Raw genomic sequence first — 58,041 nt, 5'->3', positions numbered from 1 at the left:
GTGACCGCCCTCAGCCATACTCACACTTCTCCTCGGTAAGCCAGTGTGTGGTCACCTTGGTGTAATCACTACAGCATTACAGTTCCAATCAAACGCTACAGAGGTAATTAAGTTCATACGATTGCCATAAAGATGAATGACTCAGTAGAGCACAAGCAATTTGTGCGTAGTAGAATGAGCTAACACAACACTCAGTACCAGAAAATCCACTAGGAAAAGAGACTCTAAATCCTCCGATGGCAGCTTGCACCGTTACTGATGTTCAGGTTAAGCATTTGGGGTATGTAAGAAACCAGACTTGTGTGGTTCTGGTGCTCGCAGTACTGCCTCCGGAGCTCATACAGCCTTCTTTCCTGAAAGCAGTACTAAAAAACTTTGAATTAAATCATCTGGGGCCTCCACCGCGTTTTACAGACTTCAATGGGAAGTCTGGGTACAGAAGGAGTGTTACCTCAAGGCGTTAGTAAGTGGCCTACCCAGCTGAAAACGAAGCAGTGTTTGTAGCGAAAGATGCCATCTTCTGTGAAGCCAGTGGGTATCGGAGGGAGAAGCAGACAAGCTTTTGGGCACGCTGGCTTCTCTTGAAGTCTGACTCGGATGCAGCAAACGACAAGTCCAAGCTGGGAACAAGTTACCGTGACTTTAACCTGATTATGTTAATCAATGAATCGGAGAGAAAAAGGTGAATTAGAAATAATCTAATTTAAAGAAACAGCATAGGTTTCTGATAAATTAGACAGACCTTGTTGCTTGTGCAGGATTAATTTAATCTCCTCCTGTAAGGACAGGTTAGAGTGTCATAACAGCGAAGAACCCTGTCCAATGTGTTCTTTTGGCTGGAGAATTGTTTGGGTGTTGATACGCCAGGGATGGATGAAATGATTAGAAAACATGTAGTCTGTTCAGCTGTGATGGGAGCAAAACCAGACTACCAGTTAATGAGAATTCAGCTGGAACAGAGCCTGGCCTCATATGGGTGAGGAGAAAAGGGGAATTTTCAGAACCCTGGTAATGTTTCTGGTCCAGGTGAAGCAACTTCTCTTTCCAAGGCTGTTCCGCTCATGCAGACACCAACATTATACTGTCCCTAACGTGCACAGACCTGCTGAGGCTGTAAGTCAAAGCTTCACAGGGATAAAGATGAGACTTCCTTTGTAGTCTGAGAAAACATTAACCCACCCCTATGTAACAGCTTCTCTTCTGAACCCAACCTCAGCAGGCTCTCAGGATATGTTTAACCGTTGCAGGGCAATGTGTCCGCAGGTCTGCCTACTTTTAGTGTATAGGTCTTTGAGCAGCCTATTGTATGTTTAATTTATTTAGGCAGGACAAAAATTTTAAATATTAAACAACTCTCTCAGAGTAAATAAATACATATCTAGTAGGATCTTTCAGATTCTCAAAGGATAGTAGGACTTTCTATGGATTCCTCTTTGGATTATAAAAATGCATCCTTAAGAAATAAAAGACTATTGCACTTGTGCACTACTGACGCCAGGACAGTCTCAGGCAGAAATGGAAGCCTTCATGGAAATGTTGCTCTAGCTTATCTCTTATGTTGCAGCTCTTTTATTAGATCAGAGAGCATTTTTTTTGTCTTTTAATATAAAGTAAAAATTGCAGTAACTCTTGGTTTGAAAAGACCCAGAAGCAGAGGACGGTGGTGCGTTGGAATGGGTACCTGCCGAAACGTGTGATCTCCAGGGGCTGATGGAAAGCAACAGGACGGCTCTGCAGGGAAAAGTGTTCTTTGAAGTCTTGCACCATGTACGAGGGAGAGAAAAAAGACACAGGTTTTTTACATATCCGTTAATTGCTGTTGGGGTATATGCGTTAATTTCTCCTAATGATTTCTGCAAAGTTGTTACATTTTTGCCTAGCTTCTGCAAACATTGCTTAAGATGTTGCATGAGAGCATGATATCAGTAGTCCCAACTCCAGCTTGCCTCCCAGAGTACCTTAAGAATAGTCTGATTTAATAAGCAGTGTGTTTTGTGCCTTTTTATGTGTACTTCGAGTTTTGCAACTCTAGCAGTCCCATTTTGAAGATTTTCTTCTCAATATGAAGTGCTAGAAATTTGTTTTTAATTGAAACTGGATTTCTTGCATAATCACATGAATCCAGGAGCTTGAGGCATAAGTCATCTCAACATTTCAACACTTGAGATAAAATATAAGTACTGCTGGCAGAGTGTATAAACATTATGCATTACGCAGGGAGCTAAAGCAACTCTTGGATCCAGAGTCTGAGGAGGTTTGCATACGGTGAGCATTACTACTGAAACTACTTTCTGAGTTTTGCTTTATTAATATAGGGGTTGAGTTTGGCGTTTGGGCTTCAAGAAGCAAAGCAACATTTAGTGTACCATTTTCCATTCTAGTTGCTGGTGATCCGTATTCTGATTATTAATTATGCAAGGTTAGCCTGGGGGGAAAAACACTTTGTTCCATTTGCGAGAACCTTTTCCTGTTGATTTCGAAGGAAATGGCACTTCGAGCTGATAAATTATGGTTTCATTTTGTTTCTAGATATTTCCCTGTATTTCTAAAGCGAGATCTTGATACAGTAAGATAAGCATGAATTGTTCAGCACTGACTAATACTTGAAGAGTGCAGTTAGAGCTCTGCTTGCTATTTATACTTTGCCAAACTGACATTCCTATATCTCAGTTCACCAGGTTTCTGCAAAACGCCATTGCCCACAATGTGACCTTTTCTGGTTTGAGCTGCAGTCCTGGACTCGGGGCTGGACGTGGGCGCTGTGAAGCAGGGGGATTGCCTCTGGCTGCACCTCCATCGTCCAACTGGAAGCGCATACTGCACCAGATAGCGCTAAGGGGAGGAGTGGGCTCCCTATGAAATGCTCCTCTGACTGTGGACTTTGTTACAGAGCCCCAAATCGGCCTCTAAATTCTGTGCGTTTCCAGCGGTAGAGTCTGGGCCTTCCAGAGAGAATCTGATGTATAGCAGGTAACCGTTGTCCTCACTTAGCACAGATGTCTCTTTGTGCTCCCGCACATTTCCTAGCGTCTTCCATAACTGCATGATATTCAGCAGCGTGTGCAGAAGCATCTGTCCCTCAACAGAGGAGACAGTGACATTCCTCGCTAGGCTGTGCTGGGTACCTGCAAATGGGATTGCTCTTTCTGTGTGCCTGAAAGGCAGCTTCTCTATCATCTGCAGGATTTGTTGTCGGTGAGTTTTCCTGAGGATCCTATATAGCCATTACCATGGCAAGATGTCCTTGGATTAGTTTAGCATCCAGGTCCTTTTATAACCCCAGTACTCAAAAAAACCCTAAACAAGTAAATGCAGCTATAAGCTGCTTAATAAAATGAAATATAATAAAGAATAAATAATAGCCTTAGGAAGGGAGGCAGTTCAGAGACATAATATGGATGGAGGAAGCTGTAGCTGGTTGGTTTTGTGACTGATACAGTATTTCATGTTATTTTTATCCTTCCAGTTAAAACCAGATACTGCCGTTCTTAACGAGCACTGAATCTATTTAATGATACCTTTAATAATCTCCTCTTTCCTTTTGAAAGCAGTATTTGGGAAGCAGAACGTCTCTCCCACTAATGGCTGTCTGCCAACTGGCTTTCATCTTTATCCTTTCTGATTCTGCAGTCATTTACCCATGTGAAGCGTTTGCTCTTAGAACATGCAGTTTTTAGCTCCTGGCAGTCAAGATGAAAGAAATCAATGTGAATTGCTGGGGTGAGTGACCAGGAGGTGACAGTCGGAAGCCTTGGATATTGGGTGCTTGAGCCTGACAAGCAAGATGAAGTATGCACGAATGAGAAACTGCATAGAGCTCGTGAAGGAGGATCAGTTACAGAACCTCAGAAAAGAATATAAAAAAGAGCAAATAAAGATCCCCTGAGGTAGAAAGGAATTATTTCTTGAGACTCACGTAAGAAGCTTCTGAGAATACTGTATGGGGCTCTGGGTCTGCAGAAACCAGTGGAAGAACCTGGGTTGACCTCAAAACTGGGAGATCATTGTCTTCAAAACTATTTGCCTGTAGACCTTTTAAGATAAGGACTAAGGAAGCTAAGTATTTTCTCACGGAAGTTTCCTTCAGTAAAAGCATCTGCTATTGAGCAGGAAAGGGGGCCTTGAAATGGCTCCTGGAACTTGTTTGCTTACACTGATCTACACCACTGCCAGTTGGGCCGAGGCTCCCTGATACCTGAAGGAGAGATGCTTTATTTTGACTCTGATTTGGTACTACCAGATCAGACTGCTCCAAGTCAAGTGAGCCTTTATGAGGTCTTTTTAAGAAGGTGTTGATTCTAGATTTTTTAAAAATTCTGTGCAGCACCCCTAAGAGAAACATCATATATCTTGCAGTATGGACGTTGGCATTACTGCTGGTCAGCTGAAAGGATGCATGGAAAGGATTATGAGCAGATTCTCTGCATCCCGAGACGTTTTTCTTCTAGAAGAAGAGAGATGCAGTTACTGCAAGACTTGCAGTGTAATATTGGGCATATATGTGTATTTGACCTAGAAGCGAACATCTGTCGTAGATGATTGCTTCATGTAAGTTTGAATATTGTCTTTGAGCTTGGACTCTGAATCCCTTTGAGTTTGTGAGGTGCATGCTGTTGATTTGACTCTGTCTCCCCTCAGCTGCTCCTCTAGAAGATTCAGCACTGCATTTCAGAAGTTCTTCTGGTGCTGATTCGCCTTTCAAAGCTTTACACAGGTTTATTCTCCACTCTCTTTTCTTTATTTGACCTAGCTATCTGTGTGGGAGACCACAGATTTGCATGAAGATGTTTACAGAAATGGCCCGGACATTTGTATTCAGCCAAATACATTTTTAAAGACAGTTTGGATTGATATGATCTTTAATTTCTTTTCAGAAGCTGACGCTTTCTTGTTGCCTGAAAATGGAAGATGGATGTGTTTCCTTGCCGTATAAAAGTAACTACATTTTGAAGCTGCTTTTCTAGCGGTGGTCATGTAACACCATTTTGAACGCATCGGATTTCCCATGATCCATTATTTGCTTCTTTTTTTTTTTTTTTTTTAACAAGTGCCCAAGTCTGTAAGCAAAATTGTCACAACAAAATTTCACAGTCATATGAGACTGGTACTTGCATAACGTTAGAAGGGAATTAAGAGTTTCTGCTTTGGATTCAGAGCCAAGCATTCAAAAGCATTTGAAATGTTGAGATGAGAGAAACTGTCTTGGAACAGGCTGTTCTTATCCTGAACCGAATTTCTTGGTGTCTTTCCAGAAGTACTGAACGCAAGTGCAAAACGGGACCCAGAAGAAAAATTTGGGACCCAGGAGGACATGACCTTTTCTTTTATTGCTTTGCTCCCTTTGGTGTTAGAGCCAGCCTAAAGCAAACTGTCTGCTGGGGCACCGGGCTCATGCCTGCCGTGCGTGACAGCAGTGACACAGAGCTAGCTGGAGCAGGTAAATTGCCAACCAACAATTCATCCTATGCACATGAAATTCTCAATTGCCAGATTCCCGGGTTGAAGTTTATTTTGTACCATGAGACCGGATTTAAAATAAACCCTGCAGTTCTTCACTGAGTGTCAACCTGTACTAAATGTGGGGAGGTCAGTGGGATCATATCAGGCGCAGGATGGTATCTAAGGGCTTACAGGAGTATTATAAAAATGGACCATCACGTTGTTCTGTTCTCCAAAATACTAAAACTTTATAATCTTGCAGCTGAATATGAAATACCGAATAGTGAATATCACAAAAGGTGCCTTTAAAATCATTCCAGTTTGGAGAATAAGTAAAACGTTTGCCTGAGGGGAAACATATATTTTTATTCCTACTTTGGTGGGAAATGAATGTGATTTGTAGGATAGCTGTTGGTTAAAATAAAATATAGTTTATTGCATAAAAATGAAGGGATTCAGATGGGTGCTGTGTTGCAGTGTTACTTCTGTTGTGCAGTAGAAATACATGGCTGTTTGCTATCAACTGCTCCTGTTCTAGGAAGCTCAGAGGCAGAGTGGCAGTAGAAATTGTACTGGACTGGGCTGTCGTTCAAGGAGGACAGGGCTCAGGTTGTGTGGGCAGGCACCTCGTGTCTTCATAGCCTGTTCTCGTAGCCTTCGCATTCAGAAGTGCAGGAGTTGCTGAACAAGCCATAATAGAGGGGAAAAAGACATTGGCAACCTTTGGTGTCTAAGGTGGTGTTAGCTTTAAGTTATTGAAATGCTGCTCCCCAAAGCGAAGAGAGGACTGGTAGGCAAAACGGTCAGCTCAATTTCGTCCCGCCAACATTTGTGCTCTCCAGTTTGCATGGAAAAGCAGCTGAACCAAATCTGCTTCCTCTGACTGCCTTGCACTTCGCACCTTATCTGAGCATCTGCAAGGGCACGTCAGCTTTCTGTGCACAAGGATTTCACGGTGTTTAAGCATGTGCTTAAATTAAGTATGTAAGGAATCTCACAGCAGGCAGTAAGCACGTGTTTAAATGCTTTGCTGGATTGCCACTGGTCATGTAGATTTTAGAGCCTCAATTTCCCCTTTCTGTAATGAGGGCTTTCCTACTTCACAGGAGTGTAGTGAGGAGAAACATTAACCGCTGGAAGATTGCTCTGGCACTCAGGTGGCTGTATATCATAAACACTTTCAGAAGAGCTCTTCTAGAGATCTGTATTTCTGAACAGACAATTTCCATCAACCTAAATTTTGTTTACATAAATTCTTCTGCAGCTGATTAAACAGCAAGCCATACAGTATGCTTTGAGGAATCAGAAGTAAGGTCAGTCAATAAATGATCCCGAAATCAGTGCTATTTATGAACTTGCTCATTTTCTTAGATAAAAGGACATGCTTGATGCATGATACCTTTTCTTTGCTTTGGTTTTGGAAATAATCATAAAAAGAAGAGTAAATAGTTCACAGATATAGAAAACAAGAGTTCTATGTAGGTAAAGACAACATTTTTTTTGATTGTCTGACTTGAAAAGTGTATTTCAATTTTGTTGCCTGTCTGGCTGTGAAACTGTGGTATGTCTTTCTACGACCTCTACGGAGAGGAACGCAGTACCTTTTTGATATGCACGCTGCATTTTAATCTTCAAACTCTTAGTTGTGTTAGCTTTTTGACTGTGGAAAGAGAGCTGTGTAAGTGTTGTCTTACAGGTGGAGTGAGGAAGATTTCCTCCTTGGTTTTATTCTTAGTTCTGCCACTGACTTGCACTGTAGCCGTAAGTGAATCACTCGTGTCTTTCTGTGGATAAGTCACTTCTCTCTCTCAGCCTCTGCTTTGCTAAGGATGGCAGGGTTTATGTGACCGTCCTGTGAACATTGAGGCAAACTGGGATTCTGCTACGGGGTTGCTGTACTCTGCTGCCTTCACCTGAGGTAGATAGTCACCTGAGCGCCAGGCGCTGCTGTAGCTTCGTATGTATTTGAAGAACAGAGGACACCATTTATTGTGCTTGGCTAGGAGAGACTTTGCTTAGTGCTGTTGTGCGGAGAGGCAGAAGTAAGAGAAAAAGGCTGATTTAAGAGGCAAGTAGAGACACGCAGATGAGGAAGTCTGAGGGCCTGATTCGGTCCAGGTACTTAGGTAGGTTTTGGGGCTAGAATTGTCTAGAAGAACATTAGGACTGAGATCAAGGAAATTTTTATCTCCTGTTTGATGGATGCGGTGTCCAGGATAACTTCCTTTGGGCAATTCTTTGTACACAAAAAGGCATAACCAGAGCAACCCACAGTTTTCTGTTGGTCAGCTGCAGGGGGTAAAAAAATCAACACCATCAATGCCAGAAGAGCTATGGCTGGTCGTAGAGCAGTATCAGTCATCTTCTCCAGAGCTGCCAGCTGCTCTGTGCGGCACAGGGACAGGACGATGTAATGTCAGCAATGTTATTGAAGCCATGCTTAAGTAACAGACTGGGGAAGCTCCCTTAGCCCTCTTCCTGTAGGTGTCCTCATCTCCCAACCTATTAACTAAATGGAATATTAGTTTCTAAATGCACTGAGGCACTGATGGATCATGCATAGATGTTTCTTATAATACAGCCCACTTGACAGGGCAGAGTACTCATCAAAGCATTACTAGAGACCAGCAGTAGCTCTGCCATTGGGGATCATTGGGTCCATCCCCACCTAAACTTTACCAAGTTTTGTGGTGTTTCCCATTGCGTAAGACTTGGTGCAGGCACAGAGTTAGGGTTAGGCATCCAAGAAAGAGAAATCCTAGATGTACAGTGAGAGAGGGACACTCAAAAGGGGTTGCCAGAATAGTTGGAAGGCTGTTGGTAGGGTTCCCTCAACACTATATGACCTAGGGATGTGGCTGAGATCCTGGCTTAGAGCTCAGTCTAGGTTTAGGGTCAAGATTAGGGATCTGCAAAAGAGAAACTCAAGCCATATAGTAAGAAAGAGTGGAGTTCAAAGGGGATGCCAAAGTAAAGCGAGGGCTTCTGCTAGGGCTCTCCCCTGAGTGGTCCTTTGCCTGGGGGACTGGAGTACCCCATGGGTAAGTGCCAGCCTAGGGACAGGTGAGGGATAGGCCCGAGTGGCTCTTGGGCTGGGACAGCAGGGTCCTTCTCAACTGGAGCTTTATACCCCTCTGGCTCCTTCCGAGTTGTGTTTCCTGTGCTAAGTGCGGATGGTGCACGCGCCAGCACCAAGCCGGGCACTGCAATACTCTGGAAGCGTAACCAGAACCAGTAGCCCTCAGTGCCCTGGCGGGGATCCACGCAAGCTAAAAGGATTAGGGCTGTCACTGCTTGAGAGGAAAAGAACATGCCATGACTAGTTTCCGCTAGCACAACCAGGGTTAACACAATGCAACCTCAACACCCACTCATTTTTCTTGGGACAGAGCTACTCTCCTATATAAACAGAGATTAAGTTCATTGCATCCTTCTAAAGGACCCTGCTATCAAATTGCATTTAGATTTGCACAGAGGTCCAGGGAGAAGGCAGGGTTCCCAGTTTCACTGATGAACTTTGTTTTCTAGCCTGTATTTTTTTTTTTTTAAGCTCTTCTCTATTTCCCAGAAATGTGTTCTGCTTTTCAACCTTTAGTATGCATGGCTTGTATATCGAGCATGCCGAGAGATTCCAGCTCATGCTGCTTTACTTCCTGCCCGTGATAGTTTAACCTCTAGGCAACCACATTGCTTCACCACCATCCTCGAGCTGTAGTTCTGCAATTCCTTGCCTCTTGCTAGCCACTTCATGTTGTTCTCTGCTGTTGTCATCACATTTCACATTCCTGCGACTTCTAGTAAAAGCAAGTGACTGAACACCAAGGAACACGGAAGAGGTGACTCTCTGTTTGACGTCAGATTGCATGAATGTAGCTGTATATCGATAGACAGTGCAGAGCTGCTGGAGCGCTCGTTCTTCGGCATATGTAAAGCTACGGTCATACGCATTTCTCCTTGCTAGGGAGCTCCTGGCAGTGTCTTGAAAAGCCAGCCCCTTGACAAGAATCCCTTTGCTTTGTCTACATTCTGGCTGCAGTGGAGTTAAGTCAGCCCTGAAGAAAATCACAAGTTCACTAATTATCTTTTAAATGCTTCCATTTCTTTTAAATCATTTTGCTATTACTGACACTTTATCAGAAATGCCAAATTACAACCCCAAGAAAAACAAGACTTCTGTTATCTTACAAGAACAATATTTTCAGGATGAGAATTCACGCTGTGTTGGCGGAAAAGAAGAAGCGTCAGCTTGGAGCAAGGAGGAGACTGAGGGCTAGTTCCAGCTTTTGGCCTTGTTATTGAGGATACTACTGTGACAGTAGTTTTAAAAACATAGACTCCTGTCCTCTGCAGCAAGTAGTCACCGTTAATCCTCACTTTGCTGAATCACTGAAGAACCACCAGTGGAGCTGCTTAGACTCAAAAGCAAGTTCCGTCTTTAATTTCATGTGGCAGCTGGCTGTTACGGACAGTAGCTCTTTACTGTAGTCTGACCTAAGTAATATTCTCTGTCGTGTTCTCTGTTGGAAATGATTTCCAGTCCATCGTGTGTTTTCAGTGAGACAGATACGTTGTCACTGCTTCTGTTGTGATTGTCAGTTCAGCAGTTCACACCTTTCATCTCAGTTGGCTTCAGGTGTCAACATAAATGTAACTGGGATAGGAATTTGCTTTTGGGTTTCTAGTGGGTCATGGGAAATGAAGTTTATCATTCCTAATCTGTGATTTGAGATGGTTCTGTGTTTATGTTGAACTCTTCTGTCACGGCATATTTGCATTTATCAGGAGATCCCATTTAACTGGCCAACACATCCATGAGGCAAGAGCTAAATATTGGCTGTAGGTGCAGGGTTATTGCTGAATGGATAAAGCCCGTGGTTTTGGATAAGAGTAAGCGGTTACTCAAATCTTCCTTTTTCTTCCTTGTTCTAAATCCCTTTTTAGTTCATATGCCAGGACTCCTGCTGGGCTGTGACTGTACTTCAACTAGTGTTTCAGAAAAGGCCCTACAAGTTGGCTCAGTTGCCCAAAGGGTCCTGCACAGGACAGGCAGCTCTTTCAGTCTCAGAGGGTTTCTTTCCCTCTGATTGTTCATTTAGAGTAGCATTCCCAAGCTTTATTCCAGGTCCTTGCATGGGCTGCTCCCTGGGACTTCAGGGATCAAGATGCTGCAGGGTGCTAAAGGGGAGGTGATGCGCAGTGGGTTTCAGGAGGGGCGTTAGTGCTGCCTGCTTTGAGACTGGCTCTTTCCCAGCAGCCTTATTGCCCTGGACCCACAGGAGGTGCAGCAGTGGGTAACAGGCCTGACAGCACAGCGTCCTCTCAAACGGTGAAGTGACAGTGTTTCTTTCAGGTCAAATACAGCTACGTTGACGAGTGCCGTTTTTCTTAAGTGGAGACTCCCCACTGTTACTCCACTGCTGAGTAACAGCAGTCTAGGGGCCCTAGGGTGCGGAGCCTGAAGGGATGCGGCACGGTGAAGAGGTGGACTGCTTCTCCACAGATCCAGGCATACCCAGGAGCGTTCACAGGCACTGGAACGTGACCGTTGGTGCTGGCAAACTCGCCAGCGCTTTCCTACTAGCGAATTTGGCCTGTTCCAACCAGCAATTTCCTCAACCAGCTCCTGGGTGTGGGTTGGCAGTTAGGGAGGTCCAGGAACGATTCTCAGAAGGCAGATTGCTGCAGCCAGCCAGGGCTAGGAGTAACCCGTTTACTAGCCTGGACACGGCTGCTCTGTACCAGCTGGGCTCCTTGTGCCCAGTTAATGTTCCAGTAGAGATGTTGTCACTGAGCCCAGGACGAACCAAGTCTCAGCTCATGTTCAAGCAGGGCTCGCTGCTGATGGAGTGATAGTCGCTGGGTCGCTCCCACTATTGCCTCATCTCCAGATCCAGAAGCTGGTCTTCTAAGAGGACCTAGAGGAATCACAAGATTGCCTCTGAGGCCTGCAAAAGGAGGCACTGGAAATACAATTTTGCAGATACTAAGGCAATAGTTAGTTGCTAGGGGTGGTTCATTGTTGTGTAATACTTAATCTGCTTTGTTGTGGTGCTGTGGCTTTTGGAATTCTAACAGCATTAAAAAGCAGATAAAAACCAGGCAGTTTCTTTAATTTTCAAATAAACAATACATTTTTATGTATTCAGTGGTTTTGCTCTGAAAAAACCTTCAGCATGCAGTAAATCAGAAGCTGGACAAAATTAGAGAAATTCATGAAACTAAATTATCAAGGGCTACCAGATACAAAGACGGTACTTGTGGCTCAGGAAGGTTCTGAGTTGCAAGTATTTGGAGGCTGGGAGAGCATTTAGGGGAAAAATCACTCCACGTTTATTGCTGTACTCCTCCTGCTGCAGTCCTCCCTGGGCATCCGCTGCCGGCTGCTGTCCGAGGCAGGATACCGAGCGCTGGGGCTCCCAGTTTGACCCACCTGTCTGTGTTCTTCTGTAAATATAGCCAACATCTAAGCCTATCCTATAGAAAGGGTGGAAACTGAATGGAAGCAAATGAGACAAATATTCTTCAGAGGAAACAGTCTATATGACCATGAAACCAGGACAGGGCCGCAGTAAATGTCTTTACATTTGAATGTTGAACTATTTCAGGCTTTTTAATTTTTTTTTTTCTCTTTCTAAGCAATGTCTGGAGAACAGAGAAGTTCTCCAAATATAAGCACTTTTGCTTTTACTGAGTTTATATTTTCAAAATGGTTGTTTGTTTGGCCTTGAATAAACAAGCCTCCAAAACACTGTGTTGGGCCATCTTGGCCACTAATGTGTGTGATGTAGGTATTTATGTGTGTGTCCAACCCTGTTCAGACTGACTGAATTTCAGTGTCAGGCAAGGAAATATAAAACATTTGCAGCCTGTGAGAGCCTGGGCTTGGCAGGCTTCTGGAGCCCAGCGCAGATCTGCCCTTGACTCAGCAGCAAGTGTCAGACCTTGAGGAGGACGCAGAAGAGGGGAAGTCCAGCTTGGCTCCGAGACTGATAAGTGGCACCATTTTAGCACTTGACATGAAAATAGAGACCGACATCCAGGACCTGAGTGTCACTTGTCTCTTCTTAGCCACCCTAGGTTGTGGGGAGTGGGAACAGGCAAAGGAAGGAGAGTGAAGTGCTGATTGCCTTTTGGCGGGAGCAAAGGGCCTGCTGAGGGTTGACTCCAGAAGCAGCGTTTCTTTTGGACTCGGGGTGCCCCTTGGTGATGGCTACCTGGGTTTGAAGGACTAAGTTTCCTCATTCCAGGAGGTGATAGATGCTGGGCAGAGCTGCTGAAAGAAAAGAAATGCCCCTGTGGCAGAGGCATGGCCAGGCTCTAGCATGTCAGGAGGGAGTTACCAGGGAGAGAGTGGCTCCAGGCACCAACTGACCAAGAAAAAAGAGAGATGAAGTTTTAATCATAAGGCACCGCCCATGCTTTTGGGGAATCCAGAGGGTCTCTGTAACCCATTATGGATTCCACATGGTTTGGGGACTGAATGCTTTGTGGCTACGCAGCACTCAAGAGGCTGCACCAGGGATTGCCAGCTGGGAAGGATGCGTGTACGTGATGTGGATCTCAGGAAAGCAAGCAGCCTGGAGGAGGATCGGTGCTGTCTATGTGATGGGAACACCTGCAGACCTGACGGGAGAGCTGTGGATCTCAACCCTCTGTAATTTGTCCTGGGGCCTGAAGTGACAGAAAAGTTGGTCTCTACTGGTGTACAGCATCCAAAATGCTCTGCCTGAACTAAGTACTAAAAGTGGAAGTATTGCAAAAGATGCTGGTGCAGACAGGGGAGGAGAACAGGGCTAGAAAGGAAGCCACGATGCAATTAGCCCCATGGCTGCGGCATCTGGAGTTGTGTTTTGGCTTCTTGATTTCCAGAGAAGAGGATGTGTGAGGCTGAAGGACCAAGTCCATTTCCATTCTGTTTCGGTGCCATTCTGGCTGCTAGCATGAGGCTCTGGAGATGCACACTGAGATCCAATTTCTGTGCTCCAAAAGCTTTCAAATGAATTTAATTTTCATTAAAACAGGGCACCCTGAAGAGTCACTGCTGGAAGTCCTTTAATCTGTAGCAAACAAAAACCAGATGTCTCTGTGCGCATTATTTACTTTATGTCCTTTCTGCGCTGACCCTGGTGCACCTCGCAGGGACTCGTCTGTTTGTCTGTGTTAAATGCTGCTGCTTCCATCTGCCCCTTGATAGGGAGGCCAGTAGCTCTGCTTTTTATGCAAAAAAAGGAACATCTCAAGGTTTTCTTGAGTCAACTTTTTTCCTCATGCCACTACCTTTCTTTTGACAACTTCTGTGGAAGTCCATGTGTTAGCAGCTTAGGGTTTGAATGCAGAGAAGGCTTGTGGTGAATAAAGCAGAAGTAAATTAAAGCAAAGACATGAAACGGACTGTGCTGGTACAGCTCCTGCCGCAGGGTTTGGAAAGGGCCTATGTCATTGTTGAGAACTTTGATTTCTTTACCACAGCCCTTGCCCAGGACTGCGTTTTCTAAAGTTTGCTATTGCACTGTCCCACTTCCCAAGAGCTCTCTCACAAGATTTGCAGGAGGTGACAGGCACTGAGCTGCATTAAATAAATATTAAGTATTTATATACTGCTCTAAGTACTTCTGTTTTCCGTATCTCTGCCTTTTCCATTTCTGCTATCTGTGGTTAACAGGTGTATAGGTTCTTGGTGTCTTTGAGAGGATACTCAACACATATTTGTCAGCTCAGGTATTTTTGGGCGTGTTCCAACGCTGTCTGGGCAATCCTGTAGTACGATGCGTAGCATCCCCTACAGCATTCACCAGCCTAAGTGCTGGTCTGAGTAGCCAATCCAGGTTTTGGATGTTAAAAAAGGGACGGAAAAAAAGGACTTGCTTATGAAAATTGTAAATGTCTAGAATTTATTGCTGACAATAACTTACTTGCATTTTCCAATTTGATAAGCTGAAAATGTCTTACTCCACTATGGCAAGAAACCTAACCAGCTGTTGTGCAAAGAAAGGTCTTAAAATTAAATAGGCAATGTAGAAAAGAAGGGAAGGATATGCATGAAATTCTGAAAACAGCTTATTCTCTATTGAAATAAAAATATGTAGCACTCATCCGGCTCAGCTCAGATATTCTTACATTACGTATTTAGCATCAACAAAGATTAATATTCCAATTCTGAATGCGGGGAAGCGGGGGTTTTTTCCATTCCCATTGCTCATTCTCATGAATGAGCAACAGTTGAATTTATGCAATTTCTACCCCATATTCCAGATGAGTAAATTTTGGGACTGTAATATCAGCGTGTCCCTAGAGGAAAGGGTGTAAAATTTTGAAGGAAGAAAGGAGCCATTTACAGTGATTGCTGTGTGGGAAAGTGGTTAAGGATAAATAATACAACAGCTCCAAAGGGAATTGCGCAAGAGCCTGGAAACACCAGTTTTTTGAGAGGATTTGAACACTGGGGAATTTCCAGAGTAAAACAGCAGTGAAAGATGAGCAGGGAAAAAGAAAACGACAGAAAACGAACTCCAGAAGCCTGGATTTCTCCTCTCCTGCATGCTGCTCCTCCACTTCCTGGTGCAGAAAGCAAACTCTTCCTTGTGTTCTTGCAAGAAAAGGGTTGTTGCACTGGAGCTGCCAGGGCCACGCGGGAGGAAGGGATGTCATTGCGAAGCAATGCTGCTGTCTCTGGGAGCAAGACAGAGCTAGGAGCCTACATCTGTAGTTGCACAATCAGCAATAGCCCTCTTTTTTCTTGCACCAGGACGTGGCGAGGGCTGTTTGTGGAGCTCCTTTTTCTCCTTCTGTCAGCCGCTCCATTGCTTTGCTTGTGAAACACATGAGGAGCATAGCGGCAGTTAAGAACCTGCTCTTCTCCCCTTCCCTTGCACAGAAAGTCAGCTTGCACTGCGTTTGCTCATGTGCTGGTTCTCGTGAGATCCTTATTGGCTTGCAGCACTCACGCATCTGGCTTGTATTTCCAGGACTTATCCTTCCCGAAGAGCTGGAAGCGCAGCAGGTGGAGAGGGCAGCGGTGCTGAGCGCTTAGGCTGTGTTTAAGCTGGGATGCATGAAAGGGGAGTCTAAGGCAAGTGTGAGTGAGTGTGTCCAGCAGCTTGTGCCTTCCCAGAGGCATGCCCCGCTCCCTTCCTACCCTTTCTGCACCAGCTGCACTGGTTCTCCCTCCCTGCCCCTTCCAGCACCAGCTCCGATGCTGGTGGATGTCACTGGATTCCAACGAGGTGGTAGGAAACTGCCAAGCTCCGGTGAGGATGCTGTGTGCATGCTCCCGTTTCTCAGAAGGAGCTGCGGGGACAGGCAGAGAAGGGGCCTGCTGTCCCCAGAGGAAACTGGGATCTGTTTCGCTCCATTTTTTCTCTGATTGAGCATTCCTGCTCCTTTTGGAGAGGAGATGAAATCCAGATGCTAGTCCTGCTCTTGATTCCTGACGCAAAGATTTCAGTGTGATTAAGCACTTTGGAGAGGCTCACTGTGTGCAGCAGTACAGCTCTGTCATTTACCTGGGAATCCCAGAAAAGCCTGGTCTCATTTTCTTTTCAGTTCTCATTTAGGGGATTTTTAAAAAATATTTCCCCTCCTTGCTCCTCGTTCTGAGAGGATGAGGTTGTTTTCAGATGATCTCTTAAGACAAAAGTCCCTATTGTTTCTATATACCCTTAACTAACATCAAGAACTTAAAAAAAAAAAAAGAAAAAAACAAGCTGTACCAGCTGCACAAACAGCCTAATGCAGACGTAGCACCACAGTTGCTTGGGGCTCAGTATGTGCAGCCTATGGAGTGTTTGCCCGCTGTTTTTCTCCTGCCTGGTGTTAGCACGTATGGGCTGGCTGTGTGAGGCAGGAGCATGGACCAGGGACCCGGAGTGTGTGGGGCTGGCAGGGGCTGGGAGATGGGGGGACGTTTGGTGGGGGAGAGTCCCTGCTTTGTGGAGGTGGAGTTAGGAAACAGGGTGTTAGGGGCTGGAGGAGCAGGTAGAGGGCTTGGGACAGGAGACACAGGCAAGCTTGTGGGTTTGGCCAGCATTTAAGTAGTCATTTACATGTATCCCTCTCCTCCACAAAGCACAGCCCAGCCCAGCTCCAAGCCCAGGTCTTTCAGCCTCCCCTGGCACGGGCGTATTGAAACCAGAGGGGTTTCCAAAGCCTCTGTGTGAGGTTCAAGGGGACAGCTCAAGCTGACCTAAGGATTCACCACTGCCAGGCGGGGAGGTCCCTCCGTGTTTCCCCTCTGTGCTTGTTGCACCTCCTCTCACCAGGAATCTGACTTTTAACAGAGGCCTTTCGTTCAACTCCTCCTGAGCTCCCAGGGCTCAGCTCTTATGGCAGGTTGCAGTATTTCAGGTGCTGCCTGAAAAAGAGGAGGGTAACTTCCCTCGATCTGCTGACCGCACTCCTGAAGGGGTCCGGTACCTGCCGGCCAGGCTTGCAGCGTGAGCGTGTCGTGGCACGTGGTCAGCCTGGCTCCTGCTGCAAGCCCAGGCCCTTCACAAGAGAGCCTGTGCTGAGCATGGTGTTATCCTGCTGGGTGCAGACCCTTGCCCTGCTCTTTACCAAACTGCGTGAGGTTTCGGTTCAAGTCGGTCAAGGTCCCTGTGGATGATGCTCTGCTGCTCATCCTTAATTTAGTCTTAGCCAGAGATTTGCTGAGAGTGCATTTTTGTCCTCATTGTTTTCCTTTTTGACTTGGCCACCTGTATTTCAACAGCACACCTTTTTCTGAACATCCTTCTAGGGCTTTTGGCATTAAAGAGTTCAGGATTTGGGCATGTTGCTTTCTTCACTCTGTAAAGATCCCTGGCAAAACCAGGCATCAGCTTGCTCAGCTGATCTGGCTCCCTTGTGCGTCCAGAGTGGCTCGTGCTGCCTCGTGCTGCGCTCTGGGCCGCTCCGGGCTGCACAGGACCCGGCGAGCAAACCCCACGCGGGGCGGCTCTGCAACCGAGCGTGGCAGCGAACCACTGATTGTGGCTCACTGAGATCTTATAAAGCATATGATGGCAGCTGTATATGTTGTTACATACAGGTACATGTGCATTTAACTATAAATATGTTATTTTTACAACTTTAAGTCAGTTTAGTACTTTCATGTGAGTTAAAACCCTCCACAGATATCCTTTGGGGTCACTACCGTAGTACTGTGGCCTAACACAAAGTTCAGACAGAGTTTACTCTTGGTGTCTTGGGATGCACACAATGCTCCCCTTTGTGTTCTAGTGGCCATACTTTCAGCTGCTGTAGTAATTGCACTAATGAGGTTTCGTCTTTAAGAAAACTGCTGGATTTGCTCCAGAAGAGCACTCAAGAGTTAAAGACTGAATCAGAAGGTTTCCCTGTTAATCTAATCTTGAGCACTGCTGCACTGTTACAGAAAGAATAAAATGCTGATGCTGTGCAGTTAACTGTGCCTGGATATACTCATTGAATAAGGTTAATGGAGAAAAGTTTCTCTCGGGCAGTGGTCTGTGCCATGAGTCCCACTAAGTAGAGCCGTGCAGATAATTGACTTTCAATATGTTGACTGAACTGTAGAATGGAGATGTTTAGGTTTGGGTTCGACAGGGCGTTTCTTTCAGACGTGACTTTGTAACCTGCAGGAAAGGAAGAAGGAGGCAGCAGCTCTGCCTTTAACCTAGGAAAATTCAACAAAGATATGGCAGTCCCTCGATTCTGCTGGATCCTTTTTTTGTTTCAGTGGTGCGAGAAATGGTGCGTGTCCTGTGACTGTCCTGTTCGGGTGCTTTCCCTCCGTTCACGCTTGCAGCTCACAAAGAGGAGTGGGAACCTTCTCCCTCACAGTGGGAAACTGAAGGGTAGGGCGGCTGAGGAAAACGGCGCCGGAGCAGTGTTGGAGCGTTGGTGCGTGGCCCCCGCGACGGGGGCTGCGCCTCCCCGGCGTGCACTGCTGCCTGCTGCGGCGCTGCTAGCACAGCGGCTGCCTGCCATCGCCCTCAGACCCGCTCGGGGCTTGGTTCAACCATCCCAGCTGCAGCCTGAAGTGTGTTTTCAAGGCTTGAGATGAAGTACGACCAAGTGTCTCAGCTCGAACCAGGAGAGTTGGTGCCTGGCATGCTTTGAAATTAACAGGAAAACCAAAAGCCTTGGTTCAGAACGTACTTAAATGTTAATCTCCGTGGAGCATTAAGTCCATGAGTAATTTTAGAACATGTTTCCCGTTTCTGATTTCAATAACAAAAGAAGCAGAGTTTGGTTTTCCTGAATCAGAGGAGTTTACGGGCTTAACTTTCGTCGTTAATTCTGAGAAACAACAGAGGAAATAGAGATATGAATGAGTCCTTCTTCAGTACCAGAATTTCCGGTTTCTGAGTATCTGTTTTTCCAGATGGCTGAAAACTATACAAACTTGATTTTTGTGGGAGCAAACCCGTGGCCCTCAATAAGGAAAACTTGTTTGTGTGCAGAGGAAAAGAGTGTGCAAAGGTTAGTGGTTCTCAGTTTCTGAAAAATTGTACTGAGACAAATGGATCATGAGCACCAACATCTGTGGAACTCACAGCCAGTCTTTTAAAAGATTTGAACAATAAATTCCCAGCATGTTGCCTATGTTGTTGTAATTTGATTATCGTATAGAGACAGCTGATATTCCTGGGTTATAAATAAACATGACTGGAGGAGGAGTCGAACGGTGTAGGAAATACATCCAGTTTGGCTTTTGGTTACATGCTCTTGGAAACTTTCCTAGACTTTTGTCCAATGGTTTGAAGTTAGAGTTGGGAAATGCAAAATGCACTTCATATTTATCACAACAAGAGCTTGGCGACTGTCAACAGTGCTCTGCAAGCAAACACCGGTAGAAAGAGGCACCCTCTTGAGTATGTTGCAATGTAATTTGGAGAGTGCAAAGACAAAGGCAAAGGAGGATGCTTAGTACGCTAGCATGAGAATGCCTTATGAGTTTGGTGTGTGCTTAGGATTCTTTTGGTATATATTTTTAAAAGATGAGATGAAGAACAATAAATTGAGGATCAATATCTTAGTCAGCTTTTCTTTGCTGAGTAGAAATGTCTGGCTTTCTGTCCAATGATGTTCTTTTCTTCCCTTCAATCAATGGAAAGCAGCACTGAGGAAAAGGAGGCATAAAGAAAACACAATGCTGGAAATGCCATTTGTGCCACAAACCTACTCTTTTGCTGCAGACAAGGCAGTAACCTTGTTTTCTTTAGGCTGGCCCCAGACTGTCATGAATCCTGCTTCAGCATACAAGTCTCCATCTTCCTCGGAAGATGGCTCCTTGATTTGCATGTCCAACTTTATTCTGCTGAATGAAAAGCACGCATACAGCTCGTGCAGATGCTGGTGCTCTTTGGGATTGTCTCCTCACCTCCAGGATCCTGAGGCTGGTTATGAGGGCTGGCTTTCAACCAGCAACTAGCTTGCTTTTCCTCAAACGTGACTGATACCAGTCATCGTCTGAAACCCGCTTCACTGTCAGGGAAGCAGGCTCTACAGATGTGTAGAGCTCAGTGTGTCAAGAACATGTTGGAGCTTGAGGTAAAATTACATAGGCTTAGTGCAATACAGTGCTGCCAAAACAAGCAAAGGCGCACGCTGTCCCCAGCAAGGCTGAAGGAGAAGCTCGTGGTGCCTCCAGAGCCCGCCCTGGTCCCTTTGGTCACTAGATGATGGGATTAGACTAACTGCCCCATGTACTCTCCCCACCAACTCAGCCCGATGGCCGAGACCCTTCAACACTTCTGCAATAACCTACCTACAAGGGGAATTTCTTCCCAACTTCTTCACTTAGTATTTAGGCTCTGCTCTTAAAATCTGAGGATTTCTATCCCTTGATGATTTCTTACCCTTCAAAAGGAAGCTGTGATGTTCATGTCAACCTTATCAATGCCTGTACTTCAGAAGTTAAATAATTTTTGAATTTGGTCTGTTGGTTGAAGATTGGGAAAAAAATGTAACAAGACCTCAAGGATATAAAGGACAATATAAAGATACTGTGCCTGTTTATTAGTTAATAAATGGTGATTCTGTTAATAATTACAATTCTAATCAAAATCTCCTTCAGTATATCTTAGCCTGTAAGGGTCTTTAAATACCTGAGCTCCTTCTCATGCAGCATACAAAGCCCTTCACGTTGGCAGCGGAGGACCAGAGCGTCCTCGCAGTGAAGTGCTATGTGTGGAGATTTATGCCAAGGCAAACTGTGCCCCCAGACAATGATGGCAAATGTGAAAGTTTTGAGAAACAAACAGATAAAGAGAGGTCACAGTCCTGAGCCCCAGCATGGGAACAGCTAAGCAGCCTCTCACATCGGAGGGTCAGTGCAGACTTTGTAGCATAATATGGTCAAAGTTGAGTGTTGCACCAACAAGACTGTAAAGTTACACATTGAAAGAGAGAAGTAGGCTCAGTCTTCATTTATGTATCTAAAAGGCAAATGGGTTTGCCTATGGGAGGCATCTGTTAGCTGGCATGGATCATAACCATCTCTTGGCCTTCCCAGACATGGGCTGGGAGATGACACTCATTCTTACCTTTCTTGCCTCTTCCAGGTCTCCTCCTTGGCAGCACAAGGGTAATCTTCCAGATACAGATGTTTGATGTGCTGAGTTGAAAACCAAATTTGATGGAAATTTGGAGACTGCAGTTGAATTCTCCATGGCATTTGATGAAAGCAAATGGACAAAATCCACTTGAGTCTTGAGTCTATTGGTACTGAGTGGTAGCCCTGCTATGAATTTACAGGGAAGAGCTTTCCCAAAAACACCAGAATGATGATTCTTTAAGTGTTATAGAATAAATTGTCAAAAATGCAACATGAAAGTTATGTAGGGATTGAGAAATTTTACAATATCAACAATGTTTTGCAATGGGGTGACATGAAGAGTCACATTAGAGCTGTGGAGGCCTGTTACACATGCCAAGTATATCCGCCAAGTCAGACAGAGATGTGGAGACCAAGAAGTTATTCCCCAGGGACCATGGTTTTATCTTGGACAAAACCATGTATTTTTCTTGGACTATTCTCACTTCCCCAAGATAACCTTACGGGAAGATATAACTACAAAAAAGACTGTCTAGTCTATCAAATCCATTTCTTGAGATACGATACATGAAATAGTATTACTTAGCTATGAGATAAAGTTTAGTGGGCGCAAGTTCAAAGTCTGTGCTGAAATACAGGCGTAAATCTGCGCAGGCGGACTCCCCTTCTCCCAAACCTAGCTGGAAGGGGATCACAGATAACATCTTTTAGAAAGACAGCAAGCAGATGCGGAGGTGTATCTTTAACGTAAGAGGCTCTCGGAGCGCGAGCTGGGGCCAGCCGCCCTGCGCAGCAATTCACGCTGCTGACTGCGGCTCTGCGAGGCACCAGGTCTGGTCTCGGGCAGCAGCCGTTCCCCTCCTGGCCGACACGGGCTGGACCCCAGAGCCCTTGGCTCTGGTGGTTCCCAGAGGCGTGCTCTTTTCTTCAAGGTGTTCTGTTATCCTCTTTTACAGGGGATGTAAGGTGCGGACACTGGCAAGGTTTAACGATGAAAAAAGTAAATAACCAAGATTATAATAAACTATAGGGTAAAGTAAGAGTAATTATGAGTGTTCCAGCTTTGTATTTTGTATTTCGCTTTTACTTCTTTGAGTAGTCTTATGAAAAGAAAATACCCCAAGTTTGCAATGCAGGATTGATGTTGTAATTTTCCCAGTGATTCACCATATAGGCTGCCTTTGTTTGGTAATTTGCTTTACGTGGCAAGAATGTGAACACAGGGAGGCTGTGTGAAGCCAAGAAGCAGTGTAGAGATTTCACTTTGAAGTGCTCCAGCAGTGAATGCGTTAAATGTTTTCATCAGAGGCTCAAAAAAAAAAAAAAAGGTAGTCATATGGTAGCTATGCCAGAAAAAGTTTACTTTATAAAAGAGAGTGAAAAGCCTCTCACACGTAAGAGAGCAGGAAAGACAGACTACACCGGTTCCTTTTTAGCAGTTTTTAATCTTAAAAAGACTGTAACTCTGAGTCGCAGGGGGCAGAGCGCGCTTCAGTGAGACCTCCCTCCCTCCCTCCCAAAACTGCCGGGATCCCCTACTTCCACCCTGAGCAAAGCAGGCGCCTTCGCAAAAGGAGTCGAAGCGTCCCCGCTGCCTCCAGCAGCGCAGGAATAGCCATGTCTACGGGGAAGGTCTGTTGCCTGGTGCTGCTGACCCTAGGGGTGCTGGCGGCGGTTGTTGTGCTCGTGATCATCCTGACTCAGCCCAAGTGTGGTCCTCAGCGCTACCTGCACGGTGCCGTGGCTGCTGACACTGAGACCTGCTCTGTCATCGGCCGGTATGTGCGCGGACCTCTCGGTTTTTCAGGTTACATGTCGCGTATGTCGTGGGCTCAGACGGACAGACAGTACATGTACTAACTACGGGAGTGAGCTGGGTTTCTGCCCCGTCCCTGCTTCTGGGGCTGAGCAGCACTGCTGCTCCCTGAGTGCTCTCCGTCGGCAGTGCAGCAGCTCAGAGAGCAGATGGAGCCCTGCCTCGGTGGCTGATGCTTATTTTCATTATCCAATGTCACAAAAATTTGCAGCTTTGCGAATACTTGGCCTTTTGGAAGGTACAAATATTTAACTTATATAAATGCAAGGTTGTTTTTAAGTGGGGAAGCAGGAAATTAACTGCTTACTTCATGGTGGAAAGTCTGTCAGGTAGGTGGCTTAGAAATAAATGAAGGAAGACACGAGAGGAGCTAGCAGAGAGCTGGGCTTCGGCAGAGGCAAGGCAGGCAGGCTGAGAGGGTAAGGGGACCGGGCATCCCAGCCTTTAGGTGTGTGTTTCTGGAGTGAAGCCTGCAGCAGGTGGGTCTGCTATCAAGACAGACACTCTGTATTGTAAAGCAAAGAGCAGATTTAATTGAAATTCAGCCAGGACAGTATAAGTAGAAAAGACATACTTATATCACTTGGAAGGGAAGATGTAGGTTTAAAACATTCTCTAGCTGCCCAGGTTGTAACATTTCAGTTTGTGCAACAACTTGTCTCTCAAACATTTTGACTCTTATATTATTATTTTACTATTACTGTTACTGCAATTCTTAAATGCTTGTATACATGAAAGTAGAGGGATGGACCTTCACAAGCTACATGTGATGCTGGATGCTCCAGCAATGGATGCTGGAGCTGTGTGCTCTATCTTGTGGCTAAGTAAGGTAAGACATGGTGCCATTAGGCCATGCTTGCCATGTCGCACGTGTGGTTCTTGCAGTATTTGTGAGTAGTTGGAGAAAAGGTACTGTGGCTGCACATATGTCAAGGAATGAGAGGAGATTTTTTTAATGCTAAGCCGCAGGTTACTTCTTCAGAGGGTAGAAGAAGTATCTTTTATATCAGTGTTAATGGAAATGGAGGAAAATATGTTATTGGATTACTCAAAGAGTCTGCTGGGGAAACCACAGCGCTTGTTTTGCAGCTATTGTAATTTTTAACTTGAAGTGGTGTAGAATCAGCTGGAAGGCACTGAAGTGAGAGCCACAGAAATCTGTGATCGGGTTGACAACTGAGAAGCTTTGGCTGGCTGCTGCTGGGCTGTCATCTGTTTCCTTCCCTTCTCCCCGCAAGGAGCTCCACCTGCTTCCATAGCCTCGACCATTGCTGTAGCTGCGCCTCCGGTGCACTTGCTGACAGGGGCTATGGTGTCCCTCCAGTCTGACAGACCACCTTAGATTTCCTACAAATAGTTTGCCAATGATCCCCACAAAATTCTGCTCTTGCTCCAACTTCCCATCACGCATTTTTCCCCCTTTTCCCCAGCCTGGGGCATCTGCACATCACATCCTGCTGCTCCAAATGTATCAGCTCTCTCCTCCGGCCCTGCCAAGCCCCCTGGAGCTCCCCAGCCAACTATTCTCCTCCTTCACCTTGGCTCTACACCACTCACCCTCTGCCCCATGGTTGGCTCTACTCCCCTACTGCCGCATGCTGTCTGCTGCTTTTCCCAGGATCCTTCGCCTCCAGCCATTCTTGGAAACTTTGTGCTTGTTTCATGCTGTCCTTATACCAAAATCCTCTGTTGTTCCCCCATCTTGAGCTGTCTGCTCATGTTCTTGCAATAGATCATAATAAAACGGTTTATAAAAATGTTAATCTGCAACAGGGCTTGTGATCAGAAGCTTTGTGTAATGTTTGCCCTTTTCTTTGTCGTTGTCCCGTTTCTCTCTTTGTCCCCGCTGGCCCACAGTGGTAGTTTGTAAGGAACATTTTTTCTTTGGGAGAAGCTTACTGCGTGCTCTGTACCACACATGATCTTGTTCATTTTCTCCCAGACATTTCTGTGCTGTTATATCTGTATGTCACATTTTAGCTCTTGGCTATTAGGACATGAGAGTCACCACTAAATTAATTCTCATAGCAGTCTGGGAAGTGAGAAAATGATGTTATCTCGTGGTGTTAAACCATGGTTTAACCCCATCCGGCAACTAAGCAGCGCCCAGCCGCTCGCTCGGTCTTCCCCAGTGGGATGGGGGAGAGAACTGGAAGGGTAGAAGTGAGAAAACTCGTGGCTTGAGGTAAAGACAGTTTAATAGGTGAAGCAAAAGCCATGCACACAAGCAAAGCAAAACAAGGAATTCATTCACTGCTTCCCATGGGCCGGCAGGTGCTCAGCCATCCCCAGGAAAGCAGGGCTCCATCACGCGTAATGGTTACTTGGGAAGACAAACGCCATCGCTCTGAACGCCCCCGCTTCCTTCTTCGTCCCCCAGCTTTCTATGCCGAGCATGACTTCATACAGTACGGAATAGCCCTTCGGTCAGTTGGGGTCGGCTGTCCTGGCTGTGTCCTGCTTGGGTGCCACATCAGAGTCGCTTTGACCAGGGTCTCTGCCTTCCAGAGCAGTCTGCGCTGCTTGGGGTACACCTCTCGCTGACCTCCTGTGCGGCTGCGCAGGGGGAGCGCTTCCTCCATAGGTCTTGATGGGAGCACCTGCAGCTGAGGAGCACACAGCAGCCTCCTGCCTAATCTTTGCTGAACAAGATTTTAGCAGCCCATAGGAATCTTGTCACAGCTGTAGCAATAAAATCCAATTTCTCGTAGTAGTCTTAGCCACCAGGCCCTGAGGTCCCCACCTGTGAGCTGCCACTTCCTTTGCCACTTAACTTCAGCAACAGAGAGCTGGGTGAGCCAAGCATCCCCTGAGGCACAACGCTAACTGCTGCCCAGCCAGGCACCTGAGCGTTTCCGACCTTACAACAATGCTGTTGACTTCTGCGGTTCAAAAATAATTAAACTCCCAAAATCATGAGACTTAGGAGAGAGGAAACAAGAAGAAATAGTTTATCTTGGGATTTTCTTTTTCTTACTAAGGACTGTATTTAGGTCTTTTTCTGCAGTTATGCAAACATTTGCAAATTTTTACACTGGCTGCTTGGACTTGGAATGATGTAGAGTTGAGGAGTTGGGTGAGCAGTCATGAATGGCGAGATGCCCAGCGGCACAAGAGCTGAGACCTGTACTGCTGCTCCCGAGGCCCTGCTGGGCCCTTTGCTGCCCGTGCTGCCGCTCTCTCTGATGCCTAAGGGCTGCCTCACCCCCAGCTCTGTGGCTGCTCCCCCGGCACGTACCCATCTCCCTGTGCTGGTGTTTGAGCCTGCGCAGTCACTACATCTGGTCTTCCCATCCTACCAACACAGCACCCTCTCCCCTGCTCCCAAATTGCTCAACCTTGCGGGCTTTCTTCTGCCCACAGCTCAGCCACCTCCCTCCTCTCCCTCTCCTCGGTGCTTGAGGCAGCACACGGCCGCTCTCCTTGCTCATGGTCCAGCCTGGGGAGCACTGAGTACTAAGGATAATAATTGCCTTGTTTTTTCCGTGCCCCAAAGCCACGGCTGTTACCAGATGCAGGTTTTTCGAGGAAGCTGTGCTTAGCCTCTGCAGCTCAGGGTTGGAACAGGCTCAGTTCCGCTCTCATTGCTCAGAAATCACAGGAGAATGAATCTACCAAAACTGGTTCATTCACTGATGACCACACAGGTATGCATTTTTGTATATGTGAAAATAAGTTCAAAAAATTGTATGATCAATATGATCAAAATTTTTAATGATTGGTTTGTTTGGGTTTTTTTCCCAAAGCAAACAACTTGGCCAAATCAGAGTGAATTGTTTGAACTGGAGGCAGGCTACGTCTTTGGCTTTGTACTGGCACACTGCAGAGCCTCCTAACAAATTTTCTAGCAGCGTTTAAAACAAGTACAATAAGGCAAAACAACAAATTTCCTCACTCTAGTTTTTTGGTCGCTGCCGAATGCTTTTAGTGGAAACATACAAAAAGGAAAAGAGCGACCTCCACAGCACCATGGGAAAAAACTGGGCTTGGTGGCTTGGGTAGGGCAGCGCTACAATCCAATGAGAGCCACATGTTGTACTTGAACCTGTCGGCCGGCCTGCCCGCCGCCCTGGTGAGAGCAGGAGTCCTCGCAAGCAGCCCTAAAGGCACAGCGCAGCGAGATTCCGCAGGGCCTGTGTGTCCCCGCGCTCCCCCGTGGCCCCGCAGCCCCTCTCGGCTGGCGCCCTGGGCTGCCCCCGCAGCCCCCTTCGCCCTGCGAAGCCCCGCGCTCCGGGCACCCCGCGCAGGGGATGCTCGGAGGTGCCGGGCGGGCGGGAAGCCAATCGCACTGGTCCTAAAGGCGCCTAAAGCCTTAGAAGCTGAAAGCAGCACCTAATCTCTGACCTACTTATACGTGTTATTCTTTCTTTAATTAAAAAATCTTGTTTCCTTAAAAAAAAAAAAAACAACAAACCACATGCTCTGTGAGTTGTCATTAGCAGTAATGACATTCCTGGGGCATTACATGATGCCGTGTTGGTTTACAATGCTGCTGTTTAAGACAGTTTTTGTGAGCTCCTAATAGAACTTTAAATTTAACTTATTGAGAATAACTGAACTGAACCTCTTGCCCAAAGAGCAATCTTGTCTTTTAACAAGTGGGTTGGTGGGTTGGGGAAAACACCGCAGGGCCTTTGGGTTTCCCTCACGGCTGTGAAGGAACTGTGTAGCTCTGCAATGCCGTAGTAAAGCAGGAGATGGGGGACAGACTCACGGCCCCTGTTTGCTGCTCTTTCTTTTTAGCTGTGCTCAGCTGTCATCTCAGGCTTGGGTTTCCCAGCTCTGGAGATGGTGTTTGTACGTTCTGGGGCTGTGTAAGGTCGGACTTTCTGAAGTCTTTATGCAGCTCTTTGGCTCCCTGCAGAAAGTGGCCACTCTCAGCACACCCCCAGCGTGCCGTCATCCTTGTTGGCAGGTCCTGTGCCAGACTTGCTCTTGGCCATCGGTGCCCAGTTCTCGGTGGTGAACAAGGTCGGGTCTTTTGCTGCGAATGGTTTTGCTGCTGGAGACTGGGGACTGAAAGCAATATTGTGCAGCTGTCTGGTCCAGACAGGGGCCCTGTGCTGGAAGAAAACTTGTCCCTGAATGAAGTGAAACACTTTGATGAAGAGGGATGGGAGGCTAAAAGGAGAGTCAGAGCAGTTTTTAACGCAAGGATGTGGATTTGGTACCAAAGTCCACCTCAGTAATTTGTCCTCATGTCAGGAAGCCATGAGGAGACGGGAGGTGATTGCCCCGGCAGTGAGCAGTACCCAAACTTCACCTCCAGCTCTGAGCCACTTCTTCCCTCCTGGCCATGGAAGAGGCTTTTTCCATCAGCCATGCAAAAAGCTTTATGTTCCCCATGAATGTGCTGTTTGAGCTCTGCCAGCCACTGCTCTGCACCCGTTTGTTTCCCAAACGGCAGAAGCAAGAGCCAACATAAGGCCAGGGAGAGATTTAGGAAAAATGCTCATTCCCAGCAATGGGATTTGTGGGATTTGCTGCAGCGAGGCGAGCTGACCTGACCTGGCCCAGCAGCCATCTCCGATCGCACTTCTCCAGTGCAGCCTAGCATAAACCCTGGGAACTGGCTTCTTCTGAAACGAACGCCTGCCTGGGGGACAGGGTGGTGGGGAGGGTGAGAGTTTAAAGGTCCGAAAATGTCTGCGGTCCTGGGAAGCTCAGTTCTAGGAAGAGAATCTGCTGCAAAAATCCTTTTCAGTGATGGCTCAGCAGCGTTTCTGAAGAATGTTTCTATCCCAAAGGATTTTCTTTCCCTTGTTCTTGTACTTTAACAGTTTTAAATCTGGCAACTGACCCTTTTTTACAGAAAGAGCTGTTGCGGTTGCTCTTCATAAACCTTAAGCAGGCAGCTCCTATATAGTGGGTGGTCTCCTCCCAGCCCCCAGCTTTCTTTAGCAGAAAAAAAAAAAAATCAATATAATTTATATCTCAGCATTTCCAGTGTATTTGAAATGGCTTCAGGGCTCCTTCTAGCCCAGGGCAGAAGAGCAGACGTGTTCTGCAGCCCAGCACAGCCCGTCTTTGCTGGGAGGACTGTGTGAGCAACGTGCCTTCCTGGAAGGGTGAATCCCTGTTTTGCTGCTGCTGGAATGAGGCTTGGTTGTTAACATCCTCTTCTGCTCCTGACTTTAAGGAAATTCCATTAACGGCGAAACCCTAAAGCTGAAACTCAGTGGCAGGAAGGATATAGGACAAAACATGTTGTTATCAGATTTTGTCAGCTGTAGCACTAAGATGTCTCTAGAGAGACCTAGTAAGGTACCACACTTGGACTGAGGGGTCATGTGGCTCTCCAGGGTTTTGCATTGTAATTAAGCTAGTTGTAGCAGAGATCCATATAAAGGAGCAACCTAATGGGACACGCGTACTCTGAGAGTCTAGCTAGCTAATAGAGAGGTAATGGCCCTAAATTCCCCAGGCATCACTTCCAGGGAAGTGGCAGGGCTCTGGCTGAAAGCGGGTGAGCCAGGCGTGGGGAGCCGAGTGTGACAGACCAAGAGCCAGCTCAGAGAGTGTTTTTTGTTGTGTTTCAGTGCTGCCTGTGTGTGTACGTGTGCTGCCTCGTAGCCCATAATCCGGGGGCTCTGAGGAGCACTGTCCCAGGACACTGCAGTGGTCCTTCTCCCCTCCTTCCCAACTTCCTAACATGCTTCCTGGGCCTTCTGCAGGGGTAACTCAGTTTCTCGTGAAGCCCTCGTGTCCTCCCCTTCTACTGTTAGCCATTAAAAATCTTCCGTTTCAGAGAAACACCACCCAGGGACGTTCGTGTGGCGAGAGTCTTACCCTTGCTGCAAGGAGATGAATGGGCAAGCCCGAGCCTCAGGCTCCATTTTCAGAGCTACAGGCAGGGAGCAGCTTGCTGCCAGGAGGCTAAAAGCCGTGCAGACCCCAAACAGAAAGCCCGGTGGTTCCCTACCATTTCTTTTCTCCCCACTTGCCCACATGCCATTTCCTTCCAGGCAGTGGTTCCAAAGGCACTTACAGAAACAAAGGAAAGCCACAGTCAGCGTGCCTGCTGGCAGCATCCCGGTCCCAGCCCCAGCAGGTCCCAGCCCCATCAATGGGCGTAAAATAAACAGCAGTCCTCATACGTGCTCTGTGTTTCTGTCGCAGCCGCTGGTAGCAGTTGCACTCCAGTTAATGAACTGAGCCACTTTCCTTTCTGGCTTAGCCTTATCTAAGCAACATCCCAACCCAAACAGTCAGAAACCTTCCTAGCAAATACCAGCACTGGCTACTGGCGGCTGTGCAAGGAAACCCCGCTCCACCGCCTTTCCACTGCAAGGAAAAGATTTTTTTTACAGCTGTGCTTGAAGGAAGCGTTTGTTGAGACATGTTTCTCTAGCAGAAGCTCATTGCTGTTAACAGCATGAGGCTGCCTTAATGCCTGTATGTTCTTTGGTGTGGCTGTGCCTAGGTAGGAACAGTTGAGGGTTTTTTTTTCCCTGTTTGATTCTTTTTTGTTTGGGTTATTTTTTTGCCTTCGGGGATACAGGGAGGGGATAGGATTTTTGTGCTAATATCAGATAAGCGCAGGAAGGCACATTGTAGGAGCAATGAAGTAAGGCCTGAATTTTGTGCTAATTGACATGCTAAGTCTCAGGATTTTGCGTCTCATGGACCCATCATTCCTGCTTCAGTGGCCCTGTCCTGTTGACCAGCATATGCCTTTTTGTTGGGAACGGTGGGTGAGGAGCTAGAAATCAGTTGTTTGTTCCCAGCATGTGAAAGCTCTCTCCTCTGCCCAGAGCATCCTCCTCCACGTCTGGGAGCTCCTTGCTGTCCCGTTTTGTCAACAGCATTTGTGAGCAGCTGCAGTTCTCTCTGCCCCATCACTCTGCCCAGAGGAAGACCAGCCTCGCACAGGTCTGGCCCCTGGCTGCTCTTTCCTCCTGCAGACTCACTCTTCTTTCCTACTAGTTTTTCTTTCTCACTCCCACAAAGGAAGGCACCTTTCTGCGCTCTCACACTCCACACTGCTGCCAATAGGTTTCTCCAGCTGCTAGATGCTCTTGTCAAGGTGGGGCTGCCCTGCAAGTGCCCCAGGGAGACATTTTCATTTATCATCTCCTCCATTCCGTCATCCCTGGATTTTAACATTGTCTTTTTTCCTCCATTTCCACTGCAGGGACATCCTGAAAAGTGGAGGCACAGCTGTGGATGCTGCCATTGCTGGCTTGATCTGCACCTCGGTGATGAACCCTCAGAGTTCGGGCCTGGGTGGTGGGGTCGTATTTACCATCTATAATGCCAGCACAGGTATGGGCCAGCCCTGGCCTCTCCATGGTGCCCCGTCTCGCTGCAGACACCCAGCTGCCGTGGAGAAGGCAGACTCCTTCATGTTCTTTAGAGCAATTTTTGGAATATAAAAGCTGTGCCCTCTGATCACAAACCATGCTTTTGCATCCGTTACAGGGAGTGCATCTTTTCACAGCAAGAACATGCGGTGGCAAGAGGAAGGAGCTCTGGATTTAAAATGAACTAACTTTGCCTCTCCTTCCCGCTCCAAAGCAATCCCAAATTATATTTCAAGGTCACGTAGCTGGCAGTACAGCAAGGTGTGAGCGGTGCTGCCCGAGGTGCCGCTGGGCTGCCGTGGGCGCGGATGGGCGCAGAGTGAGGCGTGTGTGCTGGCAATGAGCGCAGCAATGTGGGGCTGTCGCTGGCTCAGCTGAGCCCTTGGGCTGGGACTTCGGGGGCTCATCCTGCATCAGCAGCTCAGGCAGCGCCTGCCGACATGGGAGCATCGCACGCTGCCCTCGCCGGCGTGGGCAGGACTCCCTGCAGCGGCGGTGAGAATTCCTGTCCCAGGAGATGATCTTTCCTTCAGAAATGTAAATCTAGCAACCTTCAGGGCCTGCTGGGAAGCCCTTCTGTGTTTGACTTAACCCCTGGTGTTGCATTCTTGCTTTTATGGTTTTTTGTTAACTGCCTTGGCTCCCAAAAGCCCCCAGAGCTTATAGAACTAAATAGTAAAATCAACAATGAACACAATAACAGCATTGTAGTTTTAGAAGCCCCGCCAAGTAGTCTCACAGAGTCACGAGTCTGGAAACGCTTGGGCGTATCTTATGCAATAGCACAATTTGGCAAAACACCTATATTTTTCTTTTTTTCCTTTTCGGCAGAGCTGTGTAACTGTGTCTCCTACCAACAGTCCTCTTCTGCTACCTGAATTAGCCAGCGGCGCAGAGCCGCCGGAGACCACGCGCGGCTCGGGCGCTGGGCACGCTGGGCAGCGCCCTGGGCCCCTGCCGCACAGCTGGCTCCGTGGGCTGCGACGGGAAAAGAGAAAGACAAGGCAGAGAAGGAGGCTCTAATAGCTAGGCCTGAAACACGAGTGTAGTCAAGTGTGTTTTGGGGTTTTGTGTGTTTTGGTTTGTTTTTTTTTTTTTTTTTCAAGCTTCGTGATACATAGAGGGTCTTTAAGTATCCCCGTCCTGCTTACAAACATGGTGGACATGCCTCACCATCACTTGGAAAATGGCCCACCAAGGAGCATGAGGCTCGTGTTAGGTCTCTGACGTGCCCCACCTGTAGAGGAGGTGCAGGAACCTGCAAATCGGATGTGAAGCAGCACGTCCCAGCCCATGTCCCAGGCCCCAGAGCCCTGGGAGGGACCTTAACTGGCTGGAGATAGGCCCTGGCCGTGTCCCTGTACCTTCATTGCCTCTAGGTAGGCACTGCTTGCTTTGCTGTAAATAAAAGCACGGGAGCAAACGACAGTGTGCGCCGACTGCAGCCTGACCGCGCAAGTGTGCTTGACACGTTCGGCAGAAGGCTTCAGGGCAGTTCAGGCCGGTGCCGCGGGCTCTGGGCTAGCAGCCTGTGCGGTGCTCGCGGCTGGCTGGTGTGATGCTCACCTGCTTCAGGAGGATGATGTTACGCATTTCCCCCTTCTCCTTCCTAGGAACAGTCGAGGTGATCGACGCCCGCGAGACAGTCCCACGAGTGTTTCCGCACGATTTGCTGTCTGGCTGCGCTACTGGTTCCTCCATTGGTAAGGACGCAGACCGGGCGGTGGGGGCTGCGTGCCCTCCTGGCGTGCAGCGCACAAAGCTCGGGGCGGGAACTGAGGACCGTGCTGACTTCATCTAAGTTCTGTGTAATTGCTCGCATTTCCTGGATTGATTTTTGCAAGAGTAAGAAAAACGACTAGGTCCGTAAAATTCCTGCTTTGTAGTAACATTGGCAACTTGACCAGTGAGAGGGTGGGGAGCAGAGCATGAGGAGAAATCACTTTGTCATTTCTCTTTATAGTAAGTCTGAATTTCAAGACCAGATTTCCAAAACCACTCATTTCCCAGCAGGTCTTACAGAGAAAAATAAGGTCAATAGCTGCTCAGACTTTCTGGAAATGAAAGAAATCAATCATCTAGTGCGCTTGCCAATGTCTTTACATTGGGGAAGCAACCTGGCAGCATCGGGAGCCGAGTTGCTGGGCTCCAGCTTAGCTCAGCTAGCACCTCGCTCCCATCCGAGGAGGCTCCACGTCCATTTGCTGTTACTGGTTTGGCAACAGGCACTCTTGCTTTAGCAGCACATCTCTCCACATTTCTTGCTGCATTCATTCTCCTTCCCTAGCACATTTTCTTTTGGGGCCTGTCCTAGTTCCTGGAGGAGCTGTTCTGATCCTTGCAAGAAGAGCCTGAAAAGGAATCAGGAGCAACTCTGGTTGTTGGAGGTCTCTGCTCCAACTCCTGCTCAAAGCAGAGTGATGTCAGCGTTAGCTCAGGCTGCTCAGGGCCTGGCCTGTCACATTTTTTAACTTCTCCAAAGATGGAGAGTTTCACAGCTTCACTTGTTCTAGGGTTTGACCAGGCTCTGTACGACTGCCTTTTCTTTTGTGTCCAGCTGCCATCTCCCTTGCTGCAACATGTGCCTGTTGCCTCTTGTGCTGTCACCGTGCACCTCGGAGTCTGGCTCCAGCTTCTCTACACCCCTTCTATTAGGTAGCGGAAGAAATATATGAACAGAAAAAGGAAAGAAAAAAACCCCAAGCCTGCTTGTAGAAGCCTTCGTCCTGCCTGTACAAATCCACACTGCCATTGGCGTGCTTTCAGAGGTGAAACCCACAGGCCAGTGACTTACTGGGTGTCACACTGCTGTTCTGCTCTTCAGGTTCCCGCTGGATTGCTGTACCAGGAGAACTGCGTGGGTATGAAGCAGCCCATAAGCGATATGGCCGCTTACCGTGGAAAGCCCTGTTTGAACCAACCATCAAGCTCCTTTCAGAGCCACTTGTCATCTCCCCGGTTATGGCCAAAATAATGAATCACTCAAAATTCTCCAGTCCAGGAAAAAAACTGTGGTAAGACCCATGAATTAAATTGCAATGTTCCCTCAGCTTCAGACCCTTCCTCCGACATGCTGACATGGAGCACAGGCTGCTGCTGCAGCTTCTGCTCAGTAAATACTTGCTAGGGAGAGGGAGGGAATAACACAAGTGGGTTTTTTAAAACTTTTTTTCTGTCCGCAACTTTTTTTTTTTTTTTGTAATTTAGAGTGGCTTGGCACAGCAAAACTGTCCGCTAAGCAGATCTGCTCATGAGGAGGAGCTGGCTGTATGTGGCCTGCCTCCATCTGTGTGGAAATCATCCCCTGGCAGCAGGGCCCAGACACTCGTTTGGAGAAGCCCCACTGACCTGAGCCAGGGTCAAAGCGTTCGGTCCCGCGGAGGAAAATTTTGTCTGGGGAAACAGTGCCTGGTGCTGTATGTCGCAATCACCGAGAAGAACTTTTCTCCACGTAGACTGTGTGTAGCACTGGCTTGGAAAGTACACAACATGCATAAACCAAACCAGCTTTGGGAAGGAAAAAGAGATTGGCCCTGGGGACAGAAAAAGCACGTGCTGTGAACTGATGGATGTTCTTCTTTAACAGCCCACTGATATGTGACGGTCAAAGGTTTTTGAAACGTGGAGAGACCTTCAGGTGGCCAGCGCTGCAGCAAACACTGCGAACTGTAGCGGAAAACGGAGCTACAGCATTTTATGAGGGACAGATAGGAAAGGCCCTGGTGGAGGACATTAGGAAGGCTGGTAGGTAACAGCTATAGTTAATACCAATAGACAGGCCTTTTCCCGGCAGTTGGCTAACGGTGAGTTGGTACCAGGGGAAAGCCAACGCCTGCCATTTGCTTGCCACTTGGGGTGGCGCCTGGCATGGGAAGGGGCCACCTTTCCCTAGGTCCTATAATTCAGGCCCAGAAGCAGGGCTGAGAGCCAGCTACTGCCCTGGCATTCACCCGTAGTGCTCATGCACTGGCTTCTCCAGCTCCCTTAGGCTTTGTGATGTCCTCGAGTAGATGAGGACACATGAAGACACATGGAGACATTGCTGTGCTTGGTGGAAGAAATTTGGCGTATACAGGGATGGCTCTTTACAAGCTTTACCAAGGCTCTGATGTAGCCAGCCCATAGCACCCAGTAGAAGTTAATGTGCTAATGCCAGCTACCCATCTGGTTTTCTGTTGAAGGGTCCAATATCTCACTGGAGGACCTTCGGGCATACAAAGCAGAGGTGTCCCCAGCTCTGAACATTACCCTGGACAATCGCACCACACTGTTTTCTCCTGGACCGCCCATGGGAGGTGCTGTGCTCATGTTCATCCTCAAGATACTGGAAGGTAAATTCCTAAGGGAAAAGGGCCAGCAAGAGGTTTGCAAAGAGTGTTGCTCTAGAGCAGCAGAAAAAGTAATGGGGAAAAATGGAGCTGACAAGCCGGAATGGGCCCTAAAGCAGCGGTGTGACCGTGCTATGCAGCAGGATGATGAACTGGCTCATTCTTACAGTGGGTCAGCATCACCATAGCTGCTGCAAAGGCCAAAGGATACACGATTTTCCCAAGGCCTCAAGAGGAATTGAAGTCACAGTGGAAGTTAGTACTTGGTTGTTTCTGTGCCCACATGCTGCTAAAGCGTAGGGAAAACTCGATAAGAACTGGGATGGGAAAAGGAGGTTCCTTTCAACTTATTTTTTACAATTCTTGAAAAAACATTGCCTTGGGTCTATTAACAAAGTCATTTCATCCTGCTCCGTAGAGTATAAGCTCCATGAAACGTCACTGGCGACACCCAAGGAGATGGTGGAAGCCTACCATCGCATTGCAGAGGCCCTGAAGTTTGGCAATATGCTAAAACCCTATATGAGTGACCCAGACTTCTCCGAGGCTCAGGTGAGCTGACACGCTGCATAAGGGCAGCCACAGACACCCACAGCACTGGCAGCTGCTTCTACACTGCTGCTTGACAGAGAGGGAGCAGGGAAGTCCATTGCCTGCTTTTTTTTTTTTTTAAACCTGCATTGTCACCGACTGATTTTAGCCTATGTGCTAAGCCCTCGAGCAGGCTGCCTATTGCCCACACTATCCTGCCTGCCAGCACAATGCTACAGTACCAAGCGATGCTCTGACACCCTCCTGCTTTGCAGCCAGGGAAGGAAAGAAAATACTTAGAACTGCCAGTCAAGAGCAATGCTGCTCCGTTGGCCAAGGCAGAGGCAAGATTAAGCCATTTACTTTGTCTGCAGTTTCTGTTCAGCTGTAGGCTGTATCACTTGCCTGATAAAGGATGTGTGCACATGCTCATGCCAACGCTGAGGTGCCCCAGTACTGAGCTTGTTTCTTTTTCCGTGATGGGAGTGGCCTGGGGATTCAGGCCGGGGCTGAATGCTGCTAGTGCAGGTCCCCAGGCTGTGACTATTGGGGCTGGATCCCCCAGGCTTCCTTGTGCCCAAAGACAGACATGCCTGTGCTTTGGTGACACAGGCTCAGTGTCCTTGCTGTGATTGCAGATGACTGTGGAGACCATGCTGTCTGACAAGATTGCTGAGCTTGCCAGAAGCCGAATAGATGACCGCGGTGACCATCCACTCAACCATTACAACTTGTTGGAGTCCATCTACAACCACAGATACAAAAGTAAGGGCACAAGCCACATCTCTGTGCTCGCTGCAGATGGCAGTGCCGTATCCGCCACCAGCACCATCAACTACCCGTGAGTAGCCAAGGGGTTGGTAACTGAGTCACACAGGCCATGTATCAGGTTCCCAGGGTACCCGCAAGGGTTGTTTACCAGAAATGCAAAACCTTTGGCCTTTGCAGATTTCAGCAGTCTCTTACTCGTGAATGCCTTTTTCATGCGACAGCAAAGGTCTTTGAGCATCAGCCCAAAGGAACATCACAATTCACAGATGTAACAACTTGCTGAGCTCTGCTGAGTTTCTGTGAGTTGGGCAAATCCCCACTTGCACTGCTGACAGGGAGCTCATCCCTGGCACCCGCACAGCAGCACAAACACCTTTTGGACACCCTGGCTGGGGCAGCTGCAGGTTGGGAGGAGCCAGAGGTACCCCACAGGGTGCCACGTTCAGTTACTGTCATCCACAGCAGGAGAGCACTGGTCACTGAAAGGCTCCTCCTTTCCCCCCTGCAGGTTTGGCTCCTTTGTGTATTCTAACCAAACCGGGATCATTTTAAATAACGAACTCGCTGATTTCTGCATAGCAAACAGAAGCATTAAACCAGGTAAGCATGCTCACCCTCAAAATTAAACACAAGGCCAGGGGATGGGTACGCAGGCCACGTACAACTGGGCAGGGACTATCTGTAAACTGCAGGTACTCTTTCCTATCCTAGGTCTGGATGAGAGCAAGTTTGCTTCAGACTAACAGAGGATAAAGCCCTGTAGTGTGTCCTGTCTGCTCATATATGCCCTTGCATGGAAACATGGGAGTTTTGGGTTCTGGCCAGGGAAACTAGAGATTAAAAAAAAAAAAAGACAGCTGAGGCTGATCATTGATTGATGGGGAGGGGAGGGAAGAAGTGAAGAAACTACTGCTAAAACAAGCTTGCTGACTTTTTAGGCTCACCTATGAAAAAGTATATAGGTGCATGCACAATCAAATCAGTAATACTACAGGCTTACACTGAGTTCTGTAATGCAGCAGTGGTGATGCAGAGACACTGCTTTGTGAAATAAGCTATCCCTGATGCAATCTCCCTTGGGTCTGCCATGAGAGAGGACATCAGTACTGCAATGGCAGGATTGCTGCTAATGGTTCCTCAGCTGGGTTGAATGAGCTGCAGCAAGTCCTGAATGCTTGGAGGATGCCCTGCACCAAGAGATGCTTCCTGTTTAGCCTGTGCCAGAAAGGTCCAGTTTCTTGTGAGCTGGGGTCTCAGCACGAAGAAGCTAGTTTTCTGGAAGACTTGAGCTTCTTGAGGAATGAGCAGCAGCTTGGTTTTCCATGGGGAATGCAAGAAGGGTGAGGTAGATAAACTTGTGTGTCGCTCTAACCCCTTTAACAACCACATGGGAGGAATAATACTCTCTGCCTCTGCTCTAGGAGAGAAGCCTCCCTCAGCAATGGTGCCTTCCATTCTCATCTCCAAGACAGGAGACATGCTGGTGATCGGAGGAGCCGGCGGGGCCTGGATTATCAGTGCTACTGCTATGGTGAGTGAGCAGGTACCGCACAGTAACGCATTCCACTGAGCAAGGGGAGCACACACTGTCCCGAACAAAAGGAATTGCTTTGCTGCTGCTAGTACTGCTACGTGGAAGGCAGCAGTGAAGAGGGCATGCTGCAGGCTCAGTCTGTCCTCACCTTCTTGCCTCTAGCATTTCTGTGGCAAGTGCCATCTGCCTCTCTCAATTCTTTTTTGACAGGGAAGAAGTTAGAATAATCAAATAGCAAGTTAAGGGAGTTATTAGGAAGAGAGGTATTACCCAAAACCTTGGGCCCCCAAAAATAAACTGATAAGTTATGTGATGGAAAGAACAAGAAAAACAGAAAACCACCACCACACAGAGTAACAAATCTTAACGAAAAAGAGCTTGCCGATGCATGAAGTCTAACAAACATCTTGTTCAGCAATCAAGAAATAAAAACAGATAAGGCCACAAAAGGAAAAAGAGGACTTTTTTTTCTTCCTCTTTCTACAACTGGAGAGAAGCATGGGAAAGAGTCCATGCTAGGACCTGATCTGAAAACAGAAAGAACAACCGTCAATAGAAGGATACCAAATCCATCAGTAGCTATTGAACTCAAGGACACCCCTCTGGCTCAGCGGAAGCATTCTGGGAAGTATCACTATGTGCTCACCCTGTTCTTATACGCGCCCTGAGCATCTCGTATAGGTCACCATGAAGACAGGAAACCAGGCTAGTAGGACTTACGGTCTGACGCAGTGCAGCCTCTCTTACGGTCCAGCTTTGCACCATCCTGCAGGCAGGATTTGCAGTAGAGCTGCTCTGGCTTAACACCGCTGCAGAGGATGGCAGCCTGTGACCCAGGTTCTTATTCAATACCTGCAGTCAGTCAGTGTGGGATTTGTTTCATTGCAGGCGATTATAAACAAGCTGTGGTTTGGCTACGACTTGGAACGTGCCATTTCAGCTCCCATCATGCATACTGAAGGTGCCAATGTCCTGTTTGAGGAACACTTCAGCGAGGTGAGTGGCCTTGCTTGGATCTTCTTGTCTTCTCCTTTTGGTGAGAAGGAGATTGCTTCTGTAACTCTCCTGAATAATCTGTATTTTGCTTCTAGTTAACCTCCTTCTTGCTTAAATCTCACTTTCTCAACCTGAGCCCACAAACACAAACTTCATTTTCACACCTGGCAATGCTAAGCCCTCAGGGCCCTGCCCCGCTCACTCCATTTCGTCTTCTCTCCCCCCTACAGGAGGTTAGGAGCAGCCTGCTGGAAAGAGGACATAAAGAAAAGAAAGTTATGTTTGCAATGAATGTTGTGCAGGGAATTTCCAAGGAAGGAAAATGCATCTCTGCTTACTCTGATAAAAGGAAGCTGGGGAAGTCAGCTGGATATTAGCATGAAATGCCATCACAACTCACAAAACCACAGGAGATAACTAGATTCAGAACACACTTTGGCCTGGACATGCCACTATTGCCTGTCCCCATCAGGATGCCTACTAGAGTATGGGCAAAACTTGTGATTGCACCTAATTCCAGTGGACTGCACGTCACCCTGAGGCAATACAAGGACAGGTCAGCCAGCCCTGTTTAGAGCTACTGCCTCCATTACTTATGTGATATACAGAAAAACATATTTCTTGAGCATATCAGCTATTCAGAATAAGAGAATACAAAGTGGGAAAGGAAAATTGGTCCAAAACCCACTGGGAACACTGTGAAATGACCCAGCTGTATCTTCCATTCCTGCTAGAGAGTCTCAGTTAAGAGCAGAATTGGTTTCTTTCAGGCTGTTGCCACAATAAGCTTATTATTACTGGGGCTCAGCGATGTGAAATAAGTAATTATTTTGGTTATGAGGATTACCATAAGTGTCTGTAGGGTCAGGATTTTAAAATCTTAAGCATCCAGGCTTAGAGGGTGCATTTGGAAAGGGAAGAAAGCAAAACGCCACACTCCGCCTCTCGGTTTTCCCATCCAAAGCAGCCCCACTTTTCCCAAAGGCGGCAGATGAAATCAGGGCGTCGCAGCACGAGTCTGCTGCCCTGCTGCTCTCTGCCTTGAGGATGCAAAGGACGCCACAAGCTCAGAGTAACTGCGCCGAAGCTTCCCTCAACCCTGCACGCTGGTGACTTTGAGAATAAGCCTCCCATGGGACAATGTGAATTCCCTGCTTCTGGGATGGACAGGCTTCAGCTTAGCTCCCTGGGGGCACCTCTCCCTGTGGCCAGAGGAGTCCCAGTCTGTGCCAGTTCTCCCTCCTCAGTGTCTGCAGAAGACAAGTCGTTTGGGAAGGCAGGTAAGGATTGCAGTGGAAGAGCTGTTGGTTTTGGAAGCGTTGTAACTTTCTTCAAAATACAAAGGATACATGATCAGAAGACTTCACTTGTAGCCATGAGCTCGGCCTGGCCAGGCGAACGCGAGGACTGCTGAGAAGTGATGCAGCACTCTCAGACATTAGCAGAATACTTTTCTCCCATAGGCTAAGGACCTGTTCCAACTCCCTGTTTACCACAGCTAGGCTCTAGGGTTCCCTTAAGATCACAAGGAGGAAACTGTAGGGCCACTTAAGAACTATCACAGAGAGAAAACTTCGGGAGGAAGGACCTGAACTCGTGCACCTGGATGCAAAAGGTCCATAACCTTGCCCTGCTCAAGATGGCCAAGAGAATCAAACATTTAAGAAAAAAAACCCAACAACCTCAAACCCCCCCAAAGCTCTTCTCAAATACCCAGGGGCAAGCTCCCATGATCCCCAACAACTCCATTTTCTGAAAGCTCCTGAGCCGTACTTCCCTATGGGCACAGACAGTATTGCGTGCGTTTCTGAAAGTGCGGCCAAACCAGAGCAGGGCACTAGCAGAGCCCTCCCCTTCCTACGTTAGCTCTCCCCTCACACACAGCCGTGGTACTCCTAATAAAATCCCTCTGTAAATACCACAACAAGTATTTGATCACATGCTATTAAAAAAACCAAACCAAAACAAGGCCATCCGCACAGACCCTTGCAAACAAGGCCAGATAGGTTTTAAGTCTACGTTCTTGCCCGTGAAGTCTGTCCAATAAAGCCACCGACTTGTTGAAATCGCAGCCGTGACTTGCATTTTAATGATGGTCTGAGTGAAGCTAACTAGAGCCAGACATGTGTTTTCCTTCAGAAGTTGTACGCTAAGGACTATAATATGACCACAGCTGTATCAGAGCTTAATGAAAAAAATATTCCTCAGTTACCAGATCATAACCGCAAGCACTTAATCACGCATCTGGAAGACAAGTTACTTATGCAGAGCCAGCTCCGTGCACTGCCCCCCGCTTCCTCCTCCGAGTGGAATTCCTGCTAAACCCCCCCGTTCAGGAAGGACTCATGGCTTCTCCATCGGAGCTGCTTACTGAAGCCGTGGACGTGGCACAGCACCCTGTTAGACAGCGTTACAGTACTGCGGAATGGGACCAGAGAAAGGGAATAGGCCTGAAGTCTGAGGAGGGGCAGCATTTATGTTCATTTGGAAGGGGTTTTTGGTAGTCATATTCAATGTACATAATTTGCTGAAGTTTTCTATTTTCATTAACTCCCTTACCTCAGCTACCTGCTCCTGCGTGCGTTGGTTCTAGTGTCAGAAATGACACCCCAACCGCAGAGTTGTCCCAGGGGAAGCACTTAGGGCACCAGCCGCCACCTGCAGCTCCCATTTCGGGACCAGACAGATTAACTAGCCTGGATGCTGGCTTTAGCAAGTTCTGTAGCTATTTCTAGCTAACCCGACTGAGCTTAGAGATTACAAAAAGCAACCGAGAATGGCACTGGCCGGAGCCAGGGCGAGCCGTTCTTGCTCCCCGTTAGGCTTCAGGGCAGCCTTCAGCAGTGCCCTGGGCCATACTCTATTAGGTTTCAATAGTAGAAAATCCAAGTCACCAAGTAACCAAGCCTCCAGTTCCCTTCACTTCTGACATACCTTAGGGTAAAGCACACCTCAGGAATCCAGCCTATCTCCTTTCCACTGCAGTAGTATCACAGCTGCTTCCCACCACGAAGACATGGGAATATTATCTGTAGCCCGGCGCTCACTGCAATTTAACTACTTTGCTACTAACATTGAAACTGAGTCAATTAAGCAGTTTTAAAACCCATCGCAGCTTTAATTTGCAAGACAGAAAGGAATGAGAGTGCAGATCTCTCACTGCGGCAGAGACTTCCAGTCCTGGAGTCCTCACTAGCGAAACACCTGGTGAAGCTGAGACGTCGTACCTCCCGTAGCACCTCCGCTCTTGCCCTGCCACCTCCTCACCGCTGCCGAAATGTGCGTGGGTCAAGAGCCTCCCGGTTCGTTCTCTCCCCATTCAGGCTCATGCCAACAGGAGAGCATTATTTTTGTACTTAGTCAACTTACACGGACTTTTAAAGCATCACTGTACAGAGGCTGCTCTATTTTCCAATGAAGTCTTTAAATTATATTTTTAATAAAGTGTTTTTAAACCTGTCTGGGAATTTCTCCTCTAAAACTGTTGCCTAGCCTAACACACGAGCAGTTGTTTGAGAGAGGACTTGCACGCGGGTGTTTCCAGCAGTAACGGTTGTTCCTCCTGGAGCCTCGGTGCGCCACCGGCGAGACTGGAGAACCGTGCGAAGACTGCGCGTGCCGCTTGGCTCCCGCCGCTTGGTTTTGGCACTTCCCTGTAGCCCTTCCAGAGGCTGCACGGTTGCCAAAAGAAAACTGTGGTAACGTTAGACTGAAGAACAGGGGAAAGAGGTGAACCCCCCCAGCTCGTGATCTGGATCGCCTTTTAGCAGCACAGCTCCGATGTGGTGTGAGCAGTGCAATGTGGTACCAAAGCCGGTGGCAAAAGTGCCTGCCCTGTGTACAGATACGGCCAAATGAGACGTAGGTAATTACCACGTGCAGAAGTATCCATAGATTTTTTTAAAAAATATAGGATGCAAGTGCAAGCCTTAGCCCAGTTCCATTTTAACAAATCAGTCCTCCATAGTGATGCTGCTAAACCAACCAACCAAACATCCATTTCTGCAGAGTCAACAATTCGAATGCATTTATAAGAACAGTTTTCAACAGAAGTGTTTTTAGCCATGGCAAAATCTGAGCCCTCCAGAAGGGAAGTTTTGTAACATAGGTTATAAATAATAGGGGAGTTTTCTGACCAGCTAGAAGAAATTCAGCAGCCTAAGTAAGGCTTCTGTACCGTGAACTGTTAGAAGCAGCCTGGCAGCGGTTACTCAAACTTGTTTCAGAAAGCATGCTTGTCCAACAGGCATTTCCCAGAAAACAGTTGTCTTCCACTTTCAGAGCACCAGCTTTTGCTGTTGTAGTTCAGAATAACTATAGTGACTGTAATGTTTCAATAAGCTTATTTTGCTGTGTTTATTCTCAGATAGCACTTGGCCAAGAGCGAGCTCAGCTAGTCCTAAGTCCACAGGGCCAGATATTTCCAACAAATAGCAGCTGATGCTGTTCCATACACAAACTTGTACAAAGCTTCCTAAAATGCCCTGCAAACTGGCTTTAAACAGCAGCCTGCTGCTGAGTGGCACCTGTCGTGGGCTTGCAAGAAGTAGAAAAGTCAAAGTCTCCGTTCGGCAATAAAAGGATGCAGGTTTGGCCCCAAACCAATCTAATTCTTAAAGGAACACAGTGACCCTAGGTTTTCTACAGTCACTGCCTTAGCTGCACCGAACGCGCCGCCATCGGTAACAGCCCAGGAAAAGGAGCCGAGTGCACCCCAGGCACCTCTGGGTAAAAGCCCTCATCCACTGGGAGTGATATAAGCAAATATACGTCTCCAAGTCGTGACCCTTTCATGTAAGCATGATCTAGCTATCACTTTACTCCTTGAAACGAGACTCTCCTCAATTCCAGAAACTACTGGGAAAGAGAAGGTGCCTGATGCCTAAGATTTCAGCCTTTGGTTTTCTCTTCAGTGCATTCTGTATTTTCAGGTTCTTACAAACTGACAGGAAGTTTCAACAAGTCAGATAGACGAGTTCAGTTACTGTTACTTGGGTTTCAAGGATTTCATAAACATCCCTAGAGCTTGACGACATCCTGGAACATTCAGTTTTAGGCTAAGTTTATCTGACGTGCTGTATTCATCCGTTCTGGTGGGCGAACACCAAACGCCCTCACGCACAGGTACAGGCACTCTTGGCTCTTCCAGTCAGCTATGGATTCCTGAGAGGTCACTGTCTGATTAACGGTAACCTCAAACGAGCGTAGCTGCAGCGTGCCCTTTTTTAGCAGTTTCATTTCCTCAGACTCTGGTATTTCAGGCCTGCAGTATGATGTGGTAAAAAGCAAACTGGAGAAAAACAAGCTCGTTTTGGATATTTAACCTTTTTTTTTTTACTCATAGCTTCATCAAAGGAATGAAGAAAAGAGAAAAATCTCAGGAGAGGTTCTTTCCCGCAGACTCTCACCATCCCTTTCCACAGTAGCAACTGTGCAGGCCAGAAAAACGTGTGACTCCGTATTTATTTATTTTAGTTGTGCTCAGAGTTTTACAGGTAGCATCTTCCCTTTAGACCTTCTCAACAGAAATATAAAAAAGTGTGAAGCCATTTCCCCATTTCCCCACTCATCTCCAACAATCAACCACTGTGAAAAGCAAAAACATCTTTTGTTAAAAGGAAGAGTGGTGAGTTTGTGAAGGCTTAGCCCAGTCTGGAGCTGGGCTTCCCGCTATGGCATAGATCAGTAGTTTGTAACTTAGAAAACCCAGTCCCCAGAGTCCTGTAACTCCCAGCTACTCAGCAGGAAACAAATCTCTTCTCTAGCGCTGACGGGGACGTTCCCGGTAGCTGACGCTGTGCAGGGAAACACTCCCCGCAGCCCGAGCGAGCCGGACCGTCTTCAGAAACTGGGTACCCAATCTGTCTTCATGGGATGGAGAGGAGGCAGGGAACAAACTCTTCAAGGCAGAACAGACGCTTCAAGTAAGTACTGCACGTCCTGGGAGACATGCCCATCTTAGCAGAGAGCTGTGGCATGAGGCACTTCGGTCACGGCTGTAGAGAACTGTCCCAGCTCTGGCAACAGAACCACAGGTAAATTTGTTCTCTTTCCTGTGAGAAGTCCCTGAGTTGCGGACCTAAAGGATCTTCCCCCCAAACACACCTCAGTGTCAGCAGACCACTGAAAAAAGGAGCCGAGCCATGTCAGTAGCCTGCAGGGAAGCCACCTTTCCGGGAATCGGAGGCTGCAGCCCATCCTTCATCTGTTCGGAGAATGGCTTGCACAACCGCGCCGCCGCTCACCCGCGTGGTGTCGTGTTTTCTCTTCTTTAGTTGTTCTTCTATACCCTGGAATGCAGAAGTGAATGAGGACAACTGGAGAGAGCAACTGCACCCGTGCCGTAGTCTGCAACCCGCATCCTCCACGACTGCCCCAGCATTCAGTGCCTGTACTAAGTAGGTCTAAAACTACATGCTGTTCCTCCTCTCCCCTGTGCTTTCCGGGAAGCCCTGCTTTTGAGGAGGTGGAATTGAGAAGATGTGGCATTAGTGGTGCTCAGTGTGGGCTACCAATACTATTCGTGGTCACGGAGCATTCTGCCTCGGCTATTCATATACCAACAGCCAGAACGGATGGATCCTGTTTGGGAATGGGGGAAAACACAGGAGTTGCAGAGAGCAGGGCATCCTCCCCGTGCAGGCAGGCATCTCAGCTGTTACCTTAATCAGCAGCTTATTAAAGGAGGACCTTCTGCATAGTTTGATGAAGAAAACTGCCTTATGTAGGAATGTTTTCCTTAATATAAAGTCATAGGATGAGATATACACAAGGACTGCAGCTGTCTCGGGCCTCTGGCATGTGTAATTCCTCGGGGTGAATGAAGCTGCTGGCTCAGGCGGGTGGTATGCAGAGCGAGGCAGATCTGGCCATCAGCTCTCAGGCTGACAGCGCTGCACAGAGACCTTTACTGTGAAAATATGCTCAAGTTTGCTCTCGGGTCCCTCTGTGCATCCTCCCGCGCTAGCTCTGTGCCAGTGCTTCATCGGAAGGTTGCACAATAGGACAATTTTCCCGAGGGTCACTGTATTTAGACTGCTGGATGGTTCAGGCCCTGATGTGGTTTGCTATTTTGCAAGTCCTTTGAGTCAAACAACATTGCAAGAAGATACATACCCTCCGTTTCAGAGGTAGGTCACACTTGAACGCACTAGGCTTCAACCCCGTGCGACTGAGACTAAAGGTACGCTCTGACCAGCTTCTTGTGAGCCAGTACTTGACCTGTGCCAGCTTTAATACTGCTCACCTAGGAACATTTGGCAAAGCTTCATGATTTTCCACAAGCGCGTGCCTTCCCAGCGCCATACAAGAAGTTCACGCACACCCCAGGCCCTAGCTAGACAAACCTCCTCTATTTGCTGCTCGAGCTCTGTGATATTGGGAAACAGCTGATCGTGAATTCTGGGCTCTTCCACTGCTTTCTTCACATCATAACCAAACCAGATGGAATTGATGATTGTCTGTGAGAAGCAAAAAGCCTTAACATTAGTTACTTATCTTCAAAGAGGCCTGACCCTTGTCTCTGCATAGGCAGAGATGCCTGAAGGATGCTCACCAGAGCACATACAAGGTGTAACTTCTGGTTCTGCTGCTTTCAGCAGTCCCTCTCTTGGCTAAGCGAAACACAGGTACGTTGCAGCAAGTCCGCTCGTATGTGCTTAGGAGGATTCCCACACACAGAGACCATCAGTTACTAAAATTAACCTAGTAAAAGGATCAGATCCTCAAGCTATTGTAGCTGGATTTATGCGGCTATGATTAAGCTAGTGCTGGCTTAGACACGCAGCAAACATACAGCTACAGCTTTCCGCTACGGTGCAACCGCTTTCCTTAAACCTGGGTCATCTCTACATGCTCAGATTGCAGGTTGGAGCTGCTGGCAACTGAAAATAGCCTCAGGATCAAGGCTTAGAAAGCTGCTCGTAGCAGTTTTTACGGAGACTTCTCCTCTACCGCAGCCAGAAAGCAAGATCCAGCCCGGTGCTCCGACCTGCTGCGCCTGCTGGCGCAGGAGACGGCTTCCTGCTGCGCTCCCCTTTGGTCTAGCTGGGCATCGGCGTGGCTGCCGCGGCCGCTCGCAGCGAGCCCGCCTGCCAGGTGGCCTGACGCCGTGCCTGCCCCAAGTTCTTATTCAGCTTCTCTGGGTGACTTTCATCCAAAGTTTACGATGTTGGATGGGAATGCCTCTAAACTAGATAAAGAGACCAGTTCATGGAGATCCAGAGAGCAGAAGTCAAAGCTAAACTGAAGTCACAAATCTTCCGCAAATGGTAAGAACAACTTGCCAAAGGAAAAGTCCTGGAGTCGCTGAAGGCAGTCATTTAAGAGGCCGTTTGTAGCTCTGGCAGGAGTTGGGTGGGAGGTCTGGCCTTCAGGCGGCCAGGCAGGAACCTCCCCTTCAGGCCCCCGGCCCGCAGCAGGGACCCACAGCCACGGTCACGTCACAGGTGGAGACTCGAGCCCCTTACCCCGAACACTGCCTCTCCCCCACCTTGTTTTGCCTCAGCCTTGTCCCCAGTTTGCCCATATCATCACATACCAGTGCCGTCGCCGTAGTTATTTTTGTTCCTCCAGAAGCACCAACCACCATCCTGACCTTTTTCATTTTATCCACCAAGATGGAGGGGCACATAGAGGACATCGGCTGTTTACCTGTTGGGGACACAGATGCAACAGAGGCTCAGCTTTCGACCTGCAGCTTACAAACTGCCAGCTCCTGCCCCGTGCCTAAACCCAGAGCCTCAGTAGCCACCTTCCTGACTCGGCTCACATGTCTGGTTCAGCCCTTGGGGATCCCACGATCCCCTGCCCCCGTCTCCTCCTTGCTCCTGCAGTACAAAGCTTAACCCTGGTCCTTCCTGCCGCGGCTGAAGATGCCTTCCTCCGCAGCCCTGTCCCAGCTGGGGCTGGCTGCGATGCAGCTGCCTCCCGTACGCCGCGGGGCTTCCCTTCCTGTCCTTTCACGTCCCCGTCCCTCTGCGCAGCGTGGGGATCAGGAGGGCAGCAGAATCCCAGCCTGCTTTCGCAGCGATGCGATGGCTCTGCGGGAGGCAGCGGTGGAGCAGGCAGGGTGCTTGGGCTGGGCACGCGAACTGGATCCATCCCAAGCTGCCCTGCAGCTGCCAAGGCAGCACGGGGAGAAGGCGGGACAGTGCCGTCTAATGCTTTGCAGTCGGCTCCTGCTGCTGCCTCCCTCTTAAATCAGTTCAAAGACATCTTTTGCAGCCCGAAGTCATTTCATTTGACATGTACTGAGCTCCCTGGGAAAGGATTTCTGGTTGTGGGAAGGAGGCACACACAAGAGCGTTTCTTTAGACAGCCTCTCCTCCTCCAGGGTGCACCGGGGCGGCCGGCCGTGTGTTCGCGACAGGGATGCCAGGTGACTCGCTTTCATCCCTGCCCCAGCTCTGTGCCTGATGGCGGGCATGCTGCCGCCAACCCTGCGGACGCCACAGCGTTAGTCTGCAAGATACAGCCAAAAGACTGAGTCGGGAACGTAGTTTACAGCTACCTGGTTCTATGAAATTTGCTGGAGAAGGAGGGATCCCAAATCCATTGATTATGTAAGGTGAGCTGAAGTCATCCATCTCATCATTAAATATGATTCCACTCACGTTGGATCGTACATCAGAGCCAAAGCTAGACAAAACAAGTTGGCGCAGACATGTCAAAACCAGAGCAAATCCAGGAAGAGCTTCAGGTGAATTACTGCAACGTCAAACTGGGATCTGGTTGGAGTAACTCTCTGCTCCCTCCTGCTAGCAGGCATTCTGGCACCCCTGGGGGAAGGAGGCAGCTTATACCTGCATGCACAGCTACACAAAGAGGAAAGGCAGCCGAGAGGCGGGCTGCGTAGCTCCCCTGCAAGGACCCCAAGGGGAGAAACAGCACAGCAGCTAAGTGCAACTAATTCCCCTTCCAGCTGGGCAGCACTGCACTCCACTCAGAGGCAGCAGAGCTCAAAGGCTGGCACATTTGGGAACGACTGGGGTTTGCTTAGATGCGTCAAGCTGGAGACATTTTCTATGGAGAAAAAGAACCTTCACCCCCCAGCTTCAGGCCATACATGCAGAACACAGCTCTTGCTGACAGCACTCAAAGCCAAACACTGCACTTCCAGGCCAGCTGTATTAGCTCAAATTCCTTCCAGATGCCTGGGAAATCAGAGCCAGCAGCGATACCACGGCTTATGAGAAGATCCAGATGCAGTGCATGTTTTCTTGGTGGGTGAACCCAACATGAGAGGACACATCTTGTCCTCTGACCCAACCACACAGGCCTCAGTGTTAAGAACTGACCTGCAAGCTCAGCAGAAATGGCCATTAACAGTGCTGCCCATCGCTACCCCGCTAGGGAGACAACAGTTCAGTGATGTTTTACACCAACCACAGAACCACCACTAGGAAGATGGCAAAGGCCTAGGTGGAAGTAATGTCTGAGCTCATACTATTGGTTGATGGTGCTGGTGGCGGACACAGCGCTGCCATCATCAGCCACAATGGAGAGGTGGGATGTACCGGCATTATCTCCAGTGTAATATACTGGCTCATAGTAGTCAACTGGATGGGAGGTGTTGTCTGTGATTTTCCTCCGGAGACCATCCGCAAAGAACTCGGACGTCATGTTTCTGATCGCCTGTCAGAGAAATCCAATGCAGTTACTCAGCAGATTAAGTTTAAGAGACATGAGGCTGATATCCAATACTTCAGACCACAGAAGAGTGGCAAATCCCAGCAGCGAGGCTATAGTTTTCCAGCAGGGGCTTTCCTCCTTGAAAGATGGACAGTGTACCAAAGAGCATTTTAAGCGGTCACAGAAGCAGCTGTTACAACGCACCGCTTTGTGCAGGGAATTAATCAGCATCCATTACTGTAGAGCTATGGAAAGCTGTCCTCAACACTGCTGTAAGGTGCTGTAAGGAAGCAGTGTTGGACTTGCATCAGAGATGGTTGGGTTGAGAGGACTAGACCAAGGCAAGCTCTGACCATTGCCCTGGAAGTTGCAAATTTGTGTCCATCGAGCTGGGCTGGGCTCAGATCCGGCTGCTTTTGGAGAGTCGCAGAAGCAAAAGCACAAAGTGTGGAGTTGGGAAAAGCAGGGTTCCTGCCTCACCCCTTCCCATCCACTGGTCCATTTACTACAGGCAGGACTGTGGTTAGAGAGCCACAAGGATGCTGGGAATGTCATCCAGTGAATAAGGCTTCAAACATTATGAAAACAGGGATGGTTAGCCCTAAATATACTCAGACACCCCTGGTGAATGGAAGATTTTGCTTTTCCTTACGGCAGGAAGGTTTCCTCCATTTATATCCCTCACAGCTCAGCCATGAGTCACGTAGGACTTCACGTTTTGGTTCAGAGATATTTCAGTGCCTGTCAATAGCAGGTGGCACAGAACATCCCTGACAAAGTTTAGTGCCCCAAAAACTTTAAGCCATGTTCCAGTCAACCTCGGGGCTGCAGAAAGAAAAGGCTTTTGCCAGGTACCTCTGTGATGTTGACAAATTTTGGATCTCCCAGTAAAGTCCTCTTGGCATAGGCAAAGCGAAAGGCCTCCACAATGCGGTGATAAGTCAAACCTTTCTCCTCCATGGTTTTGACGCTGTCAGCAGAGAAATTATATCCTGGCAACAGAAGACAAAGGATTGTGAACACAAAGGAAAGTACACGGCCAGTGGACTGCTAATAAACCTGTGTCAAACGGTATAATCTTGAAGCCTGGTCTCTACAGAGATGCAGTCCTAATCTCCGCATGGAGAACGCTGGGGCTCTGGTAGTCCTGAGCACTGTGGGAGTCACCAGCAGGATTTGTACTTGCACAGACGTTTTCCAAAGAAACCTCAAGTACAAGTTAGTTTCCACCCACGCATGTACCCGGGAAGCGCCCCAATCAGGAACGTATTTTCCCTCTCGCACCTGTGTTTCAAGTAGGAAGGCGACATCCCTGAGTTTACAGCAGAAGAGGAATGTTTCTGCATCTCTGATCCCTCCCGGGGTCTCAGACTTCCCACCTGCCGGAGGGCTGCCAAGGGAGGCCCAGCTCCCAAAACAAAAGAGACGTGGCCTTTGGAGCTCTCCCAGCTCCCGCTGCCCGCCAGGCACCGCTCAGTGGCACTCTCACCTTTCAGTATGTTGAAGATGAGGGCTAGCACTGGGCCGCTGAGGGGGGCACTCGGCGTGTAGAGGGTAAACTCCCCAAGCGTGACCTGTATGGGGTCTTCGATCACTGTTGCGTTGTAGTCCCGCAGGTCATCCAGTGTGACGATGCCCCCTGGAAAGGAGAAGGAAACCACAGATGTGGGTTCATGTGATCTCCGCTGGGAAGAGGAGGTAATACGCCATCACCATGCGTCACAGCAAGGACAGGAGGGAACACAGACAAACCCAAAAAGTTGCAAGGTAAAGAAACCAGAGATGGATGCACAGGAGACGAATTTATTCCTTGATAGATCCAGCTGAGGCTCAGATAGCCTAAGCTTGAAGCTGGGCTGATTTACAGCAGCCAAAAATCTGGTGATCCACCTTTTTTTACGAAGGACACCAGCAGTGTCGGTAACAAGACGTCATTAAGAATCCTGTTTACAGGAGGAGGATGCAGCTTTTGGGTGTGGATGCTTCGTACTACCCCACAGGCAGGAACATTTGTATGTTCCATTGCCTTTCTTATCAGAAGGGGGAAGACAGTAATTAACCATCACCAATACAGCCGGTAAATGAGTTAGGTGAGGTTGACCGAAGCTAGCCAGTGCTAGCTGGTAAGGCTGGGATACTGCCACCACCTAGCGGCCTCGAGAGACGAAACAAGCTCAGAGTCTACAGGACCAGGTATGCAATGTTTTGGGTAGAAACTTGCCGGATTCAGGCTCTGTAAACAGCATGTATCTACTAAGCTATATCCAGAAACGCATAGACTTGCTAGACTATATGGTACAGAAATGCACAGTATATGCTGTCCATTTCTGACGGGGCTTCAAATGCATCCGTTAAAGCGCTCATGGTGTCTCTCGGGTGTCCTGTTGCCGCAGATCTCAGAGGCGGCATTTCAGGCAGCAGGCTTGACCCGCTTCCAAGGCTTCTGCAGGTCACTGGCTCCTCCCTGGATGCTGAGCCGCAGCAGTCGGGCCACTCACGCTGTTTTGGACAGATGTCCTGTTTCTCACCTACGCTGCGGATGTCATCGATGATCTGTTTTGCCAGGCTTCCTGTGTAAAAGGCATCTGCTCCTTCACTGGCTATAGTCTCGTACGTGTTGGCTAGTTTAGGCATCTTGATGATATCGCCCTCATGCAGAATTTTCCCTCTTCTGCAGAACACTTCGCTGACAGAGAAAGGAGATTGAGAAGATCAGATCTGAGAGACAAGTTCAAAACTACGTGTACCAGCTGACACAGTATTTGAGCGTTCACGCTAGAGGCTTCTTGGAGAGAAGAGAAACTGCCTGAGCCATGCCCCAGGGGCCCTGATATCTTGCACTGGGACATAAAAGTGAACAGTGGTTCCTGACCTGGGGTTCCACATTGCTCAGGATTTGCTCAGTGAAGCCTGCAGGAGGGAGCGTCGATCTTTGTCACCAAGGCAGGCCACCCTCCCTACCTGCCCAAGGGGCCAACAACCGCCTCAAGATGCCCAGGAGAGGCCACAGTCCTTGAACTCAAGCAGTTCTGTTCAGAGCACAGACTGTGAAGCTTTGAGGCTCAAAGCTTCCAGTGAGTCCAGGAGAATGCGTTTCGATCCCTGTTTGTCAGAGCACTTTGAGGTGGGCAGTTTCCTCTCTAGCTCCCTCATCGCGGATCAGGAACGTGCTGCTGTGGACCTGCCAGATGGAAGTACAGGAGATAGGCCCAGGCTCTACACCCCAACTGGATTGGAAACCAACCTGCAGCTGGCAGAGATTTTAAGGAAAAGAGAGGATTAAGCGGGATCTCCAGTAGGGCTGGACATAGACACCAAGGGTTTGACTGTAAGAGGAAGTGGAGGAGCATTTAAAACCCTTTGTGTTCGTGGTCATTGCCAGGAGTGGATGGCCAGAGGCATTGCTGGAGGAAGGCTGGCTGCAGAGTAAGAGACGACCCAAATTCCCACTGCCTGACAGCAGATGAGATGTTCAAGGAGACTTTGCAATTGCCCCAAATGCAGGTAAGATTAACTTAGTGCACTTACAGCATGGGGAAAAGCTGGGGATTCAGAAAATACATTGCCATCTGACAGATTTATCCCAGCACGTACTCTAATTCCACCTTTGCTCAGACAAATGGATTTTAAGAGCAGAATTTATCTCCCTTTAAAGGTCAGGACTGAACATTCCTAAAATTGGCCACATGATTTAGCACCTTCAGCAGCTGGAACACCATCGGCCGGTACAGCGAGTACAGTCACCGGAGGGGAGGCACGCTCCTCACCGACACTACGTCACACAGACACAGAGACTTTTCAGCTAGGATGCAGTTACCCCAAATTTCTCTGCACGGAACAGCAACTGCTCTACCTACCACAGTGAGGGATTGCTTTCAATTGACTGCTCTCTTGATTTGATGGCTGCTGCAAGGCCTTTCCCAATAGGGAATCCGTCTCTTGCCAACTTGATGCTGGGCAGAAACAGGTCTTTCCATGCCAGTTTGCCATGACGTTTGTGAGCCAGTTCATACCCACGGATTTCTCCAGGAACAGCAATGGACAGTCCTCCTGGAGCAGATAAGGAATGCGTTAGTCTTCCACAGCAAGAAAAGAAAGTGGTTAATGGAGTAGGAGGTAGAGCAGGCTTCTCTGTCAGCCCTGTTTTTAGGCAGGGATTACGTATACTACGACCAGCTCGGCTTATGCATATGGTGCTAACAGAATTATTCTGTCTGACATTTACGCCTACATATTCTGGACTGTTGAAACACCTCTGTCCTCTTGCTGGTAACTCAAGTTTTTGGGCCGTTTCCCCTCAGTCGGCTTGGTACCAGAGAAAGCTGCTCAGAACGCAGCCGCTATCATAGCTGCCTGCAGTTTCCGCTTCTTCAGAGAACACACTACGGTAAGAGGACACAGACTGTCTACGTACTTCAGCCAAAAACCTGGTTGTGGCATTGCAACTGCGATGGCAATACATTGATTACTACATTGCACCGTGATGCAGCCGTTTGCTTCAATCCTGTTTTTAGTGGCGTCTCCCACAAGTTCAACACGCTTCTCAAACTCCCTCCAAGGTGCTGTTCCTCCTTGGTTACAGGAGTGACCGTGAAGAGCACTAGTCAGTATTACTTTCTATTTTTGATTAGAAAATACTTCCCCCAAAGGAAACTACCTCTTCTTCTCTGGAGCCCCCGAACCATTCGTTGAAGCCACCACAAAAGGTATTTAGGGAGGACACTTGAACTGACAAGAACTAAGTTGATCCACAAAGATCTGTTCAAAGAGGTGGAAAGGAAAGATGGCAGATATGGAACAGGTCACACTCGGGGCTTTGGATTCACCTGCGTTTTCATGAAGTGAAAAGCAGAAAGTGCTGAGGTGACCGACTAGTTTAAAGGACATTATTTTTAGCTTCCTCGTCAGATGGAGTCTGCAAATTGTGTACAGCAGAGGATGTTTCTAGGGGAGAAATCCTGTAGATATGCAAGAACCTGGCCATAAGAAATGTTCTTAATTCAGACATGTCAGTAGCAGCTAATGTGGAGCTATGCGGTCCCCCCCGCGCGGTGCAACAGCCTTTGCCGTACCTTTCAGAGAGAGCTGTGTGTCGTTCCTAAACATGTCCTCCGATGCTCTTTTTGGAGCCACCTCTCTTGCATTAATGATTTCCACTTTTCCTTTAATGACAGAGCAAGGAAGATGGTGTTTAGCTCTGGACTCAACACACAGGCACGGTCTCTGCTGAAGAAGTCTGAGCAACGTGAGCCAGTCTCTTGGCAATTATTTTGAGGACAGCGTGTTCCCCAGAGGCTGTGAGAGTCAGTCTTTTACCTTCCCTCAGGGAGGATAAATCACCTGCTTTAGATAAACGGTTCTCAAACTGTTCCAGACCTGTACGGCCCTGTCCCTTACCTGTGCTGCTGTAGATGGTAAAGAAGAGGCCCCCTCCAATGCCCATGCTGTGAGCATTCATGAGTCCTACACAAAGCAGAGCTGCAATCGCAGCATCCACTGCTGATCCACCTTGCTGAAGGATGTCCCTGTGCAGCAGAAGAGAAGGCATCGTATGGTGACATGTTACAGTGTCTCAGCTACCTGCGAGCAGCGGAGGCATCTCGTCAGAGCAGCTGTGACAGATTCCCTAATGCACGTTTGTCCACACCCAGTCCATAGGTTCCTCAGGACCAGGAAGTTTTGAGCTTCTGTCACCTTAGAGAATACATCCTAATGGCCTAGGTGCAGACCAGCCCTCATTAGAGACACATCCAAACTAGCTTGAAAACACCAAAATGTGTCAAAGTACATTTGGGGACAGGCATCCCAGACACGTTCATTACACAGGAGAAATGACAACTCTCTGAGAAGCCTGAAATCTGCAGCACTTGCATCTAGAACCGGAGGACAGCTTGATAAATGGTTTTTAAAAGGAGCTTGAAAAGCATCTCTCCTTCCCATTGTTCATGCGTCTGGGGAATCTTTGCCTGCTACGTTGTCTTTGAGCAACTGCAGTAACATTGGTCAGGCACGGTAAAAGCCCAGGTTTTATTATTTATTATGGCCTCCCCTTTCTACAGGGAGAACAGAGATTACCTGTGCTGGGCAACCGCCAGGCTTCACCTGGACATCCGGCAAACAACAGTTTTGCCTTGCGCAAGAGCTGTCAGAGCTAACAAGAGTCACAGCACAATTAGCGGGTACCTTCCAATTATCGAGCACTGCCCCGCGTCTGTCGCCACAGCCGCCCTCTTATAAGTGTGTCTGTCCCGTGCGTCAGAGCGCAGCCCGAAGAAGAGTCCCAGGAACAAGACGAGCCCCAGCAGGGCTGCAGTCAGGACGCCGGCCACCACATAGCGCTGCTTCATCTTCCTGCGGGAAGAGACAGGATTGTCAGCCTTGCTGCTTCGGGGGCACCTGGGAACGAGGGAGCGGATGATCAGGCACAAGAGCAGTCTTCAGCCTTTTCATCTACCTTCCTTCATATCCACTGTTTCCCCCTCTACCCGCCAGCAGCCGACAGCTCTGCCCGTGGAAGGGCGGTGTGGGAAGGAGCGGCCAGGGGAGGCGTGAGCCCAGCTCTGGCCTTGGCAGTTACAACAGGGTGATGTCCTGTTCTGAAGTTAAGTAGAATATCAAGAGAATATCGAGAGCTATCGAGGGGATGGAGAGTCACTGCCACCTTGTTGGGACTGACAGTTCATGAAACACAGCTTGAACAGCTCCTCTTTGGCCCATGTCCTTTCCCATTACAGGATTGTTCCAGCAAAAAAGGCCTAAATTCATCATATTGCCTTCAGGGACCAACTTCCCCCTGCGTAGTGCAGCTTTGGGTTTTGACCGTGACTACTGTACTTGCACAATAGCCAAGATGCCCTTCACCTTACCGAGGCAGCTGCCGTCCTCAGAGACAAGGCAGCCCGTGGCACGGTGGGTGAAGAGCGGATCCACCAGCCCACCCTCTGTGGATGCTCAACAGCCCAAAGCAGAGCAAACGCCAGCACTTGGTGCCTCGCAGCAGCAGCGCGCAGGATTAGGGAGCAGTGAGCGTGCCAGCACCGAGCTAACTAGAGGAGGCCAGGCCAGCCAAACCAAAGCCTTTCTCAGAGGGAAGAGATTAGCAAGCACTGCCCCCTCCACCTCACCCCCGCTCCTGGTATTTAAATTAGGAGATGCACATTCGCTATCCAAGCCCTGTGTCTGTGAGCCTCAGTCTGAGCACTAAAGATGTCCATCTCCAAGTAAAGCAGCTCAAACCAGGGTGTAAATCTACTCTATGTGCTGTTCTGTAAACACGTGTCAACCGAGGGCAGTAAAAGGTAAATGGATGAAACCTCTTTCCAGGTTCTAGAACTTGATTTACACTCAACTACTTTTAAAAGAGACCAGTGGCGTGTTTGCAGAGCAAAGACTGTGCAGGGGAACAGAGAAGCCATTATGTCCCCAACAATAGCTCACACACAGCCTCGGAGTTTAAAGACAGTTTTGTTTGTTGGCAGAGAGAGTTCAGCTTCAGCACTGGCAGTCTCCTCCAGGCTTCACAAGAAACGCCATGGGATCTTTTATCTGCGCCCCAGCTAGGCAGAAGGTACTTTGTTTGGTCTGAAGGCTGCTCTATGCTGGGCTGTCCTGCAGCCTGGGGTGACTCAAGCCCTGTAGCTGGTGCGTTAACCCATAGGCTCCTGGCTGGGGCTCTGCAGTTCTCCTCCACGAATGCTTGCCTCGCTGCCGTGCTCCTGTAAAGGTTTACTGCCTCATCAGGCAAGTTACTCTGAGAGCAGGAGAGGAGAAGGGGAAACCTCGGGTGGTACCTCTGCTCTCATCTTTCACCTCCTCTCTGGACTTGGATGATGCTCGTGAGCATCTCAGACCCATAAGAGCTCCACGCTGAGTGCCCAGCTGCTCGGTGAGCGCACGGACCCTGAAAAGGGCCCCCCGGCCCACTTCACACGCGCAGCTCCGGGCCGCCGCCAGCCCCTGGGGCGAGGACAGCCCCCCCGGGGGCAGGAACGAGCACACAGGCTGCCGCTGATTGCTGGGCACTGCTCCTGCACTGCCTTGTGCTACCACGGTGCCCTCTGGGCTGGGCCTCTGGGGCCCAAGCGGGGCCAGAAATAGCGAATGCTCTTAATAAAAGTGCATCTGTGCAATCTGTCAGATTGATCCTGCTAAGGACGAAGCAGATGTGCGCGCTA

At 48.3% G+C, this 58,041-nt stretch overlaps 2 protein-coding genes across 2 annotated transcripts; one reads left to right on the top strand and one right to left on the bottom strand.

Moving 5' to 3' along the window:
* The first annotated feature begins 22,370 nt into the window (after window positions 1–22,370).
* Window positions 22,371–42,694, top strand: GGT5 (gamma-glutamyltransferase 5). The gene is made up of 12 exons (XM_082325518.1): window positions 22,371–22,734; window positions 30,907–31,037; window positions 32,689–32,778; window positions 33,900–34,089; window positions 34,662–34,819; window positions 35,257–35,406; window positions 35,822–35,955; window positions 36,573–36,775; window positions 37,214–37,305; window positions 38,127–38,236; window positions 39,128–39,235; window positions 39,466–42,694. Exons 1-12 carry the CDS (start codon window positions 22,574–22,576, stop codon window positions 39,610–39,612), a joined length of 1,674 nt encoding a protein of 557 aa, XP_082181644.1. The 5' UTR covers window positions 22,371–22,573; the 3' UTR covers window positions 39,613–42,694.
* A 2,687-nt stretch (window positions 42,695–45,381) lies between these two features.
* Window positions 45,382–56,895, bottom strand: GGT1 (gamma-glutamyltransferase 1; the record flags this gene model as incomplete). The annotated part of the gene is made up of 13 exons (XM_082324855.1): window positions 56,729–56,895; window positions 56,051–56,218; window positions 55,265–55,392; window positions 54,940–55,029; window positions 53,725–53,917; window positions 52,396–52,553; window positions 51,357–51,506; window positions 50,723–50,859; window positions 49,683–49,870; window positions 48,747–48,874; window positions 47,775–47,887; window positions 46,582–46,695; window positions 45,382–45,525 (listed from the first exon to the last, which is right to left on the bottom strand). The coding sequence occupies exons 2-13, from the start codon at window positions 56,212–56,214 to the stop codon at window positions 45,382–45,384; spliced, it is 1,707 nt and encodes a 568-aa protein (XP_082180981.1). The 5' UTR covers window positions 56,215–56,218; window positions 56,729–56,895.
* Between the last annotated feature and the right edge of the window lie 1,146 nt (window positions 56,896–58,041).

Source organism: Platalea leucorodia (assembly GCF_965183815.1).
Source record: "Platalea leucorodia genome assembly, chromosome: 12".
In the NCBI taxonomy this organism is placed as follows: domain Eukaryota; kingdom Metazoa; phylum Chordata; class Aves; order Pelecaniformes; family Threskiornithidae; genus Platalea; species Platalea leucorodia.
This window is presented reverse-complemented; position numbering and strand designations above follow the sequence as displayed.

What these genes read in the sequence shown, in the direction of transcription:
- GGT5 (XM_082325518.1), top strand. Translation starts at nt 22,574, where the DNA reads ATGTCTACGGGGAAGGTCTGTTGCCTGGTGCTGCTGACCCTAGGGGTG. An exon ending in CAGACTTCTCCGAGGCTCAG is followed by an intron (nt 35,956 to 36,572) that starts GTGAGCTGACAC and finishes CTGTGATTGCAG; the next exon opens with ATGACTGTGGAGACCATGCT. An exon ending in TTGAGGAACACTTCAGCGAG is followed by an intron (nt 39,236 to 39,465) that starts GTGAGTGGCCTT and finishes TCCCCCCTACAG; the next exon opens with GAGGTTAGGAGCAGCCTGCT.